We start from the raw sequence: 72089 nt of genomic DNA, 5'->3' as shown, positions 1-72089 counted from the left end.
AGTAGTTAAGATAACTGAAACATAAACAACAGTACAGGTGTAAGGGATCAGTTTTGTTCAACGGAGACCGTGGTGATTACGCATCGTGGACTTCCAGGGACGGAAGACGCCGATCTTACTGGGGAGGATCAACCCGCGATGGGTACTGCGCTTGCGGAGAATCTGGTTGGTTGTTTGTTGTACTGGTATCGAGTGCTTAAGAATTTATCTTGGTTATTGTAAGGAAATAGTTTATTTTTATTTTAAACACCTAATTTGTAACGCTCTTAATATTCTATAAGGAACGAAACGCCTTAAGTCAGCAAAGTATTTGTAAAAAACAACTATTTTACATTTTTAAATAAAAGTATTATATATTTAAGATTATGGCTATGTAAAACTTACTTGCTACAAAACCTATAAAGCAGTTATAAATGATATTTTAAATAATTTAGTTTTGATCAGTAACAGCTGCTAACAAAATTGTCGTAAAAGCTTTATACAACGAACAGTTTTAAGTGTAAATTAAAATCAATAAACTTTTAAAGATTCACTAACGATTCAGTTCAATAGAAAACGTAGTATGTTTTTTTAATATTGCTATATTCGTTTTATTTATTTTTTCTAACTTAGTCAGACCTAACAAAACTTGAAGCTATGTATATTTATACTATTTTTAAACTTTTTGATTTGAAACGAATACTTTTTCTTTACAAGTTTTGTATTTCAAAACAATGATATTTAGGTACGTGTGCATCAGATCGATTTAACGCGAAGTGCCAATGCGATGGAAATAATTCAAGCATAATGACTTCGGATGAAGGTTACCTCACTGAAGTGGATCTGCTGCCAGTGATTAAAATGAACTTCGGAGATACCGATAGTTCAAGCGAGCAAGGCTGGCACACACTCGGCCCGCTAGAGTGCGTATAAGAGTAGTAAAAATTTGTTGGCAAACTTAACGTACGGGAGATTATTCTTTACAGTTGTTTCAAATTTTTTTTCTTTGCTTGATATATACCCATATGTTTTTTCATAGTGTTTGAAAATTTTTTAAATATTTTATTTTAAATTGAATAAAAACTTTTCACGTAGTTTATAGCTTGCATATTTTATCACACTTGTGTACTTCATAGTACTGAAATATAGCTTAGCTTATCATTTATTTTACTTATCTTTATTCTTAACTTGAATTCTGTATCTTGTTCAATCTGAGAGTTTACGTGTATATCACAAAACTTGCATTTAATAAATACTTAAAGATAAACTTTGTTTGCTATTTGTTTTTTTAATAAAAGCTTTAATCTCTATTAATTGATAAACTTATACTAATAGTTTTTAGTTTTTTAAACTTTGTTGAAAATAATTATGACATTTATAAAATTTCCAGATATGTACATATAAAAAAAGAAAAGTATAATATGAAAAGCTACCTTATACTTTTTTTAGTTCCAATAATAATAATCTAGAACAAACAATATTTGATAATTGCATATTCAGTAAAACTAATGATAAAAAATGCAATTTGCCAGAATGATATTTAGATACTTAGTTTTAATTATAAACACACAATGTAAAATAACTGTTTATTACACTAAAAATTTGTTTAATACAATGATACACAATTTACTTAAGGTTAATCAATTTGTTATAATATTAAGTTCTTTATGTAAAAAAATAACTTTTAACAATACGATTAAATAGAAATATGTCAAACTGTAAAAAAAGAAGGCAATAACGGTTTTTTAAACTTTTAAAAGACTAATTCAAATTTTTTGTTGTTTAGTTTGCATAATAACCTTGCATATAATTTAAATAGTTAACTTTTGATATCTAAATTATATGTATTTATTAAGATAAAGAACTTTCTAAAACATATTTGCCGAGCTAATAAAACATAAAACAATTTTAATAGTCATGTATATAAGTTCATGTAATAGTCATGAAGTTTTGTTTGTCTTCAATTTTTTTCTGTCGTGATTTATCGGGTTAGAAATAAAATTAGAGTTCCTGCGTAAAATTTGAAATTTGATCAAATTGAAAATATCACAAAAAATAAATAAAACATGTGTTATTACATATAAATTATTTATCAGATAATCGTGTTTAAGTACTTATCTAGTTTTATAGTTCATGAATATGAATTTATAAATATGTTTTAAAACCCATATAAAATCCTTACTTATTTATAATTAATTACATAGTATATGGTAAAACTGTGTGTTCTATACACAAAAATTAAGATTTGTATTATAGCGTGTTTGCAATAATTAAAGGTAGCATTGTCAAATCTTTCTTATAAACTTCATAAGCTTTGTCAGATTTAAACTTTAAAACGTGTAAAATTCTTAGACTAATGTTTTTAAATGTAAAACTTCAAAAAAATTAAAATCAATATAGTTTAGTCTTAAAAAGCTTAGATTTAAAATATAGTTAAGTTCGAGTTTTTCGTCTATAAACCTTAAAACTTGAGTCATACTGCATAGTTGAAATAAGTTTTAGTATTATCTAGAAAATTGTGTTCAATTTTTTTTATAAGTGTGGAATTTAAAAAAAATCTTTATGATATATATTGTTTAATTAGCTTTATTTAAACTATCAGAAATCCAATACTACTTTGATAATTTCGATGAAAGACAAAACTATCATTATAGATTTTATTTATTTAGAAACATTGGCTAAAATATATTCAATGAAGATTGATGTTAAGTCGTTGTTAGACTATTTTTGTTTATTAATGAACTTTCATAAACTTTAAAATAAAAAGTTTAAATTGTTACATGAAAAGTAACAAAATATGAGTAAACCATATTTGGTTTTGATTATTTTATTTTATTAATTTATTGAACAATATATTATATTTTTACTGAAAGAAACCTTTTTTTTAATAACAACAAATTGTATTACATGTTATGTAAATTGTTATTAAAATGTATACATAACGTGGATGAAGGATTAAAACAAAAGCGAAAGTTTAGATAAAATTAAACATTTTTATAAACTTTGAAATGTAAAACAGTACAAACTTGACAAGTTTTTCAGAAGCAAATAACATATATATATAGCAATCAGTTGCGGTAAGTATCTAAGAATAATTTTCAAAATTACTTAAGTTTTTTTTTAAAACTTCATACAAGTTTTTATAAATTTTTATAATTTTTTTTAATACAAATTTTTTAAAACGAGATTTCTTTGCAGCAATTAATTTTTCTTTTTTATAAAATAAAAATTAGATTAAAATTACTTGCAACATATTTCTAGAAAATAAGATTTTTTTTGAGAAATAATTATTTTGTTATGTTTTAAACACTTTCAGTAACCAAAACTTGACAAAATGCAAATTACAGAGCAAAAGTTGTTTGAAGCAACGACACTTATTCATAACTAGGTATAAATTTCATTATTAAACAGTCAAAGTTTACTTACATGGATTTGGTTTACCACAAAAAAACAAATCAGTTAGAATTGTTTTTATTGGCTACCACTTTTTTTAACAGCACAACCACTAAAGTAAATGCAATGTGGTGCAGCGTTACCATAGCAGTATCTAATGTGAAAACAGTTGAGCTTTGCACTCGTCGAAAAAATGCTAATTTTGCAAATTGACAACACCACAAAATTCAAATAAAACATCTTTCATACAATTGGTTATTAAATAACAATAATTCAAATTTTGAAAGTATCTACATAATAAAGTGTTAAAGATTTGTTTTTAAGGGTCTCTTTTTTATTATGTTGTAAATTTAGAACTTAAATACTTAAAAAAAAAAATTTAAAATAGTTAAGAACTTGATTTCTTCTTGTATAGCGAAAAGTTTTCACAAAGTTTGTTAAAACTTTCTTAATAAACGTATATAAATAGTAATCTGGTACTATTAAACTGTAACTCACATTAAAAAATAATCTCAAAAGTCGAATGACATTTTATCTTTGAAGAAAATAATTGAAAGTTACGGAGAAAAAGGTGATACCAGTCACAAGATGAAGTGACGTCATTTGACCACGAGCTGTTAACTAATTTGTTTGATGATAACAATCTTTTACACAACAATGTTTTCTCATATCATTTAGTTGTAAACTGTTGTCTTTAAATTATGAGGTAATAAAGATTAATTAAGTAAGATTTGTTTTAGCTTAAACGTCGCAAGTTTATAAAATAATACTGAGAACTTCGAAAAAAAATTAACTTTCGCTTACTTTTATAATATCATAAATATACGAAGCTTTTGGCTAAATATATTAACAGTGAATACCTTTTAAAAAGTAAGAACTTTGAAAAAAGAAAACCTTACTTTTTAAAAGGTATTCACTGTTAATATATTTAGCTTTAGGATTCGTGTATTTATGATATGATAAAAGTAAGCGAAAGTTAATTTTCAATTAAAGTATTTGCACGTAAAGATAAATTAAATAATTAAAAACTTAGGCTGTAAGCACTTATTTTTTGTATTCTTAAATATTAAATAAGCTGGTTATTACCAATGTATGTAAACTTATTTGTTTAAGTAAAAAATCGAAGATGCTCAAATAAACTTTGGTCTAAGGACTAGAGTTTACGAAAAGACCTCTCGGTCATCGGGTCGCACACAACACTTAACTTAAATAAAATATCATATCTAAATAAAGAAAAACTTACAGTAAAAAATTGAAAAAAAAACTTTTTTCAAGTAATTGAACTGAACGCGACAAATAATCTCTCTGTAAGCACATCTAATAGTTTTGTATATACTTTACTTGTAAAACTAAAAAGTTTTTCTAAGTAAAATTTTTAAATATCATACATACTTGAAAAAAACATAATAATCATTTTTGTTTAGTTGGTTATCATGAAAGGTAAAGCTTTTTGAGTAGTTTGTAAAAATAATATGGTTCTTAAACATAAAATTTAATTTCTTAAATAAATTTCATCATCTATAATTAAATAATGAATAAAGTTAAAAGTTTATTCTGTTCAATGATCATAAGATACCTGGTAGAAAAAAGAATTTATAATAACCACTGCTTCTAAATTTTTAGTTTTTAAAACTGTCGTTTGGTTAATTTTGTATAAAAGTTTCATAATGGTAAATTGCTTTAGAAAGTTAAATAATTTAATAATTTTTAATTGAATTTATTTCAAACTTTAAACTGTCGCTGATTATAAACTGTTTTAGAAACATTTCGAGTTTATTAATATATAAAAGCTGTCGAAACTTACTGACAAAGCTTTTTACACAATTTTAGATAAAAATCTTACACTTTTATTTGAAACTTTGTGCTAAAAATATTAAAAGTAACATAATCAAAATAAATACTTTAGAAATTAAAAAAAACATACAATTTTCTTAAGTATAAAAACTGTTTTAAATTTTGAAAAAACTAGCTCGTATTGGTAAAAATTAAAATAAACAACATTGAGAGTGTTTTGATTTAATATACTCATAACTGAGATTTTTTTTGGTGCACCAGTTTTTAAGCAAACAGCTTTTGTTTCAAACACAATTTAGATATCCTATAAATACTTCCTTAAAAAGATGAGAATAAAAAATGAAGTGAACGATAAACTTTAAAACGTTATTGTTGGTTAAGTTTTGTTACTACCAAAACTTTTGATAATAAATGCATTAAAGTGAGAAAAAGGTTTTTGTTACCCAAAAGCAAACTAAATAAGACTTTACAAAGTTCTTGTTGAAGTCTAACAAAAATCTTGCTTAAGATTTGAAGCACATCAAACCGGAATAAAATATATTATAAATAGAAAAAAAAATTAAGTAATGATATAATGTTTCAGACACTCATGAAAGTTTCTGCACATTAAACGCTTTTCATTCCAATTACTCTACAAACTATTTTTGAAACATATCTGTAACAATTTATATTTATTTAAAAAGTCTTTAAAAAATTTTAAATTTCGAGCCATGGTTAGCCCAAAACACACAATTTCAAAATTCGAAAATATTTCCGTTGCTTTAATTTGTCAAAGTTTACAAAACATTAAAATGCAGACAGGCAATTTCGCGGCTGTGCAAAAATTTCGCGCTCATTCATTAGCTATCAATCCGAAGGTTAAACTTTTAACACAAAATTGGTGTTGCCAATGTAAACATAAAACACAAATTATGATGAATTTCTCGGAAACTTTATTTTAAACTTCAATTTAAAGCTAATTTGCACGGATGTTTATAACGCTGTCAAAATTCGAATTTAATAGTGTAAAAAAAGTTAATTGCTTTCAAAATTTTGAAGCATTGTACAATAAAAAGCTAACTTTTTTATAAATACAAAATAAGCTTTTACTTCAGTCTGGTCGAAATTTTAAGAATTTTTTCACTAAGCGAAAATTTAGTTTCCAAATACGGTCTGTATAACTTTTGATGACTTTTTACTAAACATGCAAAACGTTTTTGCTTTAACTACAACAAAAAACCAAAAGTTTAGAAAACATTTTATTGTTGTAAGTTATAAAACCTCGTTATGTAAAAAGCAAATAAAATTTATCATTAAGTTCAAATTTCGTAGAAACCTTATCTGTAAAATTTTGGATAGATATTAGATAAAAATGGTTAATTTGTTATCTCACCACTACTTCAAGTGCAAAAAATGTACCAGTTCAATACCGAATTAGCTGCACACCGCAGCCCACAGCTTTTAACTGTTCGCTGAAACTTCAACGGTGTTTATGTAAGTGGATTGGAAAAAATTCAAATTAAATGTTTTTACGTGTGAATTGTTAAAATTAGAACGAATTTAATAATTTCCTAATAAGTAACAACTTTAAAACGATACAAAATTTGAAAACTTTTGTGATATCATTAAACTGCCAATTTAAAAGCTTATTTGAAAAAATAACTACGGTTTTATATTTAAACATTTTTTAAGTAAATAATTTATTTTTTAGCAATGGTATAGTTTCAGATAACTTATTAGTTTAACTTTTTTAGTTATAAGTTAAGTTCATCTTTTTATAAAAAACATAAAAAACTTACTAATACCTTGTACTATACAGTTAGAAGCTTATAACAAAGCATTGACGTATAAAGGTACTTTGTGATTTTTTTTAGAATAAAATAAAACAAAAAGTGTTGTGGAATTTTTTTATTTTCAAAAAATTATTACATATAAAAACTGACATTAAGGTAGAAAACTTGTGACCAAGTTTTGTTTTTTTTTTATTGATGTTTAGCTAAAGTTATGTATAAAAATAGTTAAAGTTACTTTCCCAGTTTTTATTAACATTTTTTTCTAATATATCACTTACCAAAGTATATATGTATGCAGAAAATAAAATATTGACTAGAACGCTATTATGTAAATATTTAGTGATGTTTAAAAACAATAAAAAAAATTTAAACTCTGAAAATTATCGCTAGAAACTAAAATATATTGTGTTTGTTAAAAACTAGTTACTTTAGTTAATAGTCAAATACTTTTAAAACATTTAAAGTTTTCAATTATTTAAAAACTTTATTAAAAGTAAAAATATATTTATAATAATACATAAAAATAATAGTTTAAAGCAAAAACAAAAACCTCTAGTCTAAGCTTAAGCTCTGAGAGAGAAAGAGCAAAAAAAAAAAGGTTTTATCGAAGAAAAATGAGTATAAAAAGCATCGTTCTCCAACATCAAATTACAATTCAAACTTTAAAATTAAAGCTTCAAAATATTCAGCTCGAAACTTTGCAGCTTTGGAAAAAATATTTTTACAAGTTTGACAAGAAAACAACATATTTCAAAAAAGATGTTCAAAACAACTCTCGCTGCCCTCATCTTCGTTTTCTCTTCGGTCACCGGGAAGCCCCTGAGCGGCGAAGACTCGATATTCGACGGCTTGGACGGCATCACGGCAGTCAGGGACCGGGGCGCGGGCTGGGTCGGCATAGCAACGCCCCTGCAGACGAGACCCGTGTACATCAGGGACGATTACGACGAGTCCGTGTGCCCCGAGCTGCGTTGTGACGTCACGGTGAGGCTGATGACGTTTTGGGGAGTCGAGTGCGAGTACTGCGTCATAAAAGAAGGTTTGTTAGAATTTTTTTTCAACTTGTATATGATTTGTTTTAAATTTAATAACATTTTTGTGCACTTTTTGCAAACATATGACTTTAAAAAGAAATAAAAGATAAAATCCAACATTAAAATTCCAAATTTTAACAAAAGTTAAACTAAAAATCTTCTACTTGGTTTTCTTACTTGTAAGTAAAAAAAGTAAAAAACTAAGAAATTAATTAAAAAAACAAACATTTTTACGTACTACGCCTGTCAAGTGAGCATCAGTTTTTTAAGTCGTACGTTAGACCAAAAACGCAACTTTTTTTTTCAAATGTTCAAGTTCCACGTACAAACAACAGGACAGCGATGCAGCGACACGAGGCAGTTAGCGCTGACGAACACGAGAGCCAACTGCGAGGAGGGGCTCGCGTGCCTCCCCGACGCATCAGGCGAGTTCAGCTGCCAGGCGGGGAACGCGCGCAACGCTTACCAGGTGGCGAGCTTCAGGAACATGCTCGACAAGGACACGGTGCCGATGAAGTACGCCGGATCCGAGGTTATTTGGTGTTTGTTGGTGGTAAAATTTTTGTTATAAACTTAGAATTCGTAAGGTTTTAGAATTCAGAGGAACTAAAATTTTGACGATTCTTGTTTAAAAAAACAAAAAGAAAAAACAAAGTTATTTGTTCTCAGCGATACAGCTTAAAAAGTTTAACAAAACTTTACGCAACAAACCAAAAAAAAATTGATGCTTGATAAATATGCAGAAATAAAAAAGTCGGACGTTAAAGTAGCACTGGAAGTTTTTTTTTTCAAGAATAACTCAAAATTAATGACTTTTATATGCTTTTGTTTATCTAGATGAAAAAAAACGAACATAAGCGTTTAATTTAAAACTTTAATAGTATATTTAATATATTGAAACTCCAATCACATTCCAGACTCCGTGCAAGGACCACTACGAGCATTGGGAGAAGATAGCCAACAAGAAGAGGAAACACTGGAGGCCGGTGTGCGACGGGAGCGGCTACTATGACGTCACAAAGCCCCAGTGCACCGAGGACATGATGTGCTGGTGCACTGACAAGCGGGGAAACGTGGTTGTTGATGACGTCACAGACTGCGAAAACGCCGGGATGTTCGCCAAATATTAAGACGCCGATGTTTAACTTATTTATTTAAAGTATTTATTGTTTTTCAGTGTTTCTATTTAAAGTTTTATTTTTGCTTTTTGTCGCACAAGTAGTGTTTTTTTAGTAAAAATATTTTTTGCCTAAAAATTTTTATCAGTTTTAAATTCGGTTTTGATGTTGTATAAAAATTTACTTTTAGTTTCAAAAGACTTTTCAAAAAAAAATTCAAGTTGCTCATTGCTTGTGACCAAACACTGCCTGAAGTGATTTTTATTTAAATAAAAGTTATTCTTTTCACCAACGATGCTTTTTGTGTTAACGGTAGTTTTACAAACATCTTTGACTTTGAATTCGAAACTGACCTCTGTCTAAGTCGCAGTGCTTTCGTAACTCTGTCCAACAATTGCTTGTAAGGAAAAAACGTTTCTTATTTTCAATTTTAACGATTAGAGAAGGGATACGATACTAATACGATATTACGGTATACGGTAAATTAGGATATACTCATTTTAAATATCACTTGCTTTGTTGTAAAATGTTTTATAAAAGTACGGGTTGGTTTAAATATAATTTAAACAGAGTGCAATTTTTGCTTGCTGTTTTAGAAAGAAGAAGTATAACTTTTTTTTTATTTGGTTAGTCCTAGTTGAAAAGTATATACAAAAGCTAAACACTTAATGTCATAGTCAGACAAAACAAAGATAAAATAATTATATATTATTAGTTTTAACACAATTAAGTAGTTTTTAACAATAAATTCTTAAAATTCTAGTCGAAATTAGTTAACTATGTTGTTAAAAGTCTTTAAATTTGTAAACATAAACTGTAAAATACGTTATCCTTGCATATACTACAAGGAAGTACTATAACTTTTTTTAAAAATCTTTTATTATTATTAAGTATTTGATTGTTTTTCGTTAAACTAAAGCTGAATAACATTATAAGGTCAGGTGTCTTTAATTTATAATTAAAAAGGGAGTAAGTTTGATTATCGATAGAGTAACTGTATAGATTAAAAAAGATAAAAATCAAAAATAATTTTACTTATCGTCTAAGTATTTCTTATAAAAGTAAGTTACTGACAATTTGAAAATTGCAAGATAAAACTAAAATATAAACCGAGTTTTATTTATTTTATTTTACATTATTACTACTTTTGTAATATTATGTATTAGAAGTAGTGTTTAAGCGATTTAAATGAAACGTTTAAGTTGAGTTAATAACTTTTTGGATCAAGTAATATTACAAATTGTAATCGGTAGCTTAAATTTTTTTTAACAAAAAAAAAAAAACTGTACTTTTATTTGTTTACTAGTTGTAGTGTAAAAAAAATATCTAAATAAACTAAGACCGAAGAAAACATCGTCGGAATTCAATCAGAGCAAAAGCCTATGCCGTGAGACAAACTCAAGTTAACGTAAAGGTTTGATCAAACCAATTCGATAACCAGACCACAAGCTTTCGGTAGACTGAGACCCAGGTTTCAATAAAAACGAAACCTTGGTCTTAGTCTACCGAAGAAGTTTGATCAAACCTTTATGTTAACTTAAGCTGATTAAGTGATTAAAGTTCTTGAAATTTTTAGTATTGAATTAAGATAATTGATAATGCTGAGTGGTTTTTTGTACAAACTGAACTACTAAATAAACTTTTTAAACTGATAAGTATACTTTTGAAACTGTTAACATTTTTTTGTGAGTATAAGATATAAAATAAAAACTTATATAATGGTTAGGCAGATATTGCAAAGTGTTTTGTAATGATTACGGCGAATTCTAAATTATGCAAGTTATGTAAAACTAGTCATTTAACTATATTGAGTGAAAAATCATTAAACGAGGCAAAACATGTATGCTTTATCTTTGAATGATTTAAAGCAATTGTGTTTACCTTCAAAATAGCTTAGTTTGTTGAATATCGCCTCACCACAAGAATAAAACAAATAGTAACGCACAAAAAATTTTGCTCAAGCTTTATAAACAAATATATATTGACTAGTAACAAAAGTTCAAATATAAAGTTTTTAAATAGCTAGTCAGTGGGCTGCAAATATATTTTTATGCTTTTGTTTTTTCAACTAAAACTTATATTTTATTTTTTTAATGATGCGCTGAACAAATTTAGGTTGGTAAAATTCTCAAAAAATTATACTTTTTTTATTTAAGACTACATTCAAAACAATAACGTATATAAGTATATGTTTTTAATATTTCTGAACAGTTTTACAGCAGTTAAAAAAGTAACTCTTGTTATGGAAGTATAAATATTTTATTTTAAAGGGTTTCGTTAACAAACAACGTATTACTCTTTCAGAGACCATTATTGTAGCTAAATACTCATCCTAAAAGAACAAAACTATAAAAGTCGTAATGTTGTTATACTACCTGAAGTTTATTTGAGTAATTAAGCAAAATGAGTATTTTTTTTACAATTCACAAACTAATTTCAACTTTTTGTGTTTTATGAGTGTTTTCTGATTTTTTAACTAAAAAAACTTATATTTTCTTTGTGAAGAAAATCAGAACACGAAGATATTGTATAGTTTAAAGACTTGAAAGTTTGTTTATAACCGCAGTAAAACAGCAAAAAACGCTTGAAATGGCTCTGTTAAGTTTTTAAAATATTGTTAGTTTTCTTAAGTAAATTTAAAAAAGATAAAAACGAGTTAAAGATCGTGTGATAGCTCATGCTTTTCTATTTCACTTAATTCATGACTAGTTTATCTTATTTATCAGTTTTTATTTGCATAGAAGACTTAAGTTCGCTATCTCCATCGAATAATTTGAAACTTTTTACTGATAAGCAGTGATTTATAATTGAATTTAATTTGTTATATAATAAAATTTAATACAAATACTTTAATCTGCGTAGTAAAACTTGAGGAAAAAAATAAAACTTGCTCGTACAAAATCTGTAATATTTAGTTAAACATTTTGTAGAAAATGTTCATAGTACTTAGTGTTGTACAACCTTATTATGTCTGATGTGTGTTTTAAGATAACTAACAAGCTTACTTGGAAAAATTTATAAGTCATTAAAGACAATATTATAAACAAAATAAAACAGTGAAGTAACAAAAAAACGTAAAATACTTCTTATTAACGAGCATGATTACATCCGTTTTCTTTTTTTTTGTCTACAATCTTTATTTTTGTAATATCTCAGAAATTTTATATTCAGTAGAAATAACTTCTTTAGTTTAAAAGATAGAGCTTTTGCTAAAAATTATCCACAGCAGATAAATGAAGATCAGTTAGACTTTTAATTGTTTTTTATAGCAAGAATAATACTTTTTAGTAATGATTTTGCGACAACATTGCGTGAAACATTTAAAAGAATATTTTAAGTTAGGAATATTTCTTATCAACAAAATTCAAAAAAAAAAAGTAAATTAAAAAAACAAATAAATAGATATCATAGTTAAGTTAATACCTACTAATAATGGTTTTTAGTATCAGATTTTAAAAAAACTACAAACCTGATAGAACCCACATATTCAGGTTATATAATAAACAGTAAAGTTTTACAGAACTTTTTGCTGCTATGTATATTTTTCTAAATAATTCAGCGGTATTTAACCTTTTTTTTAATGTTTTACCCCTTTTTGGAAGGTTATTACCAAGTTTACCCGAAAAAAGCAAAATAATGATTAATTTTGAAAAAAAACTTTAGAACTAAAAGCTTTAAAAGTATTAAGAAATGTAAAACTAAAAGACATTGATAAGCATTAATTAAAATAACTTTATTTTAAATTAACCCTTTAATACAAAGGAATTTAAACCAGGTTTAGAACCGCTGAACTAGATAATATGCTTATACTACTGATCAAATTTGTAGAGGGTTGTATAACCAAAACAAATTATCAATCGAGCAAAAACCATTTTGCGAGAAAAACTAACCGGACTGCAGTTATTCGCAAACGCAGTTTATTAATTTCAGAAAAAATAACAGTGCGGTTTTGAGCCTTGTGACTTGACGCAGTTGCCCAGAAGCGCTACCATCGCCAATTAGTTGCAGGATATCAATGTTGTTGGCGCGCTTTCTTTCCGCGAAAACTTTGAACTGTGACGCACTTGCTGGTATAATTTGCGCAAAAAAAACATTCTTGCGCGCGGTAGTTTTTTCCTCGTTAAATAAATTACGGCTGTTAGAAATTTGCGGTCGTGACTGCTTTTTTATTGGTGGTTTGGGAAGTTTTGCTACTGATAATGTGTATTTACGTATTGAATGTTTTGCTAGTATGTTTATGTTTAATACTAAAGTTGATTTATTCATATATATATTTTTTCAAAATTTACTAAAAATTGTTTTCAAACAAACACTTTAATGCCAGATTTATATAAGATCAAAGATTTAAAGTTTTGTTAAAATATTCCTTTTTAAATAATTTTATCCTATTCAAAACTTTTAGTAAATTATCAAAACAAGTACGTGATAATAGTATTTAATAAAAACTAAGAAATACATATTTATCAAACTATATTTAAATAACATTTAAACATATATAAAACATACTGTTATACAACATAAGCTATACAACAGATTTTATCGCAAGTTTTAAAAGTGAAAGCTTCAGTAGACTTCAAGTAGGTAGAATTAAACGTTGTTTTGTTGTTTGTTTTTCATTTTTATCGCATAAGAAACAACTTTTGCAAATACAACAAAATTTTCAACGCTGTCAGAATGTAGCGAGAAAATTGTGTAAATGTGTTAGCAGGTAGCGTTAAAAATACTGTGTTGAAAATATAAAAAAATTTTTGAAAATGTTGCAATAGACTTTAAACTTAAGCTGACTTTCATGTAAAATATAAACATACTGTAGCTTTATGATGTAAAAACTTTAAGTTGAAAAAAAGTTTTTCTTAGTTAATACTTATTTTTCTAAAATGTTTCAGTTTATTTTTAATATTTTCTTTGTAGACAATTTTTTTTATTAGTTCATACACTGCTTTATTGGTAAACTACACATTTTTGCTTGTACTGATATCAAATGAATTGTTTACTAAAAATTTTAATTGTTTAAACAAACTCTTCAGCAACTACAATGGACAGTTCTAGGCCAGAATTTTTCAGAGACAGAAGGTTTATTAAGAAAGGAAACAAAGCAACCAATTTTACAAATAACAACGCTGTGAACAGTTATGAATTACAAAGTAATGGAAATGAAAAACATAATAACACGAATGTGTCTGAAACTACAGGTTTGATATAAAACTATTTCAAATTATTTTATTGCTTGTTCGCTCCTAATAATCAATGTTACAAACAAAATAGTAACACTTTTATGAGTTGTAAAACAAAGTTGTAACTTTTTTGTTTTCAGTAAAAACTTTGTATGTTCAGAAATTACAGGTTTGTCAAAAAACTTCTTTAAAACTATTTAAACACTAGTTTGCTCTTAACAAAAATGTTTACACTTTTTAAATAGCTTAAGAGCTTTTTTTTTGTCTTACAACAAAACTCTAACAACATGTTGTTGTGTAAACAAGCATATACATGAATTACTTTCAAATAGAACAGTCGGCAGTGAAAGAGAACCCGTCATTGGAAGACGGTTTGAAGTTAGTGACTGAAGTTTCAATACAAACAGCTATCCACCGGAACAGCTTGTTTAAAAAAAGAATCGAAAAGGTGTTTAATATACTAAAACTTAGTTTGAAATCAGTTATTTAATAGATTATCTTTAAATTTATGCTTAAATTTTACTAAAAAATCAATTGTTAAAAAAAAATCGAAAAAGTAAGTTTAAGCTTGAATTCTATTATTTAATGAAGTGTTCTATTTTTTTATACTTGAATTTTATGAAATAAAAACATTAATTAAACTGAACAAAATTTCAATTGTTTAGCGTTTTGGTTTTAGGTTGTGTAATGAGTTCCAAAGCTATGGTGTTAATGCATCAAAAGACTGGTACACAGCAAAAATATTAAAGTGAAAATTAAAAAAAATAAAAGTTTTTTTTTTGCAAGCCAGCAGTAGTGAGTGACAGGAGGTTTTACAAAGGATCGTCAGCTGCTGCAATCGCCTGCCTACCCCTGAAAGTATCCGCGTTTCTCCTCTTCTGCAACGTCATAATACCCGGTTCCGGTTCGTTTGATTAAAAAAAAGTTTTGTTCAAATAGGTTTTAAATTTACGAGTTAAAAAATAATAAATGAAGTAGTTTTATACTTAGGCAAAGTAACTAGTAACCTTCTAGAGCGAGTTGGATTTTTGATCCACCTTTTGCAAACCACTATATTTTTTTATAATCAACTAAAAGTAAGTTGTTGTCTAACCATCAAGTTAATACAAAAAAAAAGAACTAGCATCACACTATACTCACATTTAAACGTATATCAAAGTTGTTAATATTTGTTGCAATACTAAATATATTTTAAGTAGAAATTTTTACACTATAAAAGACTCATGCCAGATAGGTTTGCTGAACAAACAATGTACGGATCCGGCTCATTTGCGGTACACTGACCAACCATAAATTAGTACCTAGATAAAATGAACCTCTGAAAGAATATTCTCGTTTGTACTTGAAAGTTTTTTTTTTACTTATAATTACTCATGAGTAGTATACTTATTATTTTACTGTATATTAAACTGAAAATAAATGATTTCCAAATGTATTGCGCCTTAACCAATCTGACCATGTTAGGCAATGATTTTTTTTAATTATGGCCTGGTAGGAACAAAACTTGTTTTTTTTTTTAATAGTTTACCTATCTTATATTACGAAACAAATATAATACAAAGCTCGCTATTTTTTTTGTTAACTATATTCATTAAATTCTTTTAACGAATAAAACAATTAAATCAAACTAAAATAAACGGAACAAAATTTAGAAAAAGTTCAATTTTAAATTGGCGACAATAAACCAAACAGTATTTATAATTAGCACACTGTTATTATAAACGGTATTTTAAGTTTTAAGATGAAAACATTGATGTTAGCTGAATTGAGAAAAAACCTACTTTTCGACTGAAGCCGGCTAGTGTCGGGTAGCAGGGAGTCGTATAATCGAGGACCGTATAATCGAGAGTGCACTGTACTTTGTTATTTTAAATTTATTAATTAAACAGGGACGATAATAAGCGGTTTCACTTTTCTTTGTGTAGCAACTACCCATGACGAGGCTGACCGGAAAAACTTGAAGAAAAAAATACCGCAACTAGTGAGTATTTGTATTTAAATTGATTTTAAATAAAAATATTTGTTTTCAAACAAGCATTCTTAATGAGCACTTATTGTAATTTTAGCGATTTTGATTTTAAATAGTTCTGTACTAAACAAAAAAACAGCATATTTAATCATTAGAAGTTGCTATATTCAAGTTTTATTTTTGGGTTTAATAAATTATGTGAATTTAATATATCTTGTAACACGGTATGAAATCAGTTTGTTTCTTTAGTTGACGTAATTTCTAAACTTTTGAAAACTGTTAACTAACTTTTTACTGTTTATAGGCTCTTATGCTTATTTTTTGCCTTCTAGATAACCTCTCATACTTTAGCTTTGTGTATGTCAACTCAAGAACTGCTAAAGTTAAAATTAATATAAACAATTTTGAGTACAAAAGGCACTCGACGAATTTTAAATGACGTTGGTAACTTTTCTTTTTGCTAATAAACTTTACGCTGTTTCTTTGTAATGTAAATAAAAAGTTGTATTTAAGTAGAGTGTATATAAACTTAAGAACTGTGTCACTTTGTTTAAGTATTTGTAAATACAAAACGCAGGTATGTTCGAACGTGCTGATCGGGTTGGCGCAATTTTTCACCTTCCCCTTCCTACTGGCCGGTTGGGTTTGGAGCGTGAATTGGGGGATCACCCTCGTCTACAACTCGCTCGACCGTAAAAATGGCGGGAAAGTGCGACCCCACGCGTTTGTGTGATTGGATATGATTTTAGACGTCACGTTAAAAAAGTTAAATTTCATGTTAGAAGTTAAACTAATATTTTGTAAATATTGCTCTAAGTACTTTTTTAAGCTGTTAACGAAAAAGTTAAATTTGTCAGGTTTTTATTTACTAGTAAAATAAAACAAAAACAATGATGCTTATTTATACAGCAATAGTTTGCTATAAGCGCGCTCGAAAACAATAAAAGAAACAAAAGAGTAATCACAAATAATTTAAAAGTTGTTAAGCTATGGTTATTTCGTTTTAAGTTTAGTAAAACAATGTAGTTCTATTTTTTTTCACTGACACAATTTTTAAAGAAGTCTATCGTTTTTGTTTACTTGAAAGATTGTTTTTTCTATTTTATTATTATAAATATTTTATTTAGTTTAAATTGCAAAGTTTTAGGTTATTTCTCTTATTGTGATCTATAAAATAAACATAAAATGCTTTAAATTTTTATTATTGCAATATTTATTGTTTTTAAACATAATTTTTGTAACGTAAAGTTTATGATAAAAAAACTAAACTGATAATTTTCTTTACTTCAATTTTACAGTTTAGATTATTTTTATTGTTGGCTTATATATTCTTAATATTTATTATAGTTGTTGTTAATGCGTAATTTATTTTAATATTTTACATATTGTTGAAGATTAAAAAGTTCTAATACTTTACATCTGTGTTTATAATCTGGTTTAGATATCTGGTCTAGATAGTTTAAGTAAAAACTACTTTAGTCCTTAAATTAAGTATAATTTTATTCTCAAACTCATTTATAATATCAAAGGCTTACTTAAATCGTTAATTATAGACAAAGAGTTATTTTATTTTATTTAAAGTGTTGCTAATAAATGCAAAGAAAAAAGTTTTACTGATATAATTTTATATATTTACATAACGTTAAAACAATTTATCAGTTAAGGTATTTAAAGAAAGTAAGTGTTAAAATGCTGTATTTTACAAAAGAATCATTCATTTTTTGATTTAAACTTAAAATTCTGCAGAAATTTTTCTGAAATTAAGTTTAAAATTTTCACGGCTGTACAACCTGCTGATATCAACTCAAACATTAAAACGTCTAAAGATCTATATCTTCAATATAGTCACCATTACAACTGACATCATTAAAATTGTCATCATTTTTATCGTTGTTTTCATCAATTTCAGGATTGACAATTATTGGACCTGTTATTCAGTTGTTTTGTTGCAATATTTTATCAATGTGATTTGTACTTGTGGAAGTAAACAAGTTTTTTTCAATATTTCATTATTGTATATTGTATGGAAGCTAGATTTTTAACAAAAATAAATCAAAAACAGCTTTACTATAGAAAACTAAAGAGTTATATGTTTTACAGTTAGCCAACATAAACCACGTACGTTGTTTTGATTTTAGATTAGTATTAACAAACCTGAATTATTGCAACAGTTATTCTTGCAGCACTTTACAATAAAGAACAAAATCACAAAAACAGCAATTGAAACCAAACTAGTGATAGAGACAAATAAAATTATATTTGAAGTTTCTTCACTGGTAGTATTGATTGTTGAGTTTGTTGTTGCTGTACTGTTGCTTGTTGTTATCTTTTTAGTTGTTGTCTCTTGTGTTTTTCTTGTTGTTTTGATGCTTGTTGTGGTTTCAGCCTCTTTTTCTCTTGACAAATGAAGAAAAACATGTTTTTGGTGTTTGAAGAAAATAATAAATGAGTAAGCTTCGTTTGTTAGATTTTTCTGTGAGTTTTTATTATTTAGTTTGTTCATAGTTTGACTGTTTTATATTTTGCTTGACAAATTGTACTTTAAAACATGATCAATAAAAGGTTTCAATTAAAAAAGCTACAATTAAGTAAGTTTCGTTTATAGAAACTGTTTTATTTAATGCTTTGCTTGTTTATTTGTTTTACAATTTGTTTTTGGTGTCAGGGTTTTTACTTTTTAAAATTATTGGATGTAAGCATAAAGTGCTATGGCTTTATAAAAGAACGTAAAGTTATTTAGAAATATTTTTTTGTATAAAAGATATCTTCTAGAAATATTAAAATTAAACTTTTAATTGTATTTAAATCCAGTTATTAATACCAAAGAATTTAAAAAATAAAATTTAAGCTTGATTTATAATTGTAAAAACAGTTTGCTCGGTAAAAAAATGTTTAATTACATTAAAGTCAGTAACAATTAACAAAATAAGCAAATATATAAAATAATTAAACTAACTGTTAAATAGACTTCAAAAGTTTGGACTTTATCAATAAAATTGTATTTCTCTGTTTTAAACTTAATTAAATCGATGCCATTACTTTTACCAAACGTTTCATCAACTGTAAAGGTAAATGATATATATGAATAATACTATTTTGTTAGTTACAGCTTACAAAGAAAACTGGTAAGCAAACTTACTATTTTTGTATTGATAAACTAAAAGTTTTTGCCTTATAACACTACTTTTTTAGTTTGTAAAATTATACAATCGATAATTTTTGTAATTAACATTTTCAACTCTAAATAAAACCTATATTGTTTAGATGTTTTCTTTTTTAACAAAATATTTTGTAATATATGTTTGAAGTACTTTACTTGTGTGTTAGAATAAAACAAGTAGAAACTGTTAAAAATTCAATTTTATACAATTCAAATTTGTACTTACTTAAGTTACAATTTTACTTAACTTATAAAATACTTTACTTATAATTTTAAGTTTTTAACCTCTTATTGTTTTATCATTGATTAGTTTCTCCGTATAAAATCGTACTACGCAAGGTTCAATAAAGACTCCTTCATCGTTAAAATCGCACTTTGCTTTTTCTTGCGCTGAAATAAATGTGCTATATGTTTAGTGCTATTTTTAAAGTCTTGGTATATTTTTGAAAGTGTTTAAAGTCGTTAATAAATTGGTTTTTTCGTGAACTACGATTTAATAACAATTCTACTAACAAAACTTACTTTAGTTTTCTAATTAGTTTGTAACTACACAAAAATATATTACAAATGTTCGATTTAGAATTTTAGTTTTGTTAAGAACACTTTAGAGTTTAGATTATGTTGTTTCTTAGACAAACATAAACTAAATACTAATAATTACTATTATAAGTTTGAATATATAAATAAAAATTTAACAAAATGAATTAAAACAGTTTTTAGTTTTATAATACTAGTTAAGTAACTAAATTGAGAAAACATTATTTAAAAATAATTCATACATAATCGACTGAAATCAATTTTTCGACAAAAAAAAAATACTCACAGCTTGTATGTGTCGTTTCTATAAAACCAACTAAAAACACAAAAAAAGATGAACAAATGAACATAGTCATAAAAAAACTGTTTTTGTAACTTTTAATCTAGCTAGGAAAACTAATTGTAGTTAAAACTGATGATTTGTTTTTTATTTTGTAGTGTAAATACAGTTTATTAGAAATTTTTTTGTAGGTTTTTAAATCAGCTAATGTATGCATTTTACTTTAATTAAAAACATTAAGTAAACATTTTGTTACTTAACTGTTTGTAAAACTTTTCTTTGTTATGATTAAAATACCTAACTCTAAAGTTTTTTTCGCAATTTAGTCACACTTAAAGTAACAAAAAAAAAAGTACGATACTTTTTTATAAAGTTAAAACATTAACTTATTTAGCTACAGTTTAAAAGTAAGTATGTGCTGTGTTGTTTAAGATGTTAATTATTGAACGCATAATGCTATTTATTTCATTCACACAATTTAGCTATCGTTACAAACAGTTAAAACAATACTTAATGTTTAATTAATTTATTTACTATGCTTAGTTTAAAATACCTAAAACGTTATACTACACAGTAAATAGCACAACCTTTAAAAATAGGTAATGATAAAATTCTTAAAATCTTAAGTACTTATCAAAAATGTTTAATATATGCAGTATGTATAAAAGATTAAAACAGTTTTATGCTACTTTTATTTTGTAAATATTTTTTTACAAACTTTTAATCCATCTCGTAGCTTTTTTCGGCTTTATACAAATTACTTTATAAACTAATTTAATCACAAATATACATTTTTGAACAGTGAAAATCTGTATAATGTCTGTTACATAAAACACATTAATAACTTCTAATATATTCAAATCTTCAAAGTTTAAAAAGGACTAATAAAATATGTTTTGATTATGTTGGTTTCACAAATACGCATTTAAATAGAGCTAAAACATATAAAACATCGTGTTCTAAGAAAATATAAATTAACTTAGCATTAAAGTTAATTTTTTAAATGTTTTGAAGTAAAAAATTATTATTTAATCTTTTTTTTTAATTTATGCTACTAAAACCAAAAAAACTTTTATAGATCCTTCTCTGCTTTTAAGAATATTAGAAATTAAAACTAGCTCTTCTAATTTAAAATATTTAAAAAAAATTTATAAACACTTTAAGAATTTAATTCTTAAACGAAAATATTTTCCTTCAACCGAAAAGACGGTAATTAATTACTAAAAGTAAAAAAAAAACAAGTGTGGCCACTTTCTTATAAAGCTTAAGGTAATATGGAAATAAAAACACTAATCGGATAAATTAATTCTAAGACTAATGACAAAGAATAAGTAAAAAAAATGTTTTTTTTTTGAGATATGTTACTAAAAATAAAACAATTAAAGTGTCCCAATTTTTCCATAAGCTCCTTTACTAACCTAACGAACTCTAGCTAAAACCTTAAAAAAAGCTATTTAGGTGCTATTAAGTATTATTTTAAAATATTTCTTTGCTTTAGAACGATTGTCGCTTTTTACTTATGAGAGCAAAAACAGTATTGAAAGCTGCTACGTAATTTCTTATTGGTTAAACGACAAATAATAAGCGCTTTAAAAGTTTGTTCTAAGAACCTGAAATAAAAAAAAAGTCTTTCGGTTTTTAGTCATACACCATTGATAAAACTTAATGTTGGTTTTTACTTAATTTAAAAATTTAAGTGATATAATAATGGGCTACATTGAAAAACAGTTGTTGTTTTTATACAAAACTTCACTCTCACTTCATTTATTAAGTTCATCTATTTCTCGTCCACTATGCAAAGCCTGGGATTTTATATAAATGATGCATACTTAAAGCCTAACTTCCACATTGGCATTTATACTTACTTACTATAAAACAACAGCTGTAGCTATTATCGTTTTCAGTATTTACAATAAAAAAAAAAGTTTCGGGGAGAACTATAAACTTCGCAAAAAATTTCTTCTTGTTTTATTTGTTGAATAGATATGATTTTTTAACATTTTTTAACAAAAAGATGTAATGAATTTGTTTGTCCCGGACAAGACGTTAAAAGGTATCCGTGGTGTGCTACTCGACTCGATAACCGAAAGGTTCTTCGCGCACCAGGTCCTAAGACCAAAAAATATAAGTAATTTTATTTATGTTGTTCAATAACTTATAATATTTAATAGATTTTTAAAACTTTAAAGTTTAGAAATCTAAAGAAGTTTAAGATTTTTTTCCAACAATGGAATAACCCTGGTCAAGTCAATAAATAACTTTTATAATTTTTTAGTGTACCTTAAAGCATTTCCCATTTGTTTACATAAACATATGTATTTATCTGTTTATTATCAATTAATCTGTCAACTGCAAAGTTTGAGAAGAACCTATAACTGCAATTAAGAAAGGTAAGTAAATTTTTTTCTATAATTTGGTTATGATTTAAATATTTACAGTTATTTAAATATAGTAAATAACAATCTTAATGTTTAAAAAGTCATATGCATTTTTTTTAGTTATCTGTATTTACTAATGTAAAAAAAAGCTTTTATTCATTTATTGACTGTGGTGTTGTAAAATAAGAATGAAAGTTAAACTTGATAAAATGGTATACTATAGATAGAGTATTCATTATTTAATATACAAAGCTTTGTGGCCTGATGGTGTAGGGGTCCTAATGACAAATACTCTCTGAGTTAAGTTGAGTAATAAAATTCTAGTCGTTGACAAAACTACCTTTAAAAAAAAGTTGTTTGGGTTTATTAATCAAAAAGCCTAATTTTAAGTTTTTATTGCAAAACCGCTTTTCAAGGTTTTCAAAAAAGTTTTTTTGCAGGCCGCAGATTTTGGCTTTGAGGGCCGCATTTAGCCTGCGGGCCGCAGTTTGCCAACCCTTGGTTTAACCCAATGGCCATTTGGAAAGCTTACTCTTGTTCCAAGGTCCTTCTACTTCTGGTTGACAAAGGTTGTAGATCAAAGGCTTACTCTGAACAAATTACAGTGGAAAACTGCTCTAACTTTCTCAAGACACCCCAATCTTCAACTAGATTTTTTGCAAATGATTTAGCACCTTGCCTTTTGACGAAGGAGCTGACACTATTTCAGGGTTGTTGCACCCATGAAGTCTAGCCTTGTCTATCAAGGGCAAGGCTTGCGCACGCTCGCTTCTAGGCGACAGGGTTCTGACTTAGTCATGGTCCCTGCCGTACAGGTACACCCAGCTCTATATACTTGACCTGTTTGGTTGCAATCTCGGCCGTTCCATTGGCTCTCCAAACTTCAGTTCTCAAAGCCCTTTGGCATTTCTGCCAGGCTCCGTCTAGACCCGCCCCTAAGGTCTGCCAACTAAAGGCTTTAAAGCAATACACTTCAGCCCAATTTCTCACAAATGAACAATTCTGTTCTCAAAGCACTCTCTGCTGGGCTCTGTCTAGACCAGTGGTTCCAAACCTTTTTGATGCCCCGCACCCCTAAAGATCTTGCACCCCTAACACTATATGTTATTTATTAATAACTTGATTATAAAATCACTGATTCGATTAATAAATAGTGTGTATTTTAAATTTTATGATAGTGTACTATATTAACAAAAATAAAATACTTGAAAATTCAAAAACATAACAAACTATATTCTAACAAGTTTTATCTATTTTTTATAAGGTAGAAAACATCAGAACTCACTCTTCCCTCTGCAACGATAAGCGTTTTCTGAAGGTCAAGCAAGTGAGTTTGGAGCTCATCACTTGTAATTCTACCTGCTCATTTTTAAACTAACTAAAAAAATTAATTACTTTGCCAGTAAAACCTAACTGAACATAACTATCATTCCACTTCCTTATATTTGACATGATTGAGTACTAATTTAAATAAACTGTATTCTAAAAAAAAAAAATCAACTACTAAAACAATTTTTTTCATAAAATTTATACAAAAACAATGCTTCAGCCTATGACTTCGTCATTTAGTTTTTTTAGAATTTGAAAAAATACTAGAAGTGAGGAAAAAGCACTAGAAAAGTAATAAATATTAGGCTTAAGCTTGAAACTAAACTTTTTATACATTTTGTTATGAATAAATGTACTAAAAAAAATAAAAATCAGCTGTTCTAAGTTAAGCTTATGTAATGTTTTATTTTCAAAACTATTAGCAGCTAGGAGATTCAAAATAATAAAGTTTTGAGCTAATATTTAAAATGTTAAAAGATATTTAGTCTTAAATTGTAAAAATATATGTATAAAAGCAAATACAAAAAAGTTTGTATGCTTACAACATAAATAGAAAAAAGTAGATTGAAAAAGCTATACGGTTTAAGTTCAAAAAAGGAATGAATAGAAATTAGGTTGATGCATTGACTACTTTTGCTGATCTATAAAAATTGGTCTCACTAAAGCTAAAAACAAGTTTTCTTAAATGGTATAACATACAGTAATTGCTGTGAACTTTACAATTTACTGATGTTAAATCTTTAAGCACCACTTTCTGCACAACTAAGCTTAATAAAAGATTACATTATAAATGTAATAGACATAATAGAACCTGTTCTAATAGCTAATAAAATACCTGCTGAAGATACTAATTTTTACCTAAATATTTCAATTAAAATAAATGCTAGCTCATAAACTGTTTTAAACAATTAGTGGCCAGTTAAGAAAATAAAATATTTAAAGAACAGATGTTTAAAATTCACAGGTGTAAAACTTTAAGAAAGCTTTACTGAAATGTTAATTCTAAACTAACAACTATTAAATAAATTTAGTAAAACTGATTTACTTCTAGAAAAGTGCTCTTGCTCTCTATGACGTAATAATAAAATTAATTTATTCAGAAAATTAGCGCCAACTTCTTTTTATAACAAAATGTACTTTTTAACTTTATAAACTTTATCAGAGAGTGAAAATATCCTTAATTATCATACAAAAATAAAAATCCATCTCGCACCCCCAAGGGGTGCAAGCACCCCTGGTTGGGAACCCCTGGTCTAGACCCAACCCGCTCTAAATTAAATTATTTGGCAAGATCCAGATCTTGGATTGGGTAGATCACTAGTTTTAACACCGCTTGATTTAATGAAGTTTAATTTGTTATGACTTAGATTTAAAAAAAACCTTTAATCAACTTTAAAATTATAGCAAAATTTAAACTATTTAAATTTAAATTATATTATATAGAGCTTAGCTTAAACTTAGAGACTTAACTGATATATAATAAACTAGAATATAGAAATGCTTTTAAAGTTTAATAGATACTTTACATGTAAAATTTTTACTTCTGTAATTATTTTTGTACTTGCTATGGCAACAAATGTACTATTTATTAATTTAATAAAAGTTGTCCAGTTGTTTAAAAATGACTGACTTTTTTCTATTCATGTTATTATAAGAAAATAAAAATAAAATTATGATATTATAAGGTAAATAACAAAAATTAAATCAGTTTAAAGTGTTTAGACCATTTTGTGTTCATTTAAAGTTTTGAAGTAACATGTTTTATCTTATATAGAAAACAAAAATAAGTGTTTTAGACATTGAAAAACTAAATAGCTGTATTAAAAAGTATTTTTAATAGTAAGTAAAACTAAATTTTATATGTTTTTAGTTAAGATTGGAATAACACCTTATAAAAATGAAATGTTTTGTTGTAGAACTACAGTTTTAAGAATACTCTTCACCTCTAAATCTTTAATTTCACAAATTATACCTAATATACAAAAATTTTATACATAATTTTAATATTTTATTTTAAAGTTATAACTATATTTATATCTCTACAATTCAGGGTATCCAAAATTTTGTTCACAAGGCCTATTTAAAGAAATAAAAAAGCTATGGCCCCCTTAAAAAACTACTCTTTAAATACGCCTATGACCTTTTTTGCTCATCATTAACTCCAGAACACTAATGGTAAGTATAAATCACTTGTGGCTCCCCTTTCTACAACTAATTGCCCTTTAAATTTCTAAATCTTTTCCACAATATCTACTGTATGTTCCAAAATTACCTTTGAAAAGCTTAAGAACTTTTTTTTTGCTTCACGATCAACTCCAGAATATATAGTGGTAAGTTTCAATTTATGGACTTGTGGCTCCCACTTTTACAGCTAATGGTCCTTTAAATTTCTGAAATTATCCCATAATGTCTAGATAAGTTCCAAAATTACCCTTATATACACTTTAGATTTTTTGCTCTTCTTCATCAATTCCACAATATATAGTGTAAGTTAGAAATTGTATTCTTTATTGAAAAACAAAAAAATCTCAAAAAGTTTGGTCCAAGGACTTGGTGTACAAAAAAACCTTTTGATTATCTATTCACACACCAATACAGTTTAATATCATGGTCAGGACGTAAATGGTTTTGTTGCTCTCCATTTCACAATTATGGCCCCCTAAATTTATAAAAATATGCCATAATATTTAGTATAGGTTTCAAAACTACCCTTAAAAATGCTTAAGACCTTTTTTTGCCCTTCATCACCAACTCAAGAATATCTAATGTAAGTTTCAAATTGTGACCTTGTGGCTTCCCTTTTTATAGCTTATGGACCCCTAAATTTATAAAAATATCCCAAAGTATTTGGTATAGGTTTTAAAACTACCCCTAAATAGGCCTAAAATTATTTTTGTTGTGCTTCATCTCCAGAATATCTAGAGTAAGTTTCAAATTACGGCCTCATTACTACTCACACCCCCCTTTTAGCCTTTTGGACACTTTAAAAGAAATATTGTTTTTGAAACTTTTGTTGTTAACACATTGTAACTTAAGTAGTTTTATTTTTGTATCCACAGCATCAAATTTGGGCTATTTAAAAAAGAGAGTAAGTTAAGATTATTAATAACAAAAAAAAAACAGCTAATAACAAATTTTGCAACATATATCTTTAATACACTTGATATTAAATCAAAAAATTTTATTTATTTACAGCTGATACTAAATGAATTTTATTATATTAAAGTAACTAAATCTTATCTAGAAGATCAAAACAAAAGAGTTCAAATGAAGAAAAAATAAAGCTGCCAAGTAGTCTAACTTTGTAAGTTTATTTTATAAGATGGATTAGGTATATCTGTCAAAAACATAGTTTTTAGATCACTATTATTAACAATGCTTTATTTTTAGTCTGAAATTGTGCACATTTTAGATAAGTGCTTTTACTAAAAACATTAAAGTTTTCTAATATTGATAAAGCTGTAATTTATATACTTTGTAGAAAGCATTTTGAGAGTAATTAATTTAATATCTAAAAATATTAGTTAAGATCTTATTACAAGTTGAAAAAATATTCATACTTGATGTTTGTGACCAATCACAATAGTTACGTTGAATTTTAATAGATTCAAAACCTTTAATTTTTCCACAAAAAATATTAAACTTTTTAAACTTTCTAGTGGCCTTTCTAGTTTCTTTACTAAAGATTCTAGTTTTTTTTTTACAGACTACTAGCTTTAGTATTATATACAGTTTAATACTTTTTACAAAAACAAGCACCATTTTTTTGGTCATTTTTAAAAACTCAGTACCTTTTATAATCTTATGAGTATTGAAATTTGATGTTTATCAAGTTCTTTGTCAAATTGTCATCAAATAGTTCAAATTGTCATCACAACATGCTCTTATACATTGACAAAAATTGCTACAACTAGCCTACTATCATTAACAAACCATTTATAGTTTTTTATATTAGATTTAAACTTTGATAAAAATCCTAAATATCATGCAAGTTAACAAGATTTACAATATTCTAAATTAAGTAAATGTTTCTTGTTCATTAGAAAATATGTTTTATAAACTCGTTTAAATCTATGTAATTAAACTTGATAATACTGTCTTTGAAAACACTATATGTAAGCATACTTATGAGATTTGTTTAAATTAAACATCCAAATAAACAGTATTTTATACCAATTTTATATTTTGCTCCTTTCATTAACAGTTAATTTCTCAAAAGTTGTTATTATCTCCAGTGGATCTATATTAAGTCTTACAATAAATTGGTACCTGCAAAACTATTGTTAAGTACATCGCTGTGTTGTCTTCTAGAAAAAACTGATTACATGAAGACACTATTTGTTAGTAAATGACTATAGAAAATAATTATATATTTTTCAGCCATTAATTAATTAAATTTTATCTTCATTTTTAGATATTTTATTACTATTTAGCTGAAAAATAAAATTTTAGAAAATAAAATTTTAAAGAAACAGTTTGTTATTAATTTTTAGTTGTCTAAAGGTTAGGGTTATGTTGGTGGTGCAACTAATGTTCAGGAGTAATACTAATATAAAAATATACCAAGGAGGGTCCACCTTGATTTCTGCACGTTAAAGTTTATACCAAAGTTTGTCTACTGTTGTGATACTAACAAGTCTAATAATTTTAAGAACTTAATAGTCAAGATACTTTCAAGAACAACAAGTATAAAATGATAAGACTAGTCTAAACTAATTACAGCTCTTATTTACAAGCTGAACTAGTATAATAAGTTAATGGATAGGGGTTCTATTTTAGTGAACCATATGATTTTAGTCTGCCTAGATAAATGCTTAGTTACAGCAAAATTATTTTATTGCCTCATATAAATTTCAAAACTTACCCTGTGAAATTTTTTTTGCTGTTATGTAAGAAATCAAAACAAAAATCAAATGTTTCTTTGAATTAAGGCCATGGGGGTCACAGCAATTTATTTACAAAATTTAGCATTAGCCCTTAACTATTACTTTTATCTATAAACTATTACAAAAATAAATATAATAAAAAAGAATAATTAACTTATAAGATGAATTATGTTTGTAATTTAGGGAGGGGTAGACTTTTTTCTCACAAGTTCCAAAAATATACTCAAGTTCTATGTTTTTTATGATAAGTATCTCAACTTTAAGGAATATTCTTTCCATATCTTAAAAAAAAATATTATAGCATACTTTCAAAAATGTTAGGCATTCAATTTTCTGAAGGAGCATTCTTTTATGATTTATTTATTAATTTGTAAGTGTGGCCCAAAACATTTTTGTAGGTATGTTACTAAGTATATAAATCCATAAAAAAGTTATGCATATAGTTTTTTCTGAGTTCATTTAATAAAACAATACTTGTTGCAACTAAAAGAAATTATTAGTTTAAGAGCATCTCAACTTTATTTAATACATGGGAAAAACATTTTTTTTTATCAGATTTGATATCTTATAGTTTTTTATACTACAGTTTATATAAATAACAGTAACGACAGTTGATAATTATTACATAAAATTTTGCGCTGGTTTCCTTTGAAGTTAGTTATATAAAATTACAATAATAAAAAATTATTTAATTGAAAATAAATCTTAACTAACCTAAAAATTACTTAATTATTTTTTATAGTCTAACTTGCTTAGATAACATTTTTAATTGCAATATTTTTAACAAAAGTTTCATTAAAAATATAAATTTTATTTTTGTACACTAAAGTTGACTTCAAAAAGTAAAGATACATTTGTCTACAAAAAAATTCAATCTTAAATGTTAAAGTTGAAAAATATATTTGAAGAGTTCAGTTTTCAAAATTTATGAAGTTTATAAAAAATATCTTCTTAGAAGTAAAATAAAACTTTAATTAGTTAAAACGTTATTATTAGAAAGTATAATTAATATTTAGTTTAACTTAAATTTGTAAATGCTGTTTGAAATTATAATTCTACATTTTTTTAAAAAGTATATATGTATATTTTAAATTGAAATAACAAAAATAAAATAAGATATTTCAAGTAGAATAAAATATTTTTACAAACTACCTCATACAACTAAAATATAAGTAAAACCTAAATTTGATCTAAAAATTAGTTGACATACAAAAATGTTTTGATTCAATAGTTTAGTTTTATTTTATACTATTAGAAATTAAAAAAGAAACAAAAATTAGAGAATATATGCATTAAAATGTGTAAAATTTAAACCTTTTAACTAGATGTATTTTTTACAGTTTCTAGTTAAATTTAATTAAAATAATTTTTCTTTGTTCCATAACATATTTTGTTATTAGAACATAATTAAGTAATTTTAAAAATAATATCTGAAAAATGTTATTTTCAATTACTGTACAAATATAAATCAAAAAGTCTTTAATCATATGTCTAATAAAATGTTTGTAGTAGATCTAATAGACATCATGTCTACTTGCAACACTAATTGGTTTTGTTTTGAACTAAAAGAATAATAATCTTACTATATATTTTTTACAGTTCATTGACCTCAAAAAAAAAGTACCTTCTTGACTTTCAAGTTCAAAATACATTATGTGGTCAGCCAAGAAATTTTAATTGGTCAACTAAAAATGGTACGTTTTGTTTTATTTAATTTGTTAAACAATTTCAAAAGTATAAACTAATTGATTTATTTATAATGAACTTTAACCTGTTGTATTTACATAGAAGTTTTTATGATTATTAAAAACATTGAAATATTCGTTTTTGTTTAATTTAAAAATGTTTTCTGTTTTAAACGAAAAGGTTTCTAATAATTTTTTTTTTTTATAATATTAAAAACTGCTGATCTATCAGTTAAATTGTAATTTTTAATAATTTCAAAGTAGACAGGTGTAAAATATCAGTTTGAATTTCCAAGTTTTTTTACTCAAAGAATCAATTTTCAAAACTGAAAAGTTTTTAAATTTTTTTGTTTATATTTTAAAAATTTATCAACGTCACGTAAACATTTAAGTTTTGTTTACTTAAACAGATTCAATATGAAAATTTAAAAGCTTCTGTGTTCTCTATGTGCAGCTAATTGCAAAATAGTTAGATTAAATTTAAGACTGACCAGGCATGTAGTTTTTGAAGTGTTACAGTTCTTTTTATACCATCCCAATCTAATTAAAACAACTTTTTAACTCAATTGGTGTTTCAATTCAAACTTAAACTTGTTTTATTTTATTTTTGTAACATTAAGTAGTTATAGTTTACAACTTTTTATTAAGATATTAATAATTTACAATACTGAAATTATTTCCGTTTTAATTACCATAATTAAATAGTTTAAAATTGAATTCCTTCTTATAAATTTAGATGTAGTATCATATCAATACTTGAATAAAAAATATCATTTAAATACCAACATTTTTTAGAAATTTTTGCATTCTTTTTAAGCAAAAAATAAACATTTTATTTTTGTCATTATTTTAACAATTGAGTTCTACTATTTTTCTGCTCAATGCTTAGCAGCATAGTTGCCAGATTTATATGAGAACATCGCCACACAATTACTCAAGCATGACTAGTATATTTATTAAAAGCAAACGTTTATTCGTTATTCAGAGTTTTTTAATACTGAAATTTTGACATCTCTGCTGCTCAACCATATTCTATTTTTTTTTATGTGTTTTTAAATTTACCAAAATTATCATAAAAATTTTGAATTGAAAATTTTCATGTTGTTCTTTAGTACTTGAGTTTTTTGATTATTTTACATAATGTTAAAAAACGTATAATAACTTAATAACTATTGAATAGTTTGGTTTTGGTACTGGTTTTAATTAAAAAGTTTAAACATAACTCACTCATTTTCGAAAAAAGGTTTATTGATTAATTTCGTTTAGCTCTCTTCGGAATAAAATTGCTAAAAACTATGAATATTATAGAGAAATTTTAGTTATATATAGTGAATTTGAAAAGTCTAACAAAAAATAGTTATGTCATAAAGTATAAAAGTCTGTTTAGAAAAAGTTTGAAAAATAGAATAGAGTTGTACTGAACTAACTTGAAGTAATTTATAAGACAAAATTGCTAAAAAAAACATTTAAAATAGTAGAAATTTTTACCTGAAACTAAATTAAATAAAAAGCACATTAAAAATACGACAATAACGACAACCGTATTAACGACTTTTAACATTTAGTAGTATTATTGTTGTCGTTATTGTCGTATTTTTAATGTGCTTTTTATTTAATTTAGTTTCAGGTAAAAATTTCTACTATTTTAAATGTGTTTTTTTTTAGCAATTTTGTCTTATAAATTACTTCAAGTTAGTTCAGTACAACTCTATTCTATTTTTCAAACTTTTTCTAATCAGACTTTTATACTTTATGACGTAACTATTTTTTGTTAGACTTTTCAAATTCACTATATATAACTAAAATTACTCTATAATATTCATAGTTTTTAGCAGTTTTATTCCGAAGAGAGCTAAACGAAATTAATCAATAAACTTTTTTCGAAAATGAGTGAGTTATGTTTAAACTTTTTAATTAATAACTATTATAAAACCCCTTGGCTGCAGTTCTAAGGTCGCTTCTGATTGGCTAAAATTTTACTTTTTTTTATATAAAATAAAAAAAACTTTTATATATTTGGGTAAGGCGGGTTAGGGATAAGGGTTTACACTAAAAATTTGGGTAATGTGGTTTAGAATGGGGGTAAAGATGTTCTAAAAGTTCTGCTGTAATATTATCACTTGCATAATGTTATGAATGAAAATATCTCTAAAACCTTGCAACTACAGCCAGCGCTCATAAAATTTTAGTTCTTTAACTTTGTACTTATGTCGAAATTTTTATTTAAATTAACTTTTTTTAGTTAATATTTTTGAGTTAAAACTTAAATTGAAACATCAACTAATTAAAACATTTAAAATATTAAGGAACTAGTTATTGTGACTCTATAAAATAATAATTCTTTTAATTAAAAAATAATAATTTTTTGAAATTTTTAATATAATAAATATTTTCTTAATTTCCTTACCACCATAATCTTCACTAATTATACCTATATTTTGTTTTTCATTTTCAAGGTTTTATTTAAACATTTCCTCTTTAAAATTATGAATTGCTGCAATTTTAAATTTCAACGCAACTCCAATCATTTAAACTCACAGTTTGATTGCCCATCCAATTAACTATACACAGAGAAACGAAAAGTTGATAAAATTTACACGTTGAAGTTTTGTATTTAAAACTTGAATTTCAAACAAATCAAGGACAAATATTTTAACTACACAACAATTTCATACACTTATTTAGTTTTAAAATTTAGTTATAACTGTAAACTCTGACTCATATCTCACTTATGGTATACTGAGCATTCCCACCGTTGATCATTACCCACTTGCGTACAATTACCACTCATTTTTTTTTAATGTTTACTTAATTATTCCTTAGTTTATATATATTTTTAATTTATTGTTTACAAAATTTCTGTTATCACCCATACCCCTAACCGTTAATGTTAGTCGGTAAGCGGTTCCCAGATTTTACTGGGAGGGATTTTTTATCGGGTTGTGTTAGATCACTTATGGTCATTTTGATATTGACAAAGGTTCTAATTAGCTGGAAGATAGTTAGTTTTCATGTTAGTAAGCTAATAGTACACAACAATTATCTATTTTTAAAATAATAAATACTTGACTAAACATATAAGTTAACGTTTTATTTTGAAAAAATTAAATTTTAAATAGTTAAATTTTTTGATACTAAATTTTAAAAGTTTTGTTATAATCACAAAAATCAATAAAAAAAAATTCTAATGACCATAGGGAGTACAGCATTTTTTATAAGAAGATTCACATACAGAATGGAAAATAAGTTTTCATGACTAATTTACTTATTATTTTAAAATTCAACTAAAAATCTATCTCTTTCTACCTTTAAAAAAGTTATTCAAGTATTTAGAAAATGTCCTTTGCAAAATACAAATAACTTATTTTTTTTTGCCAAGGTTATTTATTATCGATATTAAAGAATATAGCTTTTTTTATTGCAAATATATAAAATTGAAAATAAGTTTCATAAACTTTCAAAATATTTCTAAGAGGTTAAACTGAACAATTTTTAAAACGATTGCTCAAAAGCTCTCAAAATTTGTAATATATCTTTGTAATGGAATATCCTTTTTATGAATTTTTAGTTGTTTTACATACGTAATCTACCAAGCTCTCTATCTTTAATATCTTTTTGCTAAGGGCATAGGGGGTCCGACATTTTTTTTTTATTAAAAATAATATTTGATCGTATATGAAGGTTTAAAGTACAAACTAAAAGTCAGTTTTTATAGAATTAAAAAATATTTTTTAACTTTTGAGATATTGTAATTTTTATAAAAAATTTACAATACAAACGTATGGACTGCAAGTTTTTTCAGGTCAATTTTCTCGGAAACTTAAAAAATCACTAAAAACCTATCTTCTATTTCATTTTTTGAGATAGAGACCTCAAATTTTTAGTAAACGTTCCTTTTATAGTTTTAAAGACTTTGAATGTTGGAATTTTAAAAATATTTAAAAATAAGAATTTTAGATAAAAAAACCAAAAAACAGGTGGTTTTTTTAATAAAATTTTGTTTTTCAAAATAAAAAAAAAATCCTGCATTCAACCTTTTTAAAACTTAATAATACTTTTTTTGTGAAAATTTGAAGAAGATTGATTAAAAGATGAAGGAGGAGATAGATTTTAAATGAAATGGTCTTTTTTCGCGTTTTTAGTTGTGCCTTCCATTAGAAACCTATTGAGGTCACTGTTTTTGATCTCTCATATCTCATAAAATACTTTGAATTTTTTCAAGCTGTTAAAAATGTCTGATAGCTCAGATAAAACTCTATAAAATAAGATCAACTTGTAAATGCCCCTAAGGTTTTTTGATTATTATAAAATGGTAAAAGCAACTAATACCTTTTAATGTAAAATACAAAGCTATCTTTAAAAATATTGTTTAGATGCCATGCCCTCTATTTTTGAAAGCAGATACTAAATTCTATAAGTTTATATAATCAGTTGGTAAAACATCACCTTAAGTATTTAATTATAATCACATGAAAGACTGTGTTTTTTTCAAGTTTAATTTGAAAAAATAAAATTGACACGTTTTTGCTTTTGAAATTGTGTAATTAAAACTAAATCATAAATAATGTAGTTTTTAAACATTTAAGTGTAGTGTGCATTTAAGTACTGTTTTTCTGAAAACCCTACACTTTATGTTTTATAAAAGTTAAAAACTACTAATAATATCATCAAATCAAAACCTTGTCTTATTTTATTGTTAGTAGAACACCAAAAATTGTAGGAAAGTTGTGTCATCAACTGAAATTTTTTTAAGTTTTAAATCTAGCATAAATAACCTTAATAAAAGTTTGTGTGATTCAATAAAACTGAAATTGATTTTTGTCTTTTAAGGACAATTGCAATCAAAGCAATCATTCACTCATCTTACTTGCATTAAATAAATATGTAAGTTTATATGTAAACTAAGTTGATTGTAGGCCACAAGTATCTTGGTTACGGCTGGCTGACGAGTTCCAATAAGAACGAAACACCTGGTTTATAAAAACTGTGGTCTCAGTCTACCAAGAGCTTGTTTTTAAAAAAGATTTAAGCTTTTTTTAAAGAAAATATACATTGAATTAAGGTCATTTTGGGCCCAACTTATTTTTTACAAGTCGATCTAAGTTTGAAGAATTGTGTTAAAGCTATCAGGCAGGTTTTACCACTTATAAAATTTCAAAGTAATTATTCTTATATAACAAATCAAATTTATTAAGTTTAATAAGTTTTTTACCAAAAGTTCAAACTAATTCCCATTTTAAATGTATTTTTATAAAAGCTTTTCAAATATTTTTACACCAAGTGTACTATTAATATTAAAATTCTTCTAGAGCACACAACTACTTCAGGCTATAGGGGAGGGGTTAATTTTTTAAAAGTTTTACGTTAATATTAATTACTTGGCTATCAATTGATGTAAAACATATTGAAAAATTAAAAGTAACTTTTTAACTATTTGCACTATAAAATTGAGAGTTTTAATGTTTCTTTGTAGAGGTTGAAAATTAAAATGACTTTTTGCCAATGAAATACTTCATTTTTTTAGCAATTGCTTAGTCTTTCTTAGTCAACTTTAATAAAAATTATTGAATGAAGTTTTTTAAATTATCAACTAAAAATGTTTATTTTTAAAATATGAACTAAAAAAGATAGACTTATAAAATTTTAGTTCACATTTTCAAATAATTTGTATTTTTAAATATTGCAAGTATCATTTCCTGATAAATTGAAGCCACTAGCTAACAAAATGAAAATGAGATAAATGTTTAGTGAATTTTTAAATTTTTATTAAAATTGACAATGCAAAAGTTGTGGTCTGTAGGTTTGTATTGTAAACTTTTTACAAAAATAATTCTATATGAATAGATAATGATTTAATAAATAATTTTTGACACCCTATGTCCTAAGTATGTAATTTTTTTTGAAAACTGCCCTATTTTGTAAATTTAGTTTTCTTTATTAATCCAGCACTAGATATGTTTTAATGTTTACTAAAAATTTTAGATCTCTTGTTTAAAAAACGAAAACATAAGTAGAATTCAAGTGAAGAAAATTAAGGGCATAGGGAAGGTCCAACATTTATTTTATTAAAAATAACATTGACTCTTATATGAAAGCTTGAAGTACTAACTTCAAGCCAGCTTTTATATAAATTAAAAGTATTATTTAGCTTTTTAGATATGTTTATTTTACAAAGTTTCCTATACAAACGAATGGACCAAAAATTGTTTGGTGTCATTTTTCTTGGAAATTTAAAAAATTACTAAAAATCTATCTTCTCCTTCAGTTTTTGAGCAAGAGACCTCAAACTGTCAGGAAATGTTTCTTTTATAGCAAATGTCCCTTGGGGCCATGGCAGATACTCAGGGGGCCACGAGCAGCAAAGGGGTAAGAGGGGGGGCCATGAGCAGTAAAGGAGCCACAGGGGGCCAGGAGGTCATAATTTGAAACTTACTCTAGATATTTTTGAGTTGCAGATGAAGAGCAAAAAAAAAAAAAAAAAAGGTCTTTGGTGTTTTTTATCAGAGTTTATGAGTAATCTTGTTGAAGGGGGCCATGGATTTTTCAATTTCTTTAAAGGCGGCCATTTGCAAAAAAGTTTGGGAAACACTGTTTTATAGTTTAAAAGACTTACAAAGTTGCGATTTGAAAAATATTAATAAGAATAAATTCACATAAATAAATTAAAAAAATAGGTGGTTTTTTTTAACAAAAATTTTTTTCAAAATTAGAGATTTTCCCGCATTCAATTTTTTTTAAATTTAATAATGGACTTTCTGTGAAATTTTGATGAAGATTGATAAAAAATGAATGAGAAGATTTATTTTTATTGAAATAGTCTTTTTTTTGTATTTTTTGGTTTGTGCCTTCTATTATGAACCTATTGGGGTCACCAACTTTGATTGCTTATATCTCAAAAACTACTTTGATATTTTTAAAAGCAGTTAAAAATGTCTGATAGCTCAGATAAAACTATATAAAATAAGATCAACTTGTAAAAATCAAGGTGGTTTTTCCTTGCCCTTAACAATAAAGCAATTGTGGTTCAAACATATGTATTAAAAATCTTTTACAAAACTTAGTCTATCACAAAATTTAATTGAAGGTTTATTGTTATACATATAGTGTATTATAGTTTATACCTAAACTTTTTTTCATAAAAGCCAATGTTAGTTTATGTAAAAAAGTTTCTTGAACCCTCTATTGCAGGGTTTCCTAAACTTTTTTCATAAGGCTCCATTTAATGAAAAAAAAAGCTATTGCTCTCTCCAACAAGATTTCTCCAATATTTACCATTAAAAACACTTAAGACCAATTATTTTTGGCTTTTATCATAAACTCTGGAACTTTAGAACTAGTATAAGTTTCAAATCATGGCCTTGTGGAGTATATCCACCTATATTTATAAAAGTTTCCCGTATATCAAGTATAAGTTTCAAAACTACCATTAAGGGCATAGGGGGGGTAAACACCCTTTTTTGGTTTTTGATCTTATTTTATATAGTTATTACTAAGCTACAAGATGCTTTTTACAGATTTTAAAAATTCAAAATAATTTTTGAGATATAGCCATTCAAAGTTGGAGGCAACAATAGGATCCTTATGGGAGACGCAAATTAAACAGCAAATAACTAGAAACCACTAAACATTTATCTTCTCCTACGTTTTTTGAGATAACTACCTCAAATTTTCACGAAATGCTCCTTGCAAGATTTAGAAAATTTTGTTAGAACAGATTTTAAAAATTAAAAAATAAAAATTTTATAACAAAAAAACAAAAAAAAAAACTGTTTTTTTGTTTATTCTTTAATTAACATTTTTATTTTTTAATTTTTTAAAAATTCCTCCCGACAGAATTTTCTAGATATATCAAGGAACATTTCCTGAAAATTTGAGGAAGTTATCTTAAAAAATGTAGGAGAAGATAAATTTTTAGTGAAATAGTCTATTTTTGCCGTTTTAGTTTACGCCTCCCATAAGGAACCTATTGTTGCCTCTGACTTTGACCGGCTATATCTCAAAAATTATTTTGAATTTTTTTAATCTGTAAAAAGTATTTTGTAGCTTAGTAAAAACTAAATAAAATAAGATCAAATTTCAAACAAAGGTGTTTACCCCCCCCCCCCTATGCCCTTAAATAGATTATCCCAAAAACGTTTTTTTGTTCTTCACCACTAACTCCAGGTGTAAATTTCAAGTTATGGCATCATGACCCCCCCGTGGCCCCTTTACTTCTCACGCCCCCTTCCCCCTTTTGCTTCATTGCTGTATATGGTCCCCTGAATTTCTGTAATAGTCCACTTTTAGAAGCCCTACTCCTGACCTTAATTGCCACAACATATTACAAAATTGCAAATGTTGCTTATTACAAATTAAAAGTTACAGAATTTAACCAATACTTAAATTTTATAATATTGCTTATATTACAACCTCTTTGTTTTAAAAAAGCATTTAAGTATAATTTTTATTTAAATGTAAATTTAAATACTTTTTTCTTATGTTATTTTTCATGCAATGTGGCCTGCAAACAACTTTTTCTAAGAAAATTTATCTAAAACTTATAAAAAGCTTCCAACCCCTATTGTATACTTTAAGAATTTTATTACAAAAATTTGTTTTTCATTGAATATTTTTAGTAATCCTGAAATACTATAGTGTCTATGTTTTTATTACTATAAACTGTTATTACTAAATCATATGGGAAGCTTTTAATTTTTTGGGAAACACATAAGTATTGCATGAATGTGTTACACAATTTAAATTAGCGGTCCTTAAATTTTTTTACATGTTTTACCCCTTTTTGGAAGGTTAATACTAAATTTAACCCTTTTTAGAAGGTAATTACCAAATTTACAATGTAGTGTTTAATTTTGAGGAAAAACAGTTTTTTTGAACTTTAAGACTATTAAATATAATAAATTGTAAAACTTACATAGTTTATCTAATTTGAAATAAATTACAGTTAATCACTTACTCATAAACTAAAATGACAATTGATAAGCTTTACTTTACACAACTTGTTATAAAGAAAATTTACCCCATAAAACAAAAGATTTACCCCAAGTTAAGAATCACTGAATTAAATCCTTTTGTACAATTTTAAATTTAAGATCATAGGGGGATTCACTTAGTTTTTACAAGTTTATCTTGTTTTATAGAATTTTATCTTAAGTAAAAGATAGTTTTAATATATTATATGTATTAGCTTTCGAGATATAACCTACCAAAGTTGGTAAGTTCAATATGTTTCATAAAGGATAAGCAAACTAAAATAGAAAAAAAAGCTGTTTTACTAAAAATTTATCTTCTTTTTTATCTTTTCACTAATTTTTAAAATGTTTTACGTCAAGTTTATTATTTATATTTATACGTCAATAAAATGTATACAATTAAAATACTTTTTTATTATTTTTGCTATAAGCTTTTATTTTGCATTATTTTATAATTCTCACATTTACAGTTTTTTAAATTACATAAGGAAATTTTCTGAAATTGTAAGGTCTCTAACTCAAAAATGTAGAAGATAGTAAATTTTTATTAACAATGCAAAATTTGTGGTTCATGCATTTGTATTGAAATCTTTTTATAACAATTATAATACCTCTAAAAATTTCAATAAACTATTTTAATTTTATAAAAACTGGCTTGTAGTTTATACGTAAAGTTTTCATGTAAGTGCTAATGTTATTTTTAGAAAAAATTGTTGGACCCCTCATGGCCTTAATTTATATTAAAAAAAGATTCAATAATTCTGGGCTTTATCATTTTTTTTTTCACAAAATGTCTATAACAGGGTTTACCAAACTTTTTTTCAAAAGGTCTCTTTAAAGAAAATAAAAAATCTATGGTCCCCTCCGATTAGTTTCTCAAAAAACTTACCTTAAATAGGCCTAAGACCTTTTGTTCTCTATATCATCAACTACAGAATAGGTAAGTTTAAAATCATGGCCCTGTGGTTCTCCCTTTTTCGGCTTAGGGCCCATCAAATTTCCTAAATCTTTCCACAATATCTAGTAGTTCTATATAGTTCAATACCTAGTAGTTTCCACAAGTTTCAAAACTACCATTTAAAAACGCAAATGTCCTTTTTCTATTCATTATGAACTCTGAATATCTAGTTTAAGTTTAAAATTATGACCTTGTGACCCCTTTACTGCTTATGGTCCTCACTTGGCCCACTTTGGGAAACCCTGGTGTATAATAATGAATAGATGTTATAAAGTAATTTTTTAATTTCATTCAAACAATAATTAAATTGTTACTTCAAAACAAAGTCGAAGTAATAATGTATTCAATTTAAATTATATTTTAAATAATTCTTAATAATAATATTTTTGCTAGCATAAATACCATAAGTTTGATGAATGATTGGGCAATTCTATATATTAAATATTTTTTGTTATTTTTAGTTTTAAATCTGTAAAAACTTAAGTACTAACTATGGGTCACATAAAATTTTAATAGCCTATAAAAAATAATGTACTTTAAGATAATAACTAACTGAATAAAATTAATGTTATACTAGAAAGCAAGTTAGTAAACATTTTACATAGTTTATTGTACAAAACTATTTATTCTATGTATAGTGAAACATTAAAATTTCATAAGCTATATTTTTTGTATTTTAAGTTTCAATATACTATCAGCAATTTGTTTGAAGTAAAAACTGGAAGTGAAAAACTTGAAAATTCTAATTAACTAGAAAAGACAATCATCTAAAACATTTCCTAAAGTTTATAAACAAATTAGTACCAGTGACAATACTTAACACAAGCTTGCCTCTTAGATTAAAACAAGTTATTTGTGCAAATCATTTTAAGACTACATTTAGTTATAGAAGTTAAAAAGATATTTAAAATGTTGTTGAAAATATTTTACTCTAAATTTGAAACCTTTTTTAAGCAAATAAAAATAAGCATAAAAATCTGAAACTACATTATTTTAAAAAAAGATAAAACTAACTTCTACTAAACAGGTAATTATAAAAAAAAAAGTTTGTTTTGACAAAATTTAAAGTTTTATAAAAAATTAATAAATGATATTCTCTTAAATTAGCTTGAATTTTTGAATTAAAGAACATTAAAACTTAATAAAAAAATTTAACTGAGTATATTTTAGATTGGTAAAAACTTATTTTAATCAAAAATGCGTTAAAACTTTATAAAAATTAAATTCAATTAGACATTTATTTGCATTAAAAACTTAATAAAAACTATCTTCATTAAATCATTAAAAGATGTTCATTGAAATTTAATTAGTTTAAATGATCTAGATTATGTTTATTAAAAAAAAATTAGCACCTTAATTAATATATATTTTGGAAACAATAAAATATGTAAAGAATACTATACAAGTTAGTATTCATAAATTGTTATAAGTACATAACTGTCGATGACATGTTAGTTTCCAACTTACCTTTTAATTGTCCCCAGTTCAGTTCATTCTTACCTCACGGCTTGCCAAAGTTTCCACCAGACGGTCCAGCTTGCCAGTAACTTCCAATTTGAATTGGCTGAGCGTTTCCTTGGGGACCGCTGCCAGCCTGCGCAACATTCAAAATCCCTTGTTGGTTGTTAGCTGCAACATTCTTCGGTGGATTGACCAAAATGGAAGGTCCAGCTTGGGAATAAATTCCAGCCTGACTATGCCACGCCGGAATTCCATTTTGAGCTGGCTGAGCACTGAAGTTTCCCGCTTGGTTGTTGCTTCCTGCTACATTTGGTGGGTTAACCAAAATGGCGGGTTGGAAATTCATCAGAGGCAAAGCTGTCTGCACATTGGATGGTCCTGATTGGTTGCTTTGAGCCATGTTTGCTGGACCTCCTGGCTGGAAGTTCATTGGAGGCAAGAAGGCCGGAGCGGGTTGCATATTGGGTGGTCCTTGTTGACCGGCCAATGTTGGTTGGAAATTTGTAGGAGGCATATTAGGTGGTCCTGCTTGGGGGTGGTTTCCTGTGATGTTTGCTGGACCGGCCAACGGTGGTTGCAACTTCATTAGAGGCAAGTGTTTTGGAATTGGCTGAGCTACTTGTTGGTAAGGTGCGTTGTTCAAAACTTGTTGAGCCATTGGTCGCTGGAATTGCTGCCCACCCATGCCAAATTGATAGATTGGCGGAATTGGTCCACCAAACTGCAAGTTCAAAGGTGCATTTAAGGGCAGAAGTGGCTGAAAGACCGGCGGCAGGGCTTGGTTTTGCACAACAGGAAGCATTTGACTGCCAAGGTTCCCAGGTGCTTTTACTGGCTGCTGTCTTGGCCTTGCACCTGTCTGATTCCTGCTGATCATGTCGGCGTACTGAATATTGAAATACGATCCATTGAGGAAGTGCGGTGAGCTCAGTACTGCTTTGTCGGCGTCACGTTGGTTAAAAAACCGATAAAAGCTAAATTTCTGAAGAACTTGGTAGTTCTTCTGAATTGGGCCAAACTTTCTTTGCAAGTAGTTCAGCATGGCTTTTATAGTCAAACCCATTGCAAAGTGACTTCGACCCACGCTAATAAAAACTTTTTTTCTAGGTACTGTGCTCATTTTACCTTAAGCTCTAAAAAAATTCAAAACTCAGTAGTTGTAGTTTTACATAAAACTTGAAATAGTTTGTATTAAATTAATGCTTATCATTTTTTTTACTTTAAACATTTACTATTATTTGAAACTTGAAGTATATACTATAACAGGGGTCGGCAAACTGCGGCCCGCAGGCCACATTAAAACTTTTATTTAACTAGTTTAATATACTACTATTTTTGAAAATACAAAAATAAAATTTTAGTGTTATATTTAAAGAATATTCTATCGCCTAATTTTTTTTGTTCAAAAATATTGTCTTTAAATATGTTTTTTAAAGCACATAAAAAAACGTTACTTTTTGACCTGCCAACTACTGTACTATAAGATGGTTTTATAAAACAAAAAAAATATGTTAAGGGCATAGGGAGGTAAGGTTTTAAATCACATTTTAAAAACTTTTTTTATTTTGTAGAGTTTCAGTTAAGCTTTTAAGTGCCTTTTTCAGCATTTTAATATTCAAATTAGTTTTTAAGATATAGCCACTTGATTCCGAGATTACAATAGAAACTTTAACTATAAATTTTTGAAACTTAATATGGAAAATCACTAAAAGTTTAGCTCCTTTATTTTCAAAGATAAGTTTCTCTAATGTTTCTTGTATCATTTTGTAAGAATTTTTTATTTTCTTAGTAATAAATCTTAAAAAATGTTTTTTTGGTCTTAGAATTATATTTTTTTCTTTAAAATTTTATAAGTATTGCAAGAAGCATTTCCTAATAAAAGAAGTTTGTCTCAAAAAACTTAATAGAAGATAGATTTTTATTGGTTTCTGTTATTATTTGTTAAAAACAATTGCTCAAAAGTTACAGAGGATATATTTTTTAGTGAACTAGTCATTTTTAAGCCTACCACTATGGCCTTAAACTATAAAGTGTTGGTGGCTATATTATATTTATGCTCAATTAAATAGAAAAAGTTATAATCAAGAACCACTTTATAAACTTTAAATGGTACAAGTGTATTTATACTGTTGAGCTACTTTATGATACCGTTAGTAACTTACCATTGAGCTACTAATAGTATCACTGTGAGCAGTAATTACAAAAATTTCATAAACGTTATTTTATTTTATTGTAAAACATCGAAAGAGTTATAACTTGCTTTTTAGTCTGTATTTTACCATTAGTTTCAGATATAATTAACATAAAAAAATTCAAACACTAGAGAGCTTTTATTTTTATCTTAGAAGTTTGTTTTAATGGAGAGTAAATAACAATATATCAAGTTAGTGTTTTTTTTACTTTTGTTAAAGTTTTAGGTTATTTTATGCAATAAAGTAATAATGTTATGTAAGTTTTTTGACGCATTTTTAAAATTTCAATTCAGTTCTTCTTTTTCTAAAGAAATTTAAAATTGTCAATGTGTTTGTTTTATCCACACTTTAAACTTAAAACTATTAAATTAAATAAGTGTATAGAATATATGTACTATCAATCAATGAAAAAAATTGGATTTTGAATAAATTACTTTATTACTTTGTATAAAAAGGCTATTTACCCTGTTAGGATATAATTATACAACATAATAGAAGTTAAAATATAAAAATACAGCTTTTTAGGTCTTAGTAGATATAATTGGTACACAAATGAATAAAATCAAGATTTATTAATATTTTCGTGCACACTACTATGCACACCTAAAACACTTTCTCAAAACATTGGTGCACACTAATTTAAAACGTGTAAATTCTACTCTACACACCACTGTTCACACTTTGAGAAACGTTAAAATGTTAAACTTTTAAAAAGAGATTTGATGTTTTGAATTTTTTATCTTTTTAATACTATAACCAAGTAGCCATTTATTTAGACTGCCCAAGTTAATTTGAAATTTTATAAGAAGTCAAATTAGTTTAAAATTAAAAAAAAACTTGACTATTTAAAATTGATTTAACTTTTTTAATTGATCGAGAGTTTTTAATAACTTTAAGGGCATAAGGGCGAGTGGTAAATCATATTTTTCCACAACTTGATTTCAGTTCAGTGTTTGTGGGCCACACTATAAAGAAAAAAATATTTTGCTGGTGGCATTTAAAGTTATTGTAGTCATCAAATGCACTAATTTAAATAAAATGTTTGATATAGTAATTACAATACTAGTCTTTAAGTTGAATACCTAATTGTTAATTTTTACAACAAAAACATAACTTTTCATTGTTTGAAAAAAGTATTTTTTTGACTTCAAATTTATACTTTGCAGGTGGCCTTGAAGCAGCAGTTTGTAGACACCCGTCATAATTGCTAATGTTTTAAGTGAGCTAGAAGTATGTTTTTAGAGCTTTTTGTTATTCAAACAAATTTTTGTAATATTGCCAGTTAAAGTTAAAGAGTACAGTTATTTTTGGGAGGAGAAAACATTTAATAAATAATAGTCACTTAAAACCTATATCATCTTGGTTATTGAAACAAATACCTCAAATTTTCATGAAGTTTTCCTAAAAATATTAAGAAAATTCAGTGACAAGGAATTTTTAAGTACAAGTATAATTTTTCCAAAAACCAACAAAAATTTTATATTTCTAAAATGTATATAGATTTGTTACTTTAATTTTATTGAGTTTTTGAATATTGTAAGGAAAAGTTCCTGGAAATTTAAGTTATTTATTTTTGACAAGGTAAAATTATTTTTTTTATTAATTCTTATTAATTCACTGTTTTACTTTCTCTCAAAAAAATGTTTTCTTTGACTTAAACCAGGTACATTAAAAAAATTGAATATTAAAAAGTTATAAACAGCAACTATATCTTAGTTAAAAGTTTACAAAATAAGATCAAGTTGTAAATAACTGATTTACCTCCCCCCTATGCCCTTAATTCACATGCAAACCAGCCATAAAAATGCTTGTTTTGATTTTTCTATTAAAAATTTGATTTCTTATTGCTATACTTACTTGTTTAACACAAAGTTTACCCTGTGCAAGAACAATGCATATTTTTGAATTCGAGTATTCATAGTCTATTTTGAAAATCCCCAAATTATCTTTATGAATTTAGTGTTTCTGTCATTATAAATGTAAATGAAATTACTAATATGGGACATGTTCGTTTCCAACCCTAATCTATTCCCACAAAAATTAAACTAATGTAAAAGTAACAATTAGGTTGGGTGGGAATTTATTTGGATAGAAATTGATTGGGTGGGAATTGTGCGATTGGGAATTGGTTGGAATATATATAAGTATTAATATGCTAATACATTATATAAACTAATAATAATTCTTACTTGCACACGATTCCTACCCTATTTATTTCCGTATAAATCAATATCCGCCCAAGTATTTTGCCACATGCAAATTTCCCACCCACACAACTCCCACAAATAAAACCCCTGTAGAAGTGGCATTTAACTTCGATGGGGATTGTGAGTATGTCACTTAAACACATAGTGGTTTTGAAATAAAAATACATGTGGAGTTTTTCCCTAAGAATATTTTGCTGAAAGTGTTTTGAAAGTTTAAACTATTTAAATGCCCTGATTCTGTTTTCAATTACCTTAGAAAACACAGAAAAAAATGTATTTTTAAAATCCTGAACCTCTTGAGTTATCTAAAGATTCTTGAAAAATTCTACTGTCTATTTTGAAAATAATTTGATATTAGCCATCATAAACCACTATTTTTTAATAACAATTAATTCAGAACTGCCAAATTATTTATTAGAGTTATAAAAATATTTTTGTTTGCTCATTTTTTAAACCTACTAAACTCTTGTTCAGAAGTGAAAATATCATAACTAAGTATTTAGAGTCCCACCTAGTTTTTTTAAAAGTTGCTTTTTATTTGTTAAGTGTTATCTACTGCTTTCAGTAACTTTAATTGCAGATATAGTTTTTTCAGAGTTTAGAATTTTTTTATTTTTAAATTCTAATATTTCATTTTTAATTAAGAAACATTTTCTGAAAATTTGAAAGTGTATCTCAAAAAATAAATACTAGATACATTTTTAGTAGTTTTCAAAAAATAAATTGACAATAGAAAAGATGTTATCAATAAATTTACATTTAGAGTTTTTTACAAAATTGACACAAGTTTGTTTTAGCTTTTTTGTTTTGTCTTTTATGAATTTTAATAATTGATATTCTGAATCTTCATATGAGAGCCAATGTTAGTTTTGGTAAAAAAATGTTGAACAATTTTGGCATAAACAATTGTATCAGTCTTTTAGTTAAAATTAAAGTTTACAAACAAAATAATTAAAAATAAAATGTGATTTATTTGATTTTTTTGTTAGTATTAATTTAGTTAGACTAACTGTCATATAGTCTGTTTGAACTAAAAAATATATCTACACCCAGCTTTTTAAAAAGTTTGTTAGTATGCAAAACATTTTTTGTGTGTAAAAATTTATACTTAGTTGAACTATACTAATACTATACTACCTAGAATCTTTTATTAAAATTAAAATCAAACAGTATATTAAGCTAGAAGCAGCATGTTTCCTGTTTATGTGGGTCGCTGTTTGACCTGGAATCTTGAAAAACCTATAACAACCTGGAATTTAAAAATAAAGGCAAAAACATGGTTGCCTCAGATCAAGCTGAGAAAAAAATTACTGACTTTTTACCAAAATTTTCCTGACTTTATAAATTAAACTCTTATTTAAACTTATTCTAAAATACAAAATCCAACCCTTGAAACTATATAAAATTTTCAATCTAATTTTAATACAGGTTAAAACAACAGTTTTTTTTTGCTGAATTCAATCATCAAACTTCCATTACATCACTTGAACCATCTGTGTATAATTGATGTATTTGCAATAAACAGCTCTATCAGCAAAATACTTATATTATTACTTTATAAACACAGCGTGTCCAGTATTATTCCAGCAAGATTTTTTGAAGTTTGGTTTAAGGCCAAAACTTATTATGTATGATAATTTTGTTCGAGCCATCTGGCATGACTGTGCTATTGCACTGTCAGGAAACTTTTTTTTTGTTCAGCTCTGCCAGTTTGTTACACGAACTGGCTGAGTAATTGTGCTTGACAGTGTGTAATGCCCATAAAATTTCAGCGGTTGTGGTTGAGACTTACTTACCAAACCTATTGATGGGCTTACACCACTGCTCTCACCACTTACCCCACTGGAGCTTGATCCAGCATTATAGAAAAATTATTTGATTAGTAAACTCCTGGCCTTTTATTTCTATTTCCAGCTTCATTCATATGTACAGTGAGTGCTTTTTTCCCATATTTGACAGTGATAGAGTACATGAACACCACTTCCATTTAAACTTTTGTGTATATATCACAGTTTCACTATGGAAGTGTCCTTGCTACAGATCATCAATACTAAAAAGCTTACAAAATCTGCTTGTTCAAGTAGGGTACTTGTTCAATATGTTGATAGAAAAATTTTACAGTTTCATAAAGGATGTTTTACAAATTTATACCAGATGAAGGCATTGGGAATAAATAATTTTGTAAAGTTCTAGGAAAATTTTTGAATTTTTTTCTGACTGAAAAATATTTACAATTAATTTTTACCATTTAAAAGCTTTGAAAAATAAATAAATTTGTAAATTTTAACTGACAAATCTTGCTTTTTTTAAATTTTATCAAGTTTCCTGACTTTTCTTGACTTTTTTCAAAACCCCCCATTTTTCCTGACTTATGTCATTTTTTAAATTTTTTTCTGACTTTTCCTGACCATGTGGCAATACCTGCAAAAATCTGAGAATTTAATTTTATTCTAAAACAATCAAGAAAACTTGTACTTTGAAATACCTGGAAGAATATCAGAAAACATAAAAGAAGTAAGTAAACAAGCAGTGGCTACCCTATGTATGGCTCATTTTGCATTGTAAAAATATTATTTGTAGAAGTTATTAAAATATAAATGGTATAAATTTTTAAGACGTAAAGTTAATATTAAAAAACATTTCATTGTAATCATATATTTTTATATGTCGCAAATGAATATCAGCACACAATAAAAAAATAATTAAAACTAATTAATAAACAAAACAGATTGAAGTTAGCAAGAACTTGAATATGCAACTGAGAAACAATTCTCACTTTTACTAATAAAACCACAATAGATATGCAGGCTATTTACCAACAGAATCACTAGTTGACCTTTAGAATAAAAGAAAAGTGAGTTTATTTGGTTTTTCAGAATAAGTATTTGTTGATTTGTTTTATTTTATGTAGAGTACATTTTATACAAAATTAGGTAGAGTAAAAATTTATATATCTCAACAAATTTTCATTGTTTTCGAATATTACATTATTTTTTTATTCAAACTGTTTAATATTTTGAATAGTTACGTTTTCATGAGTCACATAAAAATAATTATTATATAAGTATTTTTAATTGTTAGTAGAGTTTAAGTTTTTATAAGTTAATATTTTATCTCAAGATTAAAATATTTAATAAGAAGTTTTATGTTGTCTCAGCTAATCTACAAAACAGTTGATCATAAAAATCAGTTCTTTTTCTTTTAAACATTAGTTAATATTTTCTGTTATTTGTTATAATAAAAATTTATATAGTTTCTGCATTTAAGTGTTATTGTTGAACATAATAACAAATAGTTCTGAAATTCCAAGTTGTCTAAAAAACACACAGTTATTGTTTTCACTTTTGTATTTTATTTAAAGATAAAAACAAACTTTAAATTTTTATCAGAAAAGTTGTTTTAATCACTTTATGTGACTTAAGTAATTATTTAGTTATAACATTTGCTTTAAAAATCTATCATCCGTTTTTATATGTTAAATTTTAGTAAAAACTCAAAGATTAACTTAAAGTGTAAACCACATCATCTTAAATCTATGTAAATTATTTTATTTAAATATTTTGATTTTTTAAAAAATTACTAGTTTACTAAGTTTTTAGTTTAGCGCACAAGCTTATAAGTAAATTTTTTTTCAAGGCAAAAAAAACAAAAAGTGCTATAGTGAGTTCGGTCCAAAAGTGACGACTCGTTACGCCGTGCAAAAGTAACGACTCATTACGCCTCACAAAAGTAACGACTCGTGCAAAAGTGACAACTCGTTCAAAAGTGGTGATTTGTTCAAAAATGACGACTCATGCAGAAGTGACGCCGTGCAAAAACGACGACTGTGCAAAAAGGAAGGCTTGTGTAAAAGTGATGCCGAGAAAAAGTGATGACTCTGCAAAAGTGATGCCGTGGTGCCAAAATGGACGACTCGTACAAGAGGACGACTCATCAAATGTGTCTTTGTTCAAAATTGACTCTTTGTGCAAAAGTATGTATTTTTATGATTAAATGTGTTATATACTTAAATCTAAAATGTTTTTTAAAAGACTTTTTAAAGTATTTTACTAAAATAAAGACAATTAGACCGTGATAGTCATGGTTGCCAAAAAAAAAACTGAATCCTTAAAAAACCTGGAATTTGACAATTAAGCTAAAAAAACCTGAAAAAACCTAGAATTTTGAACAAAAATCACTTTAACTCACATTTAAACATCATTACATGTTAAGTAGTATAATTTTGATTTGCACAAAATATCTATTGTATAGATAAAAAAAATTTGTCATCATTAAAAACTTATAAAAAAAAAGCATTTAAAAAAGGTTTAAAATATCTTTTAAATTTTTTATACTATTTAACTCATTTTTTTAACTTAAACTAAATTTTAAATAGTGATGTACCAGACTCACTATCCGGGTCCGGATCCGACCGGATATTGCCATTTTTGTCTGATATCCGGATCTGGCCGGATTTTGATATGAAAAAAGATCCGGATCCGGTTCCAGCCGGATCCTAACAGAGATCCGGCCGATTCGGATCTAGTTAGTAAAAAAGAGCATACAAAAAAGTATTTTTTCGAAAACAAACCCTGTGTAAAACAAAAAGAGTCATTTTCGTCATTTAAAATTAAACTCCTATCGTGATTAGCTCATTTTGTACACGTAACTAATTTACACTTGTTTACATTTAAACTATGAAATAAACATTTCAGAAATTAAACTCTTTACCTATGTTATAAAATTAAAAACTTTACTACCAAATTGTCAACCTTATGGCTAGCTGTTCTACTGACTATTAGATTAAAGTAATTTTTTCAATTTTTAAAAACCTCATTCTGACTCAGGCTAGTTTTTTTTGACTTAAACAGTGACAACCCTGCTAGTTTGAAAATTTTTGGGAATTTTTGAAAATCTTAGGCTGCCTCAGGCTAGTTTAGTTTTTTTTAAAAACTCAGGCTATTTTTAAGATTTTTCGAAAAACTCAGGCTAGTTTTCTTTTAGATTTTGAATGAGTTTGAGATGATTCAGTGTAAAAAGTGTAAAAATAAAAAGTGTTCAATATTTTGAGATTTTCTAGTTAATTTTGTTCAAGAATTTGATTTCAGATTTTTAATTGGAAATATTACCTAAAATTGTCAACCTTGTAGCTAGCTGTTCTACTTATTATTAGATTAAAGTTTTTTTTTTTCAGTTTTTAAAAACCCTCTGACTCAGGCTAGTTTTTACTCACTTTACAGGGTTACCATATCCCTAGATTTCTCTAGATATCCCTAGATTTTTGCAATTATCCAAAAAAAACCCTAAATTTCCCTGAATAGAATTGAATAAATCATGAATTTCCCTAGATTTCTCTAGATTTTACTTTTTTTTTAGTGCTGGACCAATTTTTATTAAATATTTGTATATAATATAACATAATTGACATAATATGACTCACTATCCGGGTCCGAATCCGGCCGGATATTGCCATTTTTGTCTGATATCCGGATCTGGCCGGATTTTGATATGAAAAAAATATCCGGGTCAGGTTTCGGCCGGATCCTAATTAAAAAAAAAATCCGGATCCGGTTCCGGCCAGATTCTAATTTGAAAAAAAAAGTCCGGATCCGGGTCCGGCCGGATCCTAATTTGAAAAAGAAGTCCGGGTCTGGTACATCACTAATTTTAACTGAAAATAGACCGTAAACCGTCTAATTTTAAAAACCTGGAAGAAAATTTGAAAACCTAAAGAAAATTTGCCAAAAACTTTTGGCAACCATGAATAATTCACTTTTGCATGAAGTACGAATAGTCACTTTTGAGTTACGGTCAGGGTACGTTTAAAGCGACGCTGTATAAAAGTGAATGTTCTTGTGCAAAAATGACGACTCGTGCCAAAATAACGCCGACCCAATACAACAGCTTAAAAATTTTAATTTAACAAATACATAAAGCACTTGGTAATTAAAAAAAAAGTTGTAAGTCTAGCTATACTTTATTTAAAAAATCTCAAAATACTTGGTGTTGTTAGAGCTCGTGATATATGATTAGCTCTACATGTTATTTATATTTGATATCATAGCGTAAAACGTTAACTTACTATATTACGTATAATATTTCAAAATAACTTCAATTAAAAAAATAAAACCTTGCAGTAATTGAAAATTAAAGCGTTTCAGATAAACGATTTGCAGGTGATATAAGTTAATAACAAAACTACAGCTTCGCAGTTGCAACAACACCAGTGATTATCAGTTACATTAAACTTTATATTACTATAAAATTAACATTATTAAGATATTCAAATTTGTAAAACCTAACCTTTTAAAATGTTTAAATTTACAAGTATTACTTTAAATACTAAAAATTTAACAGTTCTGATTGTAATTGTCTTTTAAAGTTTACTCTTTTTTTTTCAAGAATACTTGATCTGTAACTAAAAACAAGTATATATTTTTTGTGAAAACATTAATTTTTGCAGGAATACAACCGCAACTAAGATGAAAAATATGATAAGGACGTTCAACACAACATATCTTCTTTTCTATCAAGAAACCTTTAAAATTGGTTTTAAAAATAAAAAGTTTTTTTATAACTATAACAGCTTGTTGTATTTTCGTTTTAAGTAGTTATTTTAAATAACAATACATTCTAATTTTGCGTACAATAAGTTTGAGTAATTTTGTTTACATTTTGTTTACATACTACACTTAGTTTGTAGAAGTCGACAATTTTAGCAATGGTTATAATTACTATAAAGTTTTTTAACTGTATTTTTCTCTAAATTTTTTAGACATGTCTAAACATTGTTTATCCTTTATATTCATATATTTATTCTTTGATAGTGTTGCTAAAGCTATGTTTTTTAAAATGTTATATATAAATTTTTAAGTCATTGCAAATTAGCTATATAGTTTTATTTCAGTTTTTAAAAAGTTTTTAAAAACAAACATTTATATAATTTTTTTTTTTTCTAATTCATTAAAAAATAAATCAAAAGTATTTTGGTTGTTGTCTAATAATTAATCTGTAATGATAAATTTGCAATTTTATTTTTACACAAGTAATTTGTATTATAAGTTTGAATAAGCTCTTTGTTCATATTTTTTTAAAGCTTTAATTAAATAAGCAAGTGTTTTTTATGTCTATATTTCATTATTCACTACGTTGAATTGGTAATTTGAAAGTTTTAAACATTTTTCAGCATTATAGCTTTTAATAATTTTTAACTATTACACTTACTATCTAAAAAAAATAGCTTAAGTGTATTGATTCTACCACTTTTTGTTATATATTAAAATAACTTTTAAATTTAACATAAAGTTTTTGCAATTGACAGTCTTTAAATATTTTTACAATTTATTTTTGAGGCTACGTTTACTCCAGTAACTAACACATTAATTCTGTAAATAAATTTTAAATATTTTTTGTTTTAAAGAGCAAACGAACACAATAGTTAATCACTTTATTTTATTAACTGCAATATTTGCTTAATTTTTTTTTGTTATTGTATCAAAGTTGATAACACATATCAGTATTACTTGTCTGTTTCATGTAGCAACAAAAATCTTTATCATTTAACTCTAATAGAATAAAGTCTTAAACAACAATTTTATTGCTTATAGATTTTTATTTTTGTTTTTTTAAAGTTAAAACTAGTACTTATTTTTTTTATATCCCATACTATTTCTTTAGTTATAATTTTAATTTAGTTATAATTTTTTGCTTCGAGTTGTTCAAATTTAATTTAAAGCTTTTAGAAGATATTATTTTTTTTTTATGTTTCTTATATCTGAAGTTTACTAGTTATCCTTACTAATTTACAAATACTTGAATTTTTTTGTTATAATGTTTATTTTTATATATTTTATAACCATATATAACTATAAACACAGATCCAAGCGACAATAAAATATCTTTGTTTAAGTTATTCTACAAAAAAAAAATTCAATCACTTTTGACTAGCGGTGTTTATTTAAAAAAAAAGCTTGTATTTTTAGATAACACTTTCTTATTCTGTGATCACAATTAATTTATTTTGAAACGTTATTAATAGTTTCTTATTTCCCTATCTTTAAAAAAATTCTTTAAACGTTTAATTATTTAAATTAGTTTTCATTTTTTGCATCTTTGTTTCGTTTTACAATTTATTGTAAAATAATTTGTGTTTTGTTTTAATGTTATTATTGTAGGACTTAAAAATGATTTTTTAGAATTTTTTTTTTATAAATTATTATAGAAAATTTAAAAACTACATATAGCACACTACAAGTATACTTCGTTGATATTGTATTTTCAATTATTGTTTAAATTTTTTAGCTTTTTCTCAAAATCTGTTGTAGATTTAACTACTTTTGAACAGTATTAACAACAACTATAAATTATTTTAAAACTTTCATAATTATTTAGTTTATAGTCAAAAAGATAAAGTTTACAAACTTTCAACTCTTTCGGGAATTTATGTTAATAACCCATATAATTAATCCTAATAAGTATTTTGTTTTCAAAATAATTTAATTATAGCTCTGTATTCTAATAAAAAACTACCTTTACAAGCCAACACTTTTAACTTATGTAAATACGAAACCACAAAAAAATTGATTATAAAACAGTTTTCGTAAGATATTGTAAATACTAGAAGAAAACTTTTTTATTTGACAATTTGGGTACACATTTTGGTGGTTAACTTAGTTGATATAAGATGTTAAGCTTATCAGGGTTGCCACATGGTCAGGAAAAATTAAAAAAAGACAAAAGTTAGGAAAAATGAGGGGTTTGAAAAAAAGTCAGAAAATTTGATAAAATTTAAAAAAAAGTCAGATTTTTTTAGTTTAAATTTACAAAATTCCTTATTTTCCGAAGCCTCCAAATGGTGAAAAAAAATTAAAATTCTTAAAGTCAGAAAAAAATTCTTTAGAATTTTACAAAATTATTTAATTTTCAATGCCTTTATCTGGTATAAATTAGTTAAATATCCTTTATAAAACTGCAAATTTTTCTATAAACATATTGAAAAAGTGCCCTACTTGAACAAGTAGATTTTGTAAGCTCTTTAATATAGATGATCTGTGGCAAGGACACTTCCATATAGAAAACTGTGATATATACACAAAAGTTTATGTAGCATAGTTTTGGAATCAAAGTGATTTTTGTTTAAGAAAATGATTGAGTTCTTTATAATTGAGCAGTTAGTTTATGATTTTATATAACAAACTGAAGTGTATACTTTACTTCTTTATAATTTTGTTAAAGCTGTTTAAATTTATAAATAAGTTACAAAGAGGTATATGCCAAGAGTAAGTTTACTTGTTATTTGTATTTTTTGTAGAATAACTTAAGTTTTTAAAATAAAAAAGAGTATATTTATCTGTTACAAATTTTATACTAAATGATAAGATAATGTTTTATACCACATATATATAATTTACTTTTTTATGTATTTTTACAGTTACTTGAGTATATTCTTTTTTAATTGATTTATTAGTTAAAGATTTTATACTAAATTGTGTGGGTAGTATTTTATTAAACTAAGTGAACAAATTATATAAGTAAAACTTATGCTAGAAAATGCCAAAATAATTGTTTCTTTTTTCAGAAAAGCTGTGTTTATAAGGTAAATTACAAGTATTTTGCTGATTATTGAACTATTTTTTGCAAAACGTCAATCATACACAGATGGTTCAAGTGATGTAATGGAAGTTTGATGATTGAATTCAGCAAAGAAAATGTTGTTTTAACCTGCATTAAAATTAGATTGAAAGTTTTATATAGTTTTAAGTTATTAAAAATATATAACAGAATGCTTTTCGTTTTCTTTAAATTTATTTAAGTACTTTCAAGTAGGACTCGTCAGAAATTGTTTCCTACTGGATTGGAATGAATACAAATTGAAATAAAATTATACTGCAGTTTAAAGTTTTAAGATATAAAATGACGTAATAATCAAATGTTAAAAATTAAAAAAGTGCTAATGCTAAACAAACTTGTTATACTAATAAAACTCGGTAGAATTAAAACAATCTAAATAAAAAAAGCGATAAAAATTTTCAAATTAAAACTATGCTTAAAAATAAAGTTTAACAAGAAGCTAATTACTTTAAAATTACTAATATAAGGATTTAAAAAGTCTAGTTTGGTAAACGAACTTTTTCTGCTTACATAAACTAGGCCTTAAGGATTGAATACATAAGGCTTCCAGAATATGCAATTGAAAAGAGTTCTCCGCTCTCACTAAGACTGAAAAATTGTCCTTTTTATAATTTTTTAGTCTTAGTGAGAGATTTATATTATTAAAAAACTAATAATTTTACTTAATTCTGGATGAAGATAAAGGTTTTTAAATAAACAGTTGTACAACTAATACCTGTAGCTTATCTAGTTAAAGTAAAACATTTCACGTAAACCTTATAACTTTATTTGCCTAAAATATTTTAAAGGTATATTGATATTAAGTATTGAAACTAATTTTTATTATTTTGTAGTTTTTGTTTAGACCTAGGTACTTTTATTATATACAAGCTAGAATGTAAGTATGTAAAGTTTTGTTAAAGGTAACTGGCAACTAGAAGGTTAAGCATAACATCAAAATTAAATTCCTATTTTAAATAAAAACTTAATGAAAAAAAATTAAAATTCAGAGCATATAAAACATTCGTTGTGTATATTGTCACATGCTTAAAAACTTTTTTTTATAAAAAAATATATATATAGGTTAAATGTTGTCTGTTTTTTTCACACTTTAGTTTGATTACCAAGATAATTTGTAAGGTATTCTAATGAAATTTTAATAAAAGTAACTTCTACACATATTGCAATTAAAACATATAAAATAATTTTTAGACCCTTTTTTAGTAAATTCCTAGTATTTTTTTAGTAAAATGATAGTTTTTCAACGACAATTTAAGAACTCTTTACAGTCACATTAAAACATAGATGCATAAAAATTACACACTAGTAACTGTGTAAAATTATGCTTTAATAAAAGGGTAATTAAACTTTGAGTATTATTAGTTTGATACATCTTATGAAATAGTAGATTGAACTTTTAAATCAAATTAATAGCTCATTCAAACGCACTTGTATCGTGCTTTAGACTGTTTACGTCAAATATATAAACACCAAAGCACTTCATTGAACGTACGGGGATATAGCTCAGTGGTAGAGCAATCGACTGCAGATCGATAGGTCCTTGGTTCAAATCCGAGTGTCCCCTTCATTTTTACTTTTTTTTTGAAATCAAGGTCTTTTGAGTTTAAACTAATTAGGTTAACCTAAACAGATATCCTTTAAAAATTTATGTCTTTAAACTAATTTTTAAGCTCAAAATCATAACAAAGTGACTGTTTTATTATTATAATCATAGGTTAACAACTTTGCAACTGTTCCATTCTTAATTTACTTTAGAGTCAGTTTCTAGCACCAGTATAGTATTTATCTACGATGCTCAACAATGTATCCTTCTTGGTGACATAACATGGTAAAAAAGTCTTAAACTTGTTTGAAACTGTGCATTACAAGAACTAATTTCTTTAAAACAAATTCTTTTCAGAAGCAAACGTAACAAAACTTTAGATTTGTTATAAAATTCTGGATTTGAAAATATGATGAAAATTAATTTCAGTTTATAAAGTAGTCCACTAAGCCGTCTGTATTGATAAATAGTTTATTGAACGACAAAAAAAGGTGCTCAAAAACAAATTGGTCTAAGGACCTAGTGTACAATAAAACTTTTATTTGATGCTAGCATATGAGCCTTATTGAAAGTAATGTGCAAGACTTATTCAATTAGCTTATAATTTTATAGTCCTTCTGTATTTTGTTTCTTGATCTGCTTGATATAAAGTAGACAAAGTTGATGACACCAACTGGTTATGCCCAATTATGACGTACTAAGTGGAGTACGTAAGCAAATTTAAACTGCATAAGCCCAATTTATACAAGCGCCCGGCTAGCTCAGTCGGTAGAGCGTTGGACTCTTAATCCAACGGTCGTGGGTTCGAGCCCCACGTTGGGCGTGCTTTTTGCTCAATAATTTAACAAGCAAATTGGGTAAGTTATAAGTTCACTTTATATCAAATACTTATTCTAACTACTAGTGTTACAACTTAGTTGTGCAAATTAGTATGAGATAATTAGAAATAGCTAACAAATTATAAAACATTGAGATGAAGTAACTTTATACTTCTTTTTGATTGCTCTTTAAACGTCCTATACACACTTTGAGAAACATTTGGTTAAGAAATCACGTTTTCATCATCAAAACAGAATTTTTTACCTAGGTTTACTTATTGTTTACTGCAAATCAATTATTCAGTCAATTAAGTAGTTGAAACTAAATATTTTGCATTAAAACCAACAAACCAAAGTATAAATTGTGGCTTTAAATTTTATAATCTTTTCAGAACTAATTACTTATAAATCTGTAATTTAATTGACTATTCTGTTAACATATTAGTTTTAATGAGTTTTTATCAAGTGTAAGATAGATAGACAACTGACGTAAAAAAATACTAGTAAACTTTAATTTAACAGAAAGTTTTGAAAATTTATCTTTTACCTTCAAAATACTTTATCGTATAATAATATATAAGCAAAAAACGCAGACAAAGTTAATGTTTCTTAAATTACAACCAATAAAACTATACATTGTCCGGGAATCGAACCCGGGCCTCCCACGTGGCAGGCGAGAATTCTACCACTGAACCAACAATGCTTGCGTTAAGAACGAAGTTTTACCGTTAATAAACCAAACGCAACTTAATTATCTCGTGTTCTGTGCAGCATAACTTACCAATTCGTTGTCAAACTCACATAATAGATTAACTTTATTTTTCTCTTACTTTTTCAGAACTTCTTCACTTTTAGTTTTTTTATTTACTCTTACTTTATTTTACTCCATACAATTTCACGACTTTATTATAATTTCATAAGTTATCCAGGTAACTTTCGCTTGGTTATCCAGGTAACTCAGTTTCGAAAGTTATAACAATATCTAGAAGTTTGACAGCTTTAAAAATGATTGGCCCTCAGAAGTGTCCAGTATACTTAAAATTCCTTACCTTGGAAATATTTCTGAGAGGTTTTCTAAGAAAATTCCAGAGGAAATAAGCCAAGTTTTCAGCTCTGTTCATTTAAGAACAGTTTTGTATACTGATCGACCTCTAAATGGAATTTACAAAGATGTTTCTCCCACCCATGAAAAAAGTAACATCATCTATAAATTTAGTTGTCACTGTGGTAGTGACTACGTGGGAAAAACATCTCAAAGGTTTCATGTAAGAATCGATCAACATGTTCCGAAAGTCTTGAAAAAGTGGTTTGATGGCCGTTCTGAGAAACCAACTAAAAAATACTTCTCGGCGATTGGGCAACATTTGTTTGACAATCCTGAGTGGGTTAAAAATTATAAAAAGGACAATTTTTCAGTCTTAGTGAGAGCGGAGAACTCTTTTCAATTGCATATTCTGGAAGCCTTATGTATTCAATCCTTAAGGCCTAGTTTATGTAAGCAGAAAAAGTTCGTTTACCAAACTAGACTTTTTAAATCCTTATATTAGTAATTTTAAAGTAATTAGCTTCTTGTTAAACTTTATTTTTAAGCATAGTTTTAATTTAAAATTTTTTATCGCTTTTTTTTATTTAGATTGTTTTAATTCTACCGAGTTTTATTAGTATACCAAATTTGTTTAGCATTAGCACTTTTTTAATTTTTAACATTTGATTATTACGTCATTTTATATCTTAAAACTTTAAACTGCAGTATAACTTTATTTCAATTTGTATTCATTCCAATCCAGTAAGAAACAATTTCTGACGAGTCCTACTTGAAAGTACTTAAATAAATTTAAAGAAAATGAAAAGCATTCTGTTATATATTTTTAGTAAGTTATGCACCGGAAAAAAGCTGTTCAAATAGTTTTAAGTGTAAGATTATGTATTTTAGAATTGGTTCAAATTAAGAGTTTGATTTAGAAAAGTCAGGAAATTTTTCTCAGCTTGATCTGTGGAAACCATGACTTATTCAGAAAGTTTATACTGTTCAGTTTTAAATTTTAAGCATAACTCACTCTAAACTTGACATTTTTCAACACTCACAATATAAATTAGGATCACAAAATAATTTATTTACCATTAGTGATCTACTAAGTCCAAAAATTCTGGATTCGGCCAAATCCGAGTCTTTATTTAAAATTAGGATTCGGCCAAAACCGAATCTTATTTTGAAATTAGGATTCGGCCGAATCCGAATCTCAATTTTGAAATTTGGATCCGGCTGAATCCGAATATTTTAGTAATTGGAATCCGAAAGATTTAATCTGCTTGTTATTTGAATAGAATATAAGTTAACAAATAATAATTACATATATATTATTACTTATTTCGTAAAAAAAAGTTTGAACAATATTTTCAACGTGTTAGTAAAAATTTAAATATCTTTTTAGATTAGTTTATTTAAAAAGCAAAATAAAAAAAACGAGTGTCTTGCTGAATAAGAAATTAAGCTACATACACAAAACTTAGTTTTAACATTTGATGGCCATGCAAGCAACATTAACAATAAAGTTATACTTTTGTTATGCAAAGTAGACAAATTATAGACTTTAATAAATGCTTAAAGCAGAAAACAAATCACAAAAAAAGTTAAAATAGTTTACATTTAACTTAAGAATTAGTTCTTAATGTGACCATAAACGAATTAGAGTATAAACTTTTTAAAGTGTTCATATTTATAAAACAAAGTGCAATTGAAAAAAAATACCAACCGTAATAAAATGAATAGGTATTACAATTGAAATAAAAAAGTTTTAAATCCACTTAGGATTACAATTTAACCATTACAAGAAAAGAAATATGAATTAACCTTAGTAACTGTTTAACAGTATAAAACGAACTACAATTGCAAAAGATGTCTCTCTTATACTACCAAAGACTGTTTTTTTAATCAAGTTGTGGTAGAGAAATAAAAGTTTTTCGCCGGTCTTTGGAAGCAATCGATTGCGCTTTTGCACATACAAATTCTCAGCTTCAAAAAAAAACATTTTTAGAATACACAGAAGATGATAGTGCAGCAAGATATTTCCTTGCAAAACTGGTAAGATGTAGGTATTTTGTCTTTTTCAAGTTTCACCAGTTTAAGACTTCACCCTTCAGTTTCTGCATTCAAATTTTCTGTAGCATAAAAGCCCTTTATTACTTTTTCATTTTATCTTACAATAGGTTCCTGTTTCCCGTCCTCCTGTGTAGCTGTGTTTGATTCTATTTTAAACAAGGAATAATAAGTTGAAAACTTCTTCAGATCAAAATTTACAGAGTGTTGTGGTTTTGGTTTCTGTGGTGGCAATACAGTAGAATCACCATCTTGATTAGCATCGAAACAGATATGCTTTTCAACTTTAAATCTTAGCTTTTCTAAAACTAAAAAATAACCTGCGTTTTCTTGAGTACTCTAAGTGTTTGGTAACCCTTGATTGCTATAATTAATAAAAGCTAACAAAAAAAGTTATCTAAAATTACAGTAGACTACCGCTTAAGTACGCAAATTGAACCCGACCAAAAAGTGCGTACTTAGCACGGGTAGTGCGTACTTTTTGACGACATAGTATAATATGAAATTTAGTTGTTTATTTTCTTTCTTACAACTAGCCACCAAATAGTTAAGCCAAACAAACAAGTCCTTTTATTTTATATAACATTTAATACATAATTCTATTTTGCAAAATTCTTTGATAGATTTTAAAATGAATTATTTTTTCTTTAAAAAGTTTCTATACAATTAATACATGCATTTTATATAGAAAGTCAATGTCAGTCAATGATATAAAAAAGACTATTAAGCCATATTTTCCATATTTTGTTTTGTTAGAGGGAAAGTAACAAACTACATTGTGTTTACCAAACATTTTCAAAACATCAATGTGTGTACATTTGAATTAAATTATGACTTAACTATGTTGTATTAGTAGGTTTTTTTAACTTTGTCATCTAGATTAATTTGTTTTATATCTTTGCAGCTAAAATATCATTATTCTTTCCATTTTTCTGCAGCCACTACATAAGTATTTAGTTTATTAACATTTAATAACAGGACTGTAACATTCTCAGGGCACTTAGACTACTCAGGATTACTCACCCTAGTTTAAAAGTTGTGAAAGTCTCAGACTTACTCAGCAGGTTGGCCATTTTTGTCTTTCTGAATAAGTGCGTACTTAAGGCGGGGTGCGTACCAAAAAAAGTGCGTACTTAAGCGGTAGTATACTGTATATGGTTTTTTGTAAACTAAATTTCCGCACTAAAAACAGTATAAAATTAGCCAAATCGTTTATTTAAAGCTGTTGTCTTTAAAGATATATTACAAATAAAGGTCTCCAGTCTCCACTTATTGCTAAAGACAGGGTTGCCAAATTTTTTTGGCAAATTTTCTCCAGGTTTTTGAAAGTACACATTTTTGGGTCTTTTTTTAGTTAAAAGTTTAGTTCAAGGTTAAAAACTGTGTTAAATTGTAAAAAAACATTGAAAAGATACTCTAAAGCTACTTCAAATGTGTTTTTCAATAAAAAATTGTCATGATGACAAAAATATTTATCTACATTAAAGATTTTTTGAGTCAAATCAAAATTTCACTACTTCACATGTAAGATTTGTTTAAAATTCAATGTTTATTAGTGATTTTTGTTCAAAATTCCAGGTTTATCCAGTTTTTTTTTTTCAAAATTTATCAAATTTAGTCGGTTCAAAGAGTTTCTAAATGATAGAACTCAAAAAGTAATAATTAACAGCACATTTTCATAAACTTAACCTATTTTTAGTGGAGTCCCTCGAGGAGGGGTTATTGGCCCACTACTTGTTATTTACATAAAGATAAAGCTTCAGAAGTTGATGTTAGCAGCAACATTAACCTCTTCGCAGATGATACAAACATTTTTAGCACAACTTTACAGAATACCTTAGACAAAATTTAAAATTGGCTTTATGAAAGAAAACGTAATTTAAACCCTATTAAGTATCAACTTCTAAAAATTCAAAAAACACTACTATCTGTACTTTTAACTTTAAAATTATTAATACAAATTTATTTTCAACTAAAGTGTTTAAAGATCTCGGAACTTTTGTTGCTGAAAATCTAAAATGAAACCACCATATTAATCACCTTTACCGAACTGCATCAACTACATCTTTTCAAGTTTTAAAGAGCTTTAAATCTACAGATATAAACATTCTTAAAAAGTAGTTTCTCACATACACTCTTCCTAAGTTGGAATATTACACACCAATCTGGTCTCCATATTTAAAAAAAGATGTTAATCATGTAGAATCTATTCAAAGAAAATATACCAGAATAATCTTCAACCGCTGCAACATCTCTTATACGTTTTACCTTGATAGATTAACAAAACTTAAAATAAAATCTTTTGAATATAGGAGACTTGAGTTTGACCTTATTAATTTTTTCAAACTAGTTAACGGTGAAACTACAATTAATATACTATCAACTTTTGAAACTTATAGAACTAATTACTTACTGAGAGGAAATAGCAAAGTATTTACATGCAGACATCATTTTAAAAATGAGGTTTGGCAAAACTCTTTTTTATCGGTCAGTTCAAACATGGAATAAACTTCCCAATGAATCCCCTTCTTGCAAAAATGTTAAAGAATTTCGATCGAAGTTAAAAAAGTTTGATTTAAATAAAATGTTTATTAGTAAAATTAGTAATTAATTTATTTATCAACAGTTGATTTAATTTTGAGCTTTAACTTTATCCATAGCTTATTTTTTTAAGCAGCGCATTGCCTCTTTTAATCATTAATGATGAGTCTTTTTTAATATGTTGAATAATTATTTATCTGGCCACTCATTTTTAATGTGCTTGAGGCTTTAGGTTTTTATTTTTTGTTTTTTTATTAGTCAATGCATTTAGATTTTTCATGATTTATCGTTTTACATCAAAGCGTTAATAAGTATAAGTTTGTGGTTAAAACATTTTGTTATTTATGTTAGTATATAATGGTTTATATATACCATACTGAAGTATGTTTTTCAATTTTGTTTGAAAAATTAACTTTTTGTCTTATTTTTTATTTATTTTTATTTCGTTATGTGTCTTTCTGTTTAAGTGGTCTGGGTTTTGATTCCTAGGTCCAGCATGTGGACAATATATTTGCAATAATAGTAATAATAAATTCCAGACTTTTCCAGATTTTTTGGTCTAAATCGTCAAATTCCAGAGTTCCAGGTTTTTTTGCAACCCTGTAAAGAGAATGATATAACTTTGAGTATTTTAAGATTTCGTTTTCATAACAATCTTTCACTTCAAAAAATAGAACATCAAATAAAATATTAATTTATTAAAAATTTGTGAGCTATGGATGTTGATTAGCCAATATCCAATGTCTCAGTTGGGTCTAGTTCACTGTCTGTAGTGAGATTGTCAAACTGACCTTTTTGTACATAATTTTCTTGCAGACGGGGTAACTTTCTAGAAAGTTTGTGCATAGGACCCTCTGCGGGCAGCTTGGTATTTGTATTTCTTAAATTTGACATATAAAAAAAAAGCTTTTATACTAATCTATTAATATGTATCAGTGAATTTTATCTATCAATACTAAAGACTGTTCTAGACTACTCTATATAAATTAGGCAAGATAGTTTGGGTGATGTACCAATTATGCAAAAGAATCACACAAAAAAATTACGAAATTTCTTACTCAATATATATAAGCTGCTTTTAAAACATTTTTAAATCACTAGGCAAATTTTTTTGAAGAAATGTTTCATCATTGATTTAAGCCTTATTTCTCATGACTGCAGCAAGCTCTAAATATACGTAGTTTAAAAATAATGCAAGCAGTTACAGCAGATCATTACAAGTTAATTAAGATTGTATTGTTAACAAAATTTTTTCTATAGAACGTTGTTTTTAAAATGAAATATTAAAATGGTGGAAGTTGTAACATTTATGTCATAAGTTAAAGTTATTAATTAAATAAATAACAAAGTGTTTACAAAAAGTATACAGCTAAAAGTATGCAAGCATCTGCTTTAATGTTACATATTAAAGTTGCGTTTTTTTCTTCGTTTAAATAATCCAGCAGTTCATTACAACGAGCAAACATAAAAAACTAATTTATTATGGATAAATAAGTGCGGTTATCCAAAAAGCTGAGATTAAATGCCTTAAGTATGTATTTAATTTTATTTGAGAATATAAGAAAAATAAAATATTATAGTTTTTAAACTGAGTGCAAAATTATAAATCAAAACTGATAAGGCTTTTGTAAGTGTGACAAACCATTTTTTTATCCACTCAAACGTGAACTTATTACAGGTTTTACATTTCATTTAACTTTTGACAAACAGTTAAGTAAAATTCAAAAAGTTTAAAGTGGTCTACCGAATCCAAAATTTCGGATTCGAAAAGAGTCCTAATCTTGGATTCGGTAGATCACTATTTATCATGCTTAGTTTCCATTTATCTAAATTAAATTTGTTTTATTATTTTAAGTAAGTTTAACCTTCAAAAATTTGCACAATTGTTGTAGTTTTTACTTTTTTTTTAGGACTTAGAACTCAAATTTAATTTAAGTCTAAAAAACCTTTTACGTAGTAACAATAGTATAATTAATTTTGTAATAAAAAAAAGTATTTAATGAGCATCTAGTTTAATGAGTGTTACAATTAGTTATTCATCAATAACTTAATTCAAACAGGAAATCATTTAAAAGATTGCTATGTTTTGAACATTAACTACATACCACTTTTATTAGGATCACAAAGCTTGTGGTCTGATGATTTAAGTGGTGTGATTAAAATTTTAATTTTAATTTGAGCTTGTTTCATCAAATAAGTAAGTCTAGGCTTTGGCCTGGTAGACTTTAACCAATGTTTTACTTAGTCCCAAAAACGTTAAGACATGTATGATTAAAGATTTTTGTTAAAGCTTTCTTGTAAACAACCTTTAACATCAAAGTTATACTAGCTATGATAAAATATAAAGCTTTGCATAATAATTAAGGGAGATAAATTTTAAATTAATTACAACTTTTGTAATAACTTTTTGTTGTTGAAATGATTTTGTTGTAGTAAGTATAAAACATATTCATACTACCTATATCTAATAACCAGTAAGAACTTTCTAAATTTTGCAAGTTGACATCTAGCTGTTGTTTATTTAACTTGATATTTAAATTCAAAAACATGTATTGTTCTAAACTGTTTGTAGTTTTGAATATATTTGAAAAACTACAAAAGTTTCAATTTACCTAATTTTATTTCAATAATGTTTTAGCTCCGAAGCAATCATTAAAAAAAATACTAGACTTAAGCAATAACAGTAAAAAGTGACTCACATAACAAGTATTTTGATAAACGAAACAAAATTTTATTGGTCGTAATTTATTACTAGTAATAAAAGAATTACTAACTGAAAAGCAATTTTTTCTTGAAAAATCCTAACAATATACTTAATAAAACAAATTAGACGACTGAATGAAGACAATGAAAATAGAGAAAAATATTTTCAAAAATAACTAACGACGGTGGTACTAGAAAAAAATAACATTGCTTAAATTATAACTAGAAAAAATTAAAGCAAGTACTTTATATTTATATCTGCATTTAGCAAATTTCACACAGCCCGTAGCACTTGTACTTTCTACCTCTCGGATACTCCCACAAATTCAACAAGCAATGAGCGTCGTTCATAATAACATCATCGTTATACAGCAGCAAATGAGCGCAGTTCTCGTAAGTACCACCGTTCGGTAGCCACGAGAGCCAGTTCAGAAAGTTTCCCTCGTTTCCATTTAATCTCTCCCCACTCAAAAGTCTCCAGTCTCCTTCGTGGTTTGTGTCGGTGTACCCTATCCAAACTGCGTTCTTGTCAAGGCCCATCGTGGATGTTACAAACTCCTTGATCTTTCTGTTGGAATAAGTTTGAATTAAATCGGAGAAAAATTGCACTGTTAACAGCTGTTTAGTTTAGATAGTTTTGAATTTAAAACACATTTGAGAAATTGACCAAAAATTTACAAAACATGCTTTTTTTTATACACAAACGAAAGGAAAGTTTCTGCGAATGCCAAATTTAATTATTTACTTTGAATAATTTAATTACATTACACCTCTTGTTACACCAAAAAACTTTTTTTTGAGCTTTATAATTCAAACTTTAGAATCACAAAAAAGAAAAAATAATCTAACGCATGGTAAGCAGAACCGCTTGGTTTCAGGTTCTTGTGCACGAGGTCGCCATTGTACGATCTGCATTCAGATCTGGCTTGATTAAAGTTGGCCTGCTTGGTAAATTTGTAAAAACAACTCCCTATAGCAGCCCCTTTATTCAAATTGTTGATGATCGTGGTCACGTCTGTAGAATTTCGGTTTGTAGTTGAGGTTAATTTTAGTTCTCTTATGTTTTACTACGCAAGTTTTTACGCCTTAAATACTAAAAGCTTAGAATCTTATACTATGTTGTTTGGCTTTATAAAGTTTAAAAAAAAATTCTGCTTTACCCCTGTATTTGTTATTGTTATAGTTTATTGTGCAACGTTGATCAAGGCTTAAAAAGACCTGAACCGCTAAGAGCACAATAAGACAAAAGGCATCAGTTTAAAACTTATATATATATACAATTAAATTCAGAAGAGACTAAGCATTTTTTTATATACACAACACAGTATTTCAGCACATGTCTTTTAGTGACAAATTTAGTTGAGGCTAAAGTATTTGATATACAACTTTTTTTCATTCGAACTACATAACTTGTTAAAGACTTTTGAAAATTTGTTTTTACGCCAACCTTGATTTTTCCGCTTCAATTTTTCTACTTCCTGTTTCAATTCCAACACCTCAGTGACGTCACAGTCGCTTCCGTTTTTACCGGGAATTCCCCGATGACCTGCTTCACCCTTGTCACCTTGAGAATTTTTATATCAAATTTATAATACATTTTTTAGGTGCTAACTTTTCTATTTGTTGTTTTTCCCAATATCTACTTTTTTTAAAAAAATGTTTAAAATGTTATTGAGTATTGTTATTTTTTAAAGATCTTTTGCTGTAAAAAAACACTGGTATTACTTTCTAAAAATTCGAAATTAACTTTGTGTGTAAAAAAAATATTTTTTGTGCATTTCAAAAGACTTCATACCTTATAGACGTATAGAAATAAACAAGAAAAAAATATTAATTTTAAACAAGTATACACTGTGCAAACAATAAAAAGAATGTTTTCAGTGTAAAAATAAATTAACTAAAAAGAACATTTCTGTTGCATAACTATCAACTTATACATTTTATTATTATTTCAAAAACTACCTTTAGGCCCCTTTTTTCCTATAGTTATCTTGGAAATAGGGGTATTTTCGATAATGTTTTCTTCACAGGTCCTACTAGTTGTAGTTGTAGTGTGGCATTCTTGAGCATTGACAAAAAATAACTGACTTAAGCAAACAGCAAAACAAATTAAAGTAACAAATTTCATTACAAAACTTTGTTAATATATTTTTAAAGTATTATTTCTAAACCTAAAAAAATTGTTTTTTTTTTCTTGTGAGTCGAAGGTTAGGTCAGTTTCAATAAAAAAATACTAAAAATTAAATTGAATGGAGTATTTTTCTGCTATTTAAAAAAAAAATATTGTAATTTAAAATTACCTTGATCAACCCTTTTTTAAAATTAAAGATAACAAATATGATTTACTAAATACATCTTGTATCATTTTAAAATGTTTTGAAAACATCAACTATAAACCTTTACTGAATAGTTAAAAATAAAAAGTGTGAACAAAAGTTATTATTTTACAAACATATATTTCAACGTACGAAAAAAAATATAAGTAGTTATTGTTTACTACTGCAAAAAAAATAATTTTCTTCATTAATTTTTTTAATATACAGTATTAATAAACTCATTATTAAACCCTACTAAAATGTATACTATATTTCTCTTTTATTCAATAAATAAAATACTCTAAGCTTATATGTTGTACTCATATATGATATAATTTATTTAAAATATATCTTACAACACTTTAAAAAAACTTAACAACGTCTTTTAAAAACTTTAAAGGTATAAACTTTGTCAAAAATTATGAACTGCTTCTTTTAAATTTAATAAAAGTTACTAATTTTTCGAAATCAAAACTGATGGCATAAAATTTTGCAAGTAGACTGATAAAAATAATTGATTGTTTCTCCATAAACCTAAATGCTTAAAACGTAGAATAATAAAGTCCTAAATTTTGTTGTTGTCGTCATAGTTATCAAAGGTTTATAGAACTCTCGACTTAAGAGTTTCTACTAATTTCTGTGCATTGTAGGATATCAAACAGAAATTTTATTTGCTGTTTTTGCTATTGTTATCTTTTCTTTTTGACAAAAGGCTATTTTGTTTGTTTAGTAGGCTTGGTTCATTGAAAGTTACAGGCAACTTGCGAGAGTAAAGTATGTTTCAAGTTTGTAATACTGTTTAAACTTAAAAAACATTTTTTTTATACTTTGCAAGCTGACACTTAAAGTATACACGGTTAATTTTGCGAGTCTTTTAACTTTATGTATTGTTTTTTTTAAAGATTTTCAATCTTAAAGAAGTGAAGAAAAATAAACGGTTGGATAAAGATAAATTTTAAACATTATACAGACATTGTACAAACTTTTAAGATTATAAAAGTAATAAAATCTATAAAGAGTAAATTTTTACAGTAACTACTTTTACTTGAAAAAGTATTATTAATAAAAAAATATATAGCTAATTATCTAGCTCGTGCTATTAGATATTTTAATACTCATTCGACCAAAAACTTAAACCGTTAAAGTACAAAGTTCTCTAACTTATTAAAAACTTTATTTTAGTATACATTTTAAAAAGATTTAACGTATAATCGTATGATATAGTTGTAGCTTAAAATTAAATTGTTATTTAAATTGTGTGCTAGGTACAAATCTGCAGTGAAAAATCCTCTCACTGATCTATTGGGAGTAGTAGGTAAAAAAGCACGGTTTTTTTGTGATTTTAATACAGGCTTTCAATTAGATTTTAAACTTCAGACATAAAGGAATATGAAAAATGTATATATAGTTTAGTAAGAGTCAAAAACATGTTGGAAAATCAAAGTGACATGTATAAAAAAAATGAATAAAAACATTTATTAACTTGGTATATACAACTATATTAAAATATATTAAGTGAGTGAGTGTGTGTTTACGTAAATGAAAAGTGAAAGGTGAATAGCGCCAAGATGTTATTTGAAGAATAACCGTCGGTTGTGCACACAGCTGTTTGAAGTATCACGTATTTTGTTTAGTAATTGTTTACTATCATCTGCTAAAATTGCCACTCATTCAAAGTTGCATATTTGGCAGATCTTACTCGCGCTACCGATATTGTTGATGGTGAAATAAAAGATGTTCCATTCCATTTTGGTTTGGTACAATACCTTTCAAAATACCGCCAAACGAAATCTAATCTTGTGATGTCCTTTTTATATACATGCTTAAAAGTATACTTATGTCCAGTGTAACTGTCTTTAAAATGACCTACTGTTGAACCGACATAAATTTTATTTTTATTATTATCATCGTTTTTGTTGTTATCATCATCACTAAAACTAAATTTAGCACATCTCTTATAAACGACGTTTTTGATTAAGCGGTTTCATTTAACGGAGAGTTTACTTAATTCGGCTTACAAAAATCACAATTCTTACTTTCATATTAAAAGCAAATTTCAAATTAATTTAATGTTTAAAACATCTGTATGAAATCTATTTAATTTTAATACCCGACTGCTCATTTCTAAGGTATTAACTAATTATCTTACTTTATATGTAATAGTTATGCGGCTAGATTGTGGTGTTTTTGTGCACGGTGCTATAACCTAACTATTGGTCAGAGCTTCGAATGCTTAAGAACAATTTTAGTTTTGTGCTTTGGCGTCTTTCGGGTCTGCGTGTAAGTAGTTAAAATTTACAAATTTTAAATTTAACTTATTTTATTATCCTTTTTATAAATTTTTATTACCACAAGTTAATGTAGTTTTAATTACCTTAAGCTATAATCAAATAATAAGTATAAATCAATTTCCAAAGTCTTTACCCCTATCCCTAACCATTTTCTCTTAAAGTTTTAGTATATTCCCTTACCTCTAATTAACCCAAACATACAGCAAATTAATCGTAAAAAATGTTAATTAAAACTTAAAAGAATAATAAGCAAAATTTTGGCCAATCTGAAGCGCTTAGAATTTGCAGCTGAAAGACTAAGTAAGTTGTAAGAGTTAATTTTTTTATCAAATATTAAGATATAATAGTTTTCATAAAACGGTTCCAATTTTTAGAAGAAGCTTAAAAATAAAGGCTTTAATCAAAATAATCCTAACCCATTTTATTTTTCAAACAATCTCTGTTTTATGTAAAATTTTTAACTAAGTTGTACAGAAAAGCTTAGTATTAAAGACACAACTATATAGTAATTTTTAAAAGTTTAGAATTTAGTTCTAATCTTAGTACCAATAAATCATATTTTATATTGCAAATCTTTATCATTTAATTAGAACATTTAGTTAAAGTTGGAAACCGTAAAAAATGAATTTTTTATCTTGAAACTTTTATATTATTTCTTTTGCAATAGTGTCGTAAAAAACAATTAACTAAAAATTCACGAAGGTAATTAAAACACTTTTATAAAGATCAAATATAAATTGCATTTAAAATATTAATGTTTTGTTTTTCTAAAGTTTTAGGTAAGAAACCCAAGCAAAAAAAAACTTCATAATATTTATAAAATAAAAATCACAAACTAATTATAATTTTCAATTGTTTCTCATGAAAAGTCTTGTAAATAGTTTTTAACTATTTTTA

At 26.4% G+C, this 72089-nt stretch overlaps 2 protein-coding genes, 1 long non-coding RNA gene and 3 other non-coding genes across 6 annotated transcripts in view; 5 read left to right on the top strand and 1 right to left on the bottom strand.

Moving 5' to 3' along the window:
* LOC145839209 (contactin-associated protein-like 2) overlaps positions 1-1091 on the top strand; it is a 2951-nt gene extending 1860 nt beyond the window's left edge. The window contains exons 4-5 of the mRNA XM_082946817.1: positions 33-165; positions 725-1091. Of these exons, the coding sequence (XP_082802943.1) occupies positions 33-165; positions 725-912 (321 nt within the window). The 3' untranslated portion in view covers positions 913-1091. The remainder of the gene's footprint in view (positions 1-32; positions 166-724) is intronic.
* Positions 1092-7610: 6519 nt separating this feature from the next.
* LOC145838603 (uncharacterized) lies at positions 7611-9371 on the top strand. Its single transcript, XM_082946222.1, has 3 exons — positions 7611-7977; positions 8308-8504; positions 8890-9371. Exons 1-3 carry the CDS (start codon positions 7698-7700, stop codon positions 9100-9102), a joined length of 690 nt encoding a protein of 229 aa, XP_082802348.1. The 5' UTR covers positions 7611-7697; the 3' UTR covers positions 9103-9371.
* A 40548-nt stretch (positions 9372-49919) lies between these two features.
* LOC145839578 (uncharacterized) lies at positions 49920-52807 on the top strand. The gene is made up of 2 exons (XR_014370074.1): positions 49920-50248; positions 52718-52807. It is a non-coding gene; the product is annotated as an uncharacterized LOC145839578 (long non-coding RNA).
* A 4569-nt stretch (positions 52808-57376) lies between these two features.
* Positions 57377-57448, top strand: Trnac-gca (transfer RNA cysteine (anticodon GCA)). The gene has a single exon. It is a non-coding gene; the product is annotated as a tRNA-Cys (tRNA).
* Positions 57449-58177: 729 nt separating this feature from the next.
* Positions 58178-58250, top strand: Trnak-cuu (transfer RNA lysine (anticodon CUU)). The gene has a single exon. It is a non-coding gene; the product is annotated as a tRNA-Lys (tRNA).
* Positions 58251-58877: 627 nt separating this feature from the next.
* Positions 58878-58948, bottom strand: Trnag-gcc (transfer RNA glycine (anticodon GCC)). The gene has a single exon. It is a non-coding gene; the product is annotated as a tRNA-Gly (tRNA).
* Positions 58949-72089: the final 13141 nt, after the last annotated feature.

This window comes from Thalia democratica, chromosome 6 (genome assembly GCF_965202585.1).
Source record: "Thalia democratica chromosome 6, ktThaDemo2.hap1.1, whole genome shotgun sequence".
Taxonomy (NCBI): Eukaryota; Metazoa; Chordata; class Thaliacea; order Salpida; family Salpidae; genus Thalia; species Thalia democratica.
The sequence above is the reverse complement of the archived record's forward strand: the minus strand, read 5'-3'. Positions and strand labels throughout refer to the sequence as shown.

What these genes read in the sequence shown, in the direction of transcription:
- LOC145838603 (XM_082946222.1), top strand. Translation starts at nt 7,698, where the DNA reads ATGTTCAAAACAACTCTCGCTGCCCTCATCTTCGTTTTCTCTTCGGTC. An exon ending in GTACTGCGTCATAAAAGAAG is followed by an intron (nt 7,978 to 8,307) that starts GTTTGTTAGAAT and finishes TACAAACAACAG; the next exon opens with GACAGCGATGCAGCGACACG. An exon ending in TGAAGTACGCCGGATCCGAG is followed by an intron (nt 8,505 to 8,889) that starts GTTATTTGGTGT and finishes ATCACATTCCAG; the next exon opens with ACTCCGTGCAAGGACCACTA.